Source organism: Pyrus communis, chromosome 11 (genome assembly GCF_963583255.1).
Source record: "Pyrus communis chromosome 11, drPyrComm1.1, whole genome shotgun sequence".
NCBI lineage: Eukaryota > Viridiplantae > Streptophyta > Magnoliopsida > Rosales > Rosaceae > Pyrus > Pyrus communis.
The window spans coordinates 13,624,861-13,696,949 of NC_084813.1; the positions used below are offsets into that span (position 1 = coordinate 13,624,861).

General features: G+C 38.1%; 1 protein-coding gene and 1 pseudogene across 1 annotated transcript; both read right to left on the reverse strand.

The window, feature by feature from the left end:
* Positions 1-21,662: 21,662 nt before the first annotated feature.
* Positions 21,663-26,724, reverse strand: LOC137707987 (uncharacterized; annotated as a pseudogene).
* Positions 26,725-46,813: 20,089 nt separating this feature from the next.
* On the reverse strand, positions 46,814-50,914 carry LOC137707482 (proteasome subunit alpha type-6). The gene is made up of 9 exons (XM_068446360.1): positions 50,696-50,914; positions 50,190-50,284; positions 50,017-50,098; positions 49,791-49,887; positions 48,753-48,811; positions 48,497-48,579; positions 48,012-48,107; positions 47,739-47,798; positions 46,814-47,079 (listed from the first exon to the last, which is right to left on the reverse strand). Exons 1-9 carry the CDS (start codon positions 50,769-50,771, stop codon positions 46,987-46,989), a joined length of 741 nt encoding a protein of 246 aa, XP_068302461.1. The 5' UTR covers positions 50,772-50,914; the 3' UTR covers positions 46,814-46,986.
* Between the last annotated feature and the right edge of the window lie 21,175 nt (positions 50,915-72,089).

Consider the following 72,089-nt stretch of genomic DNA (forward strand, 5'->3'; position numbering starts at 1 on the left):
GAATCAATGAAGAGTCTTATTTTTTAGAGTCTTCTTGACATTTATATATCTTATGGAAATAGAATGATAATTAATACAATTTAGTTGGAGTTTATGTCAATGTATGGTCTGAACTGAAGTATCATTTCCTATAGTTGGAGTTTATATCACATGCAACATTTGTATACGTTCCCTAGTCCATTCTCTTTCTCTTTCCTGCGAGCAGATTGGTGTCAAGCGTTTAGCTTCTCTGATATTAATTACCTTACAGATTGGTGAAGTCATGAGCTGATACTAGTTGTATACAACTTAAAATATTCTTCTCGTTATTTAGAAAAAAAGGATGGTAGTCTAACTCTTAATATTTACGGGTGATCAATAAAATTGCTTTGCTTGAAGCATAAAATCCTTCAAATTTTGTATCAAATTAATTATGTATATAGTAACAAGTAGTATTATAATATTCGAATGTCTACTAAAAATCCTATATAAAATTAGAGAGTAAATGTAAAATCGATTGTTTAGTTTTGTTAAAAGGAAAAACCTTCAACTAGAGTATGATATTTACTTTGTGAACTATAATTTATAATTGTGTGTGTTGAAATGAAAAAATTTAGGGTTCATTCTATTTCTGTTTTAGTATTTAGCTCTCTTTTTTTTTTTCTTTTTTTTTTTTTTTTTGAGCTGGCTAGAGAGTAATGATTTAAGATAAATGAGTAATGAAGAGTTAATGATGGAGGAAAGACGGTGGAAAAAAAAATTACATAAAAGAATGGAGAAGCACACAAATGAAAATTAAAAATCAAAACCTAAATAGTTTTAATTTATTTTCACTACCTCTCTTCATATACATTACTCGTTTCTGACATGCACGTTCTCCTCTATCTCTAGCTAGCACAAAAATAACTTGAATAAAAATGAAATCTATCAAACAAACTAGCTAACTAGCTCTTATATTTTATTCTACGTTGATGGCCTTTTGATCTAATTGTGGATGCAAATTTCCGCCTTCTCCTTCTTAAACAAAATTGCACCTACAAAACAAATCACACATTTGGTCAAGGCCAAAAAGCATCACGCACCCAAGGAGAGCTATTTATAAGGATATGGCCGGCCCTATTAGGAGAATAGGGACATGCCATTTGTGGTCAATTTTTTTGGGTGTAATTTGTAGTTAATTAGCCATTAATAGATTAATTAGGTAATAAATTCATTAATTGACTAATTAACATAATTTAAAAAGAAATGTTTTGGGGGTTATGGAATAATTACCTTGTGGAGAATGTAGGATGAGGGTGGATGAAATAGTTTTGAATTTGTTACCTATTTTGGGCACTTTTGACTAGGTTGAGGGATGATTGTCCGTTGCTCGTGCGTAGGAATAGTATGCCTCAAGGGTATTTTTGTCCTCTTCTATCCAAAAAATCCACGTGTCATCTTGTGATTATTTTCGGCTCCACACTAATGAGCATAAAATAATAAGGAAATACTAAGATCATGGTGATTCCTCTTTGTATCATTGATCAACTTCAAAGAAATGCAAAAAGGAAATGTATATGCAATGTTGAATCGTAGAGATTTGTTTAGGGTGGACTGCAATGATTGTTCATTTTTCAACCATAAGAATTACCGTGTGATTTAGACACATTTTTAATTGACAATCGTTCAAGCGCACATCGATTTATTAATCCGTCCACCCACGCACAAGCATTCACATGTGTAAACGGTGAATGAATAAAGAATTAGAAGGGTGGGACTTCTGAATATGATATGTGCACACAGTGATTTGATAACGCCTTTAATAATTGAAGTTTCACATACGACCACAAGTGCATCTTACGCAACCCTCTTTAGTCCCCACTCCATTAATTTTTGAGGCACGAGGAGATGCCAATTACCTGGTTGGCCATTAATCCTCATGATCAATTCCACAATTTGGTTGTTTTGGTAATCAATACCCAACCAATCGCAATCAAAATTTCATAAATATATATTTTTGCTTTCACTAAAAATGAATGGAACAAGCTTCGCCAAATCCTAAAATAAATTAAACAAGGCTGAAATTATTGCAGATATCGATCAAGAAAATGACATTTTTTTCTTATTCTTTTTTTCATATGATTATTACGAAAGAGACTAGCACTAGGACACGCAGCTTGCGAGAATAGATAGGCAACCCACCTAAGCAATTGTTCCTATCACAAAAACAAGGACCAAATTTGTTGCGCCTTTTGAATGCCTCATTTGAAGTACTGAATTGGAACCATGCATGCCCACAAGTTCACATGGGCAGAGATACTTCCAAATGATCATGATCACGCTTGTATATGCTTAACTTTCTTATTGACAAGGTTCTAAAAGACGTTAGGTGTTAGTTGGGCGGTGGGCTGGAGCCTAGCGGCTAGACGGATTTAAGTAAATTTCTATTATATTTCGTGTAAATAAGTGTCTGTTTATATTTAAAATATATGTAATTTCATCATAAACTACAAAATAGAATGACATAGATATTATGAAGTATTGGAACATAATGAAAACATGGGGAACAAGCACATAATGTGTATTCATTTAAGTATTCAACAAGTCTCTTACAATTTATTAAAAAATTAAAATACAAAATGAAAGTCATCTATTTTTTGTCTAAGTGAGTCGCAACTTAAGCGAGTCTAGGGGAGCTAGGCGGGTGCCTAGGCAGCGCTAGGCAGAGATTTTTAGAACAGTGCTTATTGGTAATAATAGAGAGACCAAATTTGTAAACCAAATTTGCAAACCAAATGATGTGTCAACAATAAGAAACAAACACGTTAATCGACACTTAAATTAATAATCCAATCATCTACAATGACATCATTTAGTTTGTAAATTTAGTTTAAAATTTTAGTATCTCTAGCCTTACCGTTTACTTATATGCATGCGTGTTTCACATGCAACCTAGCTATGGGTTTATGCAAAGTAGGGATGATATCTAGCTAGCTATAAGTTATAAGAGATTTGGAATGGAAATAGTGGCCGATTAAAGTGGTTGTTTGGTTCAAATTTTCTGAAGTATTTCAATCAATATTATAAACATATGCATGTGATTTTGTTGTCTTCTAACATTCAATCTTTACTTTGTTGGAGTAAGTTCGAAGTTCAAATTTGTTGGATGACAACGGTTGATGAAAAAAAAAATGTGAATTAAGTTAATTGAAGTGTTGTCATAAAACCAATTGACAAAATGAAAAGTAATCTGACTCTTTATAATAGCATCATGCAAGATCTCTTATCTTTTTGATATCGGACCACATAAAACATATCCTCACAAACTATATAACCTAGTATAATTTTATGTTTATTTGATCCTAATTTGTGAAAACATAAGGGTTTATTTATTTGATTTATTTCTTATAGAATGCTAAGGTTATTATCAGCAATGCTGAATAGGACATATGCTTGTCTTTGGGTTTTGTTGAATGGACACGCTTTGTTCAATTGGGTCAACAAAAGCCAACTGGCATCCCTACTATCCTGTGGATGACGTGGCGGTGACTACTTGATATGAAATCGTGACATGGCATCATAGTCACCGCTTACGCGTTGCACACTAATCATGTTGGTAAGTTATCCAAGTGGGTCATAATTATCATTTTAATTGCCATAATTTTTTTTTTATCGATTGCTCATGGTCGTCATTTTACCATTAATATATATATATATATATATATATATATATATATATTAAGGTTTCATCACAAAATTAATCCGTGATCAACAAATTTTTTGAAACTGAAGGCAATATGGAGAGTATGACAACTTTCTTATAATTAAGCTCATATAAGGTCCATCTTCCCATCAATGTAGAATTCATTCTCAACACGCCCCCTCACTTGTGGCGAATTTTCAAGTATAATATATGTACAACACGCCACTTAATACTATGGTCTAATGGTATTCCTCTTCACTTGTAAGTGAGAGGTTTCAGGTTCGATTCTTGCCAAAGGCGAATTTGAACCACACTATTGCTAGCCCATTGTGAGGCTAAGCACACCCCTCCCCCTTAGTGTAGATAATACTGTTTGTTCATAAATAAATAAAAACATGGACAACACCAACTGAGTGACATGGAGCACGTCGTTGTGCTTCACACGTGAAATTAACAACCTTGTGATAATAACCAATAAAATATATTTAATATGCAATATATACATTATGACCATTGTATTTTATAGTAAGTTCTTTTAGTAGTTTACCTTTAAGATCATCAAAATAATTTTTTTCTAAACTAATCGAAAAGGGTTACACACGGGTTTGCGTGTAAACCCTTCTCAACGGGTGACCCGATAACGACCCGATTAGTTATCATATCGACCCGAAATTTGTTTTTTTTGTGTCGTTTTCATGCAGGTAGTGTGAGAAATTGTCGGATCTATATGGCATGGATTTACAGAATGTGTTTTCTAATAAAGATTGCTTTTAAATTCAACCATCGATCTATTTTATAAAATTTGGTTGCTATGCATATTTGAAATGTTTGTGAAACTAGAGGGCTAGTTAAGGACCGTTAACTCATTATTATGTGGAGTTGTGACATCAAACTTGTATCATGTCTAGTTCCATTGAGTCATACCAAACTAGGTTCCCAGAATTCTGTTCGATTCTGTTGAGTAGCCTAAAACCGTGCTCTGTTAGGGTTCTATGAGTTGGTCAAGAACCCCGACTCCGATGGATTATGTCTAGTGGCCCAGAGCTCTTTTCCCTGTTAGTTTCATTAAGTGGTCCGGAATCTATTTCCCTATCGGTTCTGATGAGTGGTCCATAATGCTATCTTCGTTGAATTCTGTTGAGTGGTTCGGAGTTCCTTTTCCTATCGGTTCGGTTGAGTGGTCTGGAACCCTATCTTCAATTGGATTCTGTTGAGTTGGTCGGAATCCCATATCATGTATGGTTTCGTTGAGTTGGTCAGAATCCCATCTCCTGTCTGGTTCTGTTGAGTTGATCTAAAACTCTAGATTCTTATTAGTAGAAGTTGCTCAAGGTTACGCTTGTGTTTGTAACTTAGGTTTACAATGTTGTTACTTTGGAATTCTGGTAGAGAATTATAGCAAGCCTTATAGAGGATGGCTTTGTTACGATTCATGAAGTGATGTTTGATCTTATTTTTGGATTAATGTGGTTAAACGTTAAATTTTGTGGATTGTTGATCCACTGAAATGTCATTGATTGTGGTTTTGTTATTAAAAATCATTGTGAGGTATATAAAAGATTGAATGACGTATTGGTGCATCACTTACGTCAAAGTTGTCTAGAACCTATATTTTCAGGCTAGGAATGCGATGGGAAATGTAAGAGTTTAATTAAAGTGTGAACTATAAATGGCTTGATCCTATCTTAGGGTACGTAGGCAGTCTAACATAGAGGTTAGATGCAGCCATAAAATAAAAGGAAAAGTTTTTACGCTTGTGAATTGATGGGTTCTTTTGGTCATGCCTCAGAAGCGAGGCATGATAGTTGAACAGGTACCTTCAAATGTCATATGTCAATCATGGACGTAGCTCGGGGCTAGAGTGTGACAAACCTACTTTAATACCATAAAGAAAGTTGAGATTCCTGGTAATATGAAAAGTAGCCCTACTTACTTATAAGTCATTGGAATACACTTTCAGCATATATATATATATATATATATATATATATATATATATATATATATATTTCTTTTGATTGAAATATCTGTTGCAGTAATAATATTTGAGAGAGAGAGAGAGAGAGAGGCACGGCATGCAGATGGAGAAAAGGGGTTTAGCTTCTAGGTTGATTTGTTTTCCAAGGAATACAAATCATACAAGGAATTATTTGTATTCAAGAAATTGATCTTCTAGATTCTATAGGATTCCTACTTTTAATCTACACTTTCACATTTCTAAAATAATATAAGTCCAACAATATCATCATTTTACCATTTTAGTAATGTTATTGCATGATCTTGTTTATAATTTTTGAGGTTTATGATTGTCTTCCATATGTCAAAAGAGTGCCTCTTTAGTTTCAGTACCGTTTGAAAATCATTACTCTCGTGAAATTTCTTTTCTTCACGATCTTTTGCTTTTCTTTCGTTGTTTAAAGGAAAAGTGTGTATATATTAGCTAGGTTAATATGCATGTAGAAATAGGAACCAGAATAATAGCCATCAAATTGTTTTATGTTGAATTGACTTAGAATTTGTGGTCGATAACCCTTCAAAAACTCAACAGAGAGATATCGCCATCTATCCTTTGACAAACGAAATCCAAGGACACGAGTATTTCAATGTCTCTATGCTTTATTGTTTTCTTTTGCTCATCAGTATTTGATCCTTAAAAATAAATAAATAACGAACTGCATCTCAAGTGGATAAATGCGTTTATTCATGCAATTAAAGCTCTGTATTTGGCTTCCTCAAATAGTATTGGCTTATTGAAAGATGGGTAAGTACTTGGTTCTTTAGCCGTTTTTTAACCATGAATAAACGGTTCGAGTCAATTTAGGTAACTAAATGCAAGTAGTATTTTACCACAATGATGGTAATGTGTTGAACTTGAGCCCTTGTATGACGGCATGAGTTTAAATCCCGTTGGAGGCTAATCTAACAAAATCTCGGCATGAGTTTAAATCCCGTTGGAGGTTAATCTAACAAAATCTATCGTTTGATTAAAAGAAAAAAAAATTAAGATAACTAAATTAAATATTAGTACCCGCCCAAAAACAATGTCTTAGCTTGTAAAACACATAAAACTCCCACAATGTGGTTGCTGTTATAAATAGGTCAAAGTTAGAGGGATAACCTTTACTAGGGACAAGCATGAAGCAAGTGTAAAATATTACACTGTAACTATAGCACAAGAGGATGACAAATAAGGGAGATAGGAATAGATAATGATGTTATTGATCTTTCCTTTCTTACTCTGTATTTTGATAGTACACGGAGTGCTCTATTTATAGAGCAACTCCAGCACACAACTTTTGAAAAATACGACCTCCTTCATTTCCAAAGTCCACATTACTATGTGGGTATTGAAAAACCTACCAATGTTTTCAATATCACTGTGGGCATTCATTAACCCAGCAGTGATTTTCAACACTCCCTCTTGGATTCCCATATATCAACATCAGTTGCCTCGTTAAAACCTTACTCGAAAAAACCCAGTAGGAAAAAACCATAGCGAAGGAAAAATAGTACAACTTTACTTGGTTTGTTATGCTTATGTTGCCTCGTTAAAACCTTGATAGGAAAAACCCAGTGGGAAAAATCCTAATCGAAGGAAAAAGAGTACAACCTACATGTATCATGGATGCTTCCCCTGATATATATCCCCCTCTAATTCCGCATTTTCCAAATTTAGCTGTTTGGTAAGTCGACATAATCCGATACTCTGCACTATCTTCTAAAACGTTCATTTTGGTAGAGATTTGGTGAACATGTCTGCCAGATTTTCATTGGAATGGATTTGTCTGACTTCAATAACTTTAGCCTTCTGAAGCTCATGTGCATTGAAAAACTTTGGAGATATGTGTTTGGTCTTATCGCCCTTGATGAATCTTTCCTTCATTGGGGCAACACATGTTGCATTATCTTCATGAATAACAGTTAGAGTGTTTGTCTTTGAAGTTAGACCACATGAATTTCAAATATGATGGATCATTGATCTTAACCAAGAACATTCACGACTTGCTTCATGTAAAGCAAGTATTTCTAAGTGATTTGAAGATGTAGCAACTAAAGTGTGCTTTGTTGAGCACCAAGAGATTGTCGTATCTCCATTCTTGAACACATATCTAGTTTGTGAGTGGGCTTTATGCAAATCAGAGAGAAAACCAACATCTGCATATCTAACAAGGACCTGGTCATTTGTAGATTTCTTTGAGTATAAGAGACCTATGTCTGTTGTCCCACGAAGGTATCGCAATACATCTTTGACTCTCTTCCAATGACGAATTGTTGGAGCAGAACTATACCTTATTAACAGGTTGACTGAAAAAGCTATCTCTGGTCTAGTACATTGTGCTAAATACAATAAAGCACCTATTGCGCTCAGATATGGTACTTCTGCACCAAGGACCATTTCATTATCTTTTTTTGGACGGAATGGATCTTTCTTAATGTCCAGAGAACGAACGACATTGGTGTGCTGAGTGGATAAGCCTTGTCCATTCTAAATCGCTTCAGGATTTTTTCAATGTAAGATGATTAGTGGACAAAAATTCCACTAGCACAATGCTCGATCTGCAGGCCGAGACAAAATTTTATTTTTCCAAGGTCTTTCATTTCAAATTCGCTTTCAAATATTCAATAGTTTTATTCAGGGATTCCAACTAGGTTCATATCATCGACATATACTGCCACTATAGCAAATCCAGAGTTAGATTTCTTAATGAACACACAAGGGCAAATGACATTGTTGATATATCCTTCTTTAATCAAAGACTCACTGAGACGATTATACCACATTCGTCCAGATTGTTTCAGCCCATGCAATGATCGCCTTAATTTGATTGAGAGCATACCTCGTGGTTTGTTAGTTGTTTTAGGCAACTTAAGTCCTTCTGGGACTTTCATATATATGTCAACATCTAATTCTCCATATAGACACGCGGTGATGACATCCATAAGTCGTATTCAAGTTTTTCTTAAACCACTAAACTTATTAAGTAACGGAACGTAATTGCGTCCATTACAGGAGAGTATGCCTCCTCATAATCAATTCCAAGTCTTTGCGAAAAACCTTGTACAACGAGTCGTGCTTTATATCTTGCAATCTCGTTGTTCTCATTGCGTTTCCTTGTGAATACCCATTTGTAACCCACGGGGTTTACGCCAGGCAAGGTTTGGACTACTGGTCCAAAAACATTTTGCCTTTCCAAGAAATTTAATTATGCCTGGATTGCATCTTTCCACTTAGACCAATCTTGTCTCTGTTTGCATTCATCAACAGAGCGGGGCTCAAGATCATCACTTAATATGATTTTAGTGGCTACCGCGAATGTGAACTTGTTGTCAATGATTATTTCATTCTGATCCCGCAATTCATTAGTACAAGCATAATTTATGAAGATTTCTTTGCTTTCATGTACCTCTGTTTCTTTAGGTACATGTGTCTCATCAAGGACATTTTCTTTTTATGAAAGCACAGAATCATGAATTGTGGATATGTCATTCATTTTTTCTTCTTGAATGATTTCATTTGGATTCAGTTGTGCCCTCGACTTTCTCTTTCGAGAGGCTGCATATTTTGAACCTGGAGGTTTACCATGCTTCAGGCGTGCACCAGATGAATCATTCGCTGCCACTTTATTTTGTCCAACAGGGACATCAATTCTTACAGGTGCATTTGCAGCTGGTATATGTGATTTTATCACTTTCATAGCATGATTAAATGCATCTGGCATTTGATTGGCAATACTTTAAAGATGAACGATCTTTTTCACTTCATTTTCACATTGAGTGCTACGTGGATCAAAATGAGATAAGGTGGGAACAACCCATGTCAGCTCTTTTAGTTCTTTTGGAACGGTCTTTTCCCCCTAACAATGGGAAAACTATCTCATCAAAGTGACAATCAGCAAAAAGAGCTGTAAACATATCACATGTCAAGGGTTCCAAATATCTAATGACAGATGATGAATCAAAACCCACGTAAATTCCCAGTCTGCGCTGAGGTCCTATTTTAGTTCGTTATGGTGGTGTAATAGGTACATAAATAGCACAACCAAAAACTCATAAATGTGAAATGTTTGGCTAATGCCCAAACACGAGTTGTACTGATGAGTATTGGTGGTTGGCTATAGGTCTTAATCGAACCAATGATGCAACATGTAAGATGGCATGTCCCAGAAATTGGCAATTTTGTTTTCATGAGCAGAGTGCGAGCTATTAATTGAAGCCGATTGATCAATGCTTCTGCTAAACCATTTTGAGCATAGACATGAGGAATGGGGTGTTCAACATCAATGCCCAATGTCATGCAGTAATCATCAAAAGTTTGAGACGTAAATTCACCAACATTATCAAGTCAGATTGACTTAATGGGGTAATCTGGGAATTGTGCTCGCAACTTAATTATCTGAGCAAGAAGTCTCGTAAAAGCTATATTCCAAGTAGAAAAAAGACAAACATGTGACCATCGGGTAGATGCATCAACCAAAACCATAAAATATCGAAATGGTCCACAAGATGGTTGAATAGTCCCACAAATATCCCCTTGAATTCTTTGCATAAATGATAGGGGATTCAACATCAACCATTAGTTGTGATGGTCTAATTACCAACTTCCCTTGAGAACAAGCCTTGCAAGGGTTATCATTTAAGATAGCAATGTGTCTGCTCAATAATGGATGTCCATTAGAGTTGGTAATGATTCTACCCATCATGGTAGATCCTGGGTGACCCAGACGGTCATGTCAAAGCATGTAAACTTTTGAATCACTGAACTTCTGGTTCATGACAGTATGTGATTTAACTGTCTTTATGTATGTATAATACAATCCACTCGTCAAACCACGCAACGTCTCCAATATATGCTTCTGGGTATCATTAGAGGTAATGCATAGATACTCCACATTTTCGGCACTTTTTGTTTCAATGTGGTATCCATTTAAACATATGTCTTTAAAACTCAATAAATTTCGAGTAGATCAAGTAGCATACAATGCATTCTGTATGGACAATATTGTTCCATTTGGTAACATAATCTGGGCTCTCCCTGAGTCTTTAATCACATCTAATTGCTCTAATATTGGTTTTACACTTACTTTTGTAAGCATCAATCTTTAAAAGTACTTTCGATCTCGAAGTATTGTATGCGTGGTTGCGCTGTTTGCAAGACAATTCTCTCCGCTATTTCTCATGTTTTGAGAATGACCATAGTTTTTATCCATGCTCTCTGAGTAAGAGAATCACAGTTAAAAGCAAGTTATAATAGGAAAATTAAATGTCACTTTTATTGAATTTGAAATGCTAGTTTTGAACTACAAGTTTAGTACATCAAACATAAACGATTTAGTCGGACCGGTATACTTCATTCCCCTTTTCCACAATGAAGTCCAAGACATCTAGGTGGGTTGTGTTCAACTGCCTTGATAAGTCACACACTGGTTCAAGTATCCATTCGTTTAGCCTGGTCGAGAAAATTGGTCTCGACACCCTTCTCCTTGAGGGAGGCTTGATACAAATCCACCAGATGTTTTGGGGTACAACAAGTACGGACGCAGTGCCCATTGCCACCACACCTATGGCAGGCTCCTTCAGAGTTTCTGGGAGCATTGTTCATATGAGCTCTGCCTTTGTGGCGATTTACATTTTTAAAGCTTGGGCCTGAATAATGCCTTGGAACCTAGTTGTGAAACTAGATAGCATGATTCTTGCCTTTCCCGTTCCACTTTCCTCGCTTGTGGCCGTTCTCGCTTATGATTATTGCCACCAGAGGATGTAGCGTTCACTTCGAGGGAAGCAGCATTCACTTCTAGGAATGGTGCAGATCCAATAGGTCGGGAAGGATGATTTTTTAGTAGGAGCTCATTGTTTTGTTCAGCAACCAAGAGCAAAGAGATTAGCTAGTTATATTCAGTGAAAGTCTTTTCCAGCATATCTTCCTCAGTGATGGTTTCCCCATAGAGTTTCATCTGGGAACTAATTCTGAACATCGCAGAATTGTACTCAACCACTGACTTGAAATCCTGGATCCTTAGGTTAGTCCACTCATAATGAGCTCTTGGAAGAATCACCGTTTTCTGGTGATTGTATCTGTTTCTTAATGCCTTCTAGAGAGCTAACAGATCTTCAACCGTTAGGTACTCACTTTTTAATCCTTCATCAAGGTGGCGACAAATAAAGATCATGGCCTTCGCCCGATCTTGAGAAGATGCACTGTTCTCCTCCTTGATTGTTTCTGCAAGATTCCCTGCCTCTAGATGAATCTTGACATCCACTACCCATGTAAGGTAGCTTTTCCCAGTAATATCCAGGGCAACAAAATCAAGCTTTGCTAAGTTCGTCATTTTCTCTTCTGAAAGAAAACTGAGATGTGTAAGAGCTTGCAATAATATGTAATTTGGGGCATGTAGTGTTAGAACTTCTGGTTCTTACAAATTCTTCATTTTGATCTTCAGGCCAAAATGATAAGCACTCGAAACTTTTGGCTTGAGATTTACATGATGAATGAGGAGGGCGATTGTACCACACCATTCTCATAACATAGGATGGGCGATTATTCCGCAACAGGAAAATTGAAATACGCAGAGCAGGGTGGGCAATTATACCGCACTACCTAAAATTGCAATGAAATTAAACAGCAGGCGAATTTAAATACACAGGGTAAGGTGGGCGATTATACCGCTCCACCTAAAATTTGTAGTAAAATTAGATCTGCAGTCTAAGATAGGCGATGATACCGCACCATCTTGGATTGCAGTAAGATTAAATTTGCAGTTCAAGATGGGTGATTGTACCACACCATCTTGGATTGCAGTAAAATTAACATAAATAAACACTGAGTTAGTAATCAAGATCTACACCAAACAAGAAATCAAAGATATATATATATATATATATATATATATATATATATATATATATATGTATATATATAACTGTTAGGTTAAGAACTAAAAGCAGGTATGGTGCAAACAGTTCTTCACGAGGGTATATCCAGCAGTTGAGGCAGAGGAAGAAGATGAACAGTAAAATCCTTAGAGGAAACTTTTTTTTTTCGTTCGGTGAAAAGGAATGATTTCTTTCGGCGAAGAGAAATGAGAAATGGTTATATTTAGAGAATCGTGCTGATAATATGTTATAAATAGGTCAAAGTTAGAGAGATAACCTTTACTAGTGAAAGGAGCGAGCAGGTGTAAAATATTACACTGTAACTATAACACAAGAGGATGATAAATAAAGGAGGTAGGAATAGATAATGATGTTATTGATCTTTCCTTTCTTACTCTGTATTTTGATAGTACATGGAGTGCTCTATTTATAGAGCAACTCTAGCACACAACTTTTGAAAAATACGACCTCCTTCATTTCTAAAGTCCACATTACTATGTGGATATTGAAAAACCCACAACGTTTTCAATATCACTGTGGACATTCATTAACCCACCAGTGATTTTCAACAGTTGCATGCATCATACCACAAAACCATTGGCTTTCATGATTTCGGCTTATTTTATTAGGGGCTAGAAGACCCTTTCTTTCTTGCTTTTGCAAATTGCTTTTAACTGATCGATCTTGACAAAGAAATCAAAGGCTTGATCGTGTATAATCCACATCCCTTAATATAGAGTAATAATAAAAATCCAAAGATTACTTGTGCTAATTAAGTTCAGTTGACCCTCTGTTCGATGTTTAACTCTTATGCATTAATAAATGAAGAAAAATCTTTACGCAAGTCTTCAGAGACGATCGAATAATGTGAGCTTGGACAATGACTCATCAAATATTAAAATTAAAAATCAAACAAAATCTCGATTGAGAATACATATAAGTCTGCATTCATTTTGTGAAATGATCATCACACATACTCTTCTTTATTTTTAGTCATTGAATTGAAGAAATCAAACGAAAATAAATTGTAAGATTAAACATGAGTGTGTACTCAAAGGAAGAAGAATGATGTGTGTTTACCATATCCATTCATTTTATTTGTTCATCAATATCTACTGTTCATCTGATAACTTTTATGTTTAAATTTAAAATTGTTTACTACAAGTAGGCTTGACAAACAGGTCGTGTCTGTCGTGTTCGTGTCGTTTTCGTGTAACACCTATTATCTTAACGGAACGTGTCGTGTCTCACCCGTTAAGAAAAATATTTTTTTTTCCTTAAATTTGCACATACCACATATTGCCACATAAATATTACTTCAAAACATTAAAACACATTTGTCGTTTAAGTACTACATCTACACTCGAAGATAAGAGCCTAATAAACAAACATCCATACACTACTAGTGTATTACAAAATATTAAATGTGCAAGGATATACAAAATGAAAGATTTTTGTTTTCAAGGTTATGAAGCCTTTCTCAAAAGTTTAAACCTTGTCAATTGAACTCAAAGCTTGCATGTTATTCCTTTTACAAAATCCCCAATTTTCATTGATCATCATGACATAAGATTTTGTGGTATCCACTTGTGTAAAAATTTTAAATTGACGATCAAATTAGTTCATTGTATTCATACAGGATCAAGGAGTGTAGCTGTAAAAAAATCATCAAAATCGGAGTTAAAATAACCATTATATTGTGATTTTTCTTTTATAACCGTAGAAAAGTTTTGTCTCGTTACTTGATCTCTGAATGTTTATTTTTTGCGATTTTTGGCGTATGCGATCTTGAAGCATATACAAACAAATTTGATGGTTGTATTGTTGAAATTAGTTTCGTAGAATGCGTATCCCATCAAAGCAATAGATTCACTAACACTTGGAGTTTATTTATACTTTCATTAAGTATAACATAAGATTTTGGGGTATCCACTAGTGTAAATATTTTAAATTGAAGATCGAATTCATTCATTGTATTCATATAGGGTCAAGGAGTGTAGCTATAAAAAAAATCATCAAAATCGGAGTTAAAATAACCGTTAGATCGTGATTTTTCATTTATAACCGTCGAAAAGCTTTGTCCTGTTACTTGATCTATAAATGTTTGTTTTTTGCGATTTTAGATGTATGCGATCTTGAAGCATATATAAACAAGTTTGACGGTTGAATCGTTGAAATTAGTTTTATAGGATGCATATCCTATCAAAACGATAGAACTCCCACAATGTGATTGCATGCATCATACCACAAAATCATTGGCTTTCATGATTTCGGCTTATTTTGTTTCATTTCATGGGCTAGAAGACCCTTTCTTTCTTGCTTTTGCAAAGTGCTTTTAACTTAATCGATCTCGACAATGAAATCAAAAGCATGGTCGTGTATAATTTACATCCCTTAATATAAAAGTAAAAAATAAACTCAAAGATTACTTGTGCTAATTAAGTTCAGTTGACAATCTGTTCAGTGTTTTAACTCTTATGCATTAATAATTAAAGAAGAATCTTTCTGCAAGTCTTTAGAGACGATTTAATGATGTGAGCTTGGACAGTGACTCGTCAAATATTAAAATTAAAAATCAAACCAAGTTTCGATTGAGAATGCATGAGTCTGCATTCAGTTTGTGAGATAATAATCACACATTATTTGTCTCCTTATACGCACGCTTCTTTATTTTTAGCAATTAAATTAAAGAAATTAAACGAAAACAAATTATAAGATTAAATGTGATTGTGTACAAAAGAGAACAAGAATGATGTGTAGTTGTCATATCCATTCATTTTATTTGTTGATCAATATCTACGGCTCCTCTGACAACCTTTTTGTTTAAATTTCATTTGTTGTGATTAACATAGAGAGCATATAAAGAAAAGAGAGAAGAAGATCATCCATGTACATTTAAATTAGTTTACTGCTAGGAGTTAGAGTACAAGTTCAGAATCATGGTAGTGTTATAAGTTACTTGGACAACTTGTAATCTTGTTGCGGTATACATCACCAAGGTTGGCCTAGTGTATATTAATATATGAACCTGTAGATATCACCAAAAGCAAACAAAGCTAGTAAATTAATTAAGAAAAATACTAGAGAGACCGTGTTTTTTTATCATATTTTATAAGGCATGTAATGTGTAAAGTTGATGACTGGATCTCTTCTTTAATGTTTTAATAAAAAAATTTAACTCTCAACTGACATGTTTGTAGTTTACAAAATATGATTTTTCATGGTTTACAAAATATGATTCAATTAGATAGTATCTTTATAATCACCCATTAATTAATTAAATTTTTGATGCAAGTTGGCATGATTTTGTACCACAAAGAGTTGCATTTGATGTGGAACTCCAATTCCGCATATCTCGATAATTTTCCTTTACAAGTGGAATTCCTTTGCAGGATTCTTGTCTCTATGATTAATTTAAGCTTCGATTTTAATCAAACAAACAAAAATAACTATTGTTCGATTACTGCAAAAGTTAACTAATCTATAATCATTCGAGTTTCATGTGTTTAAATAAATAGCAACGGTAAATGTTTAAAGGGAACATTTAATAAAAGGGTGGTTTTATTCGCACTTCACATTTTGTTGACTTGTCCTAACATACTTAATACACTGCCATCTACCTTTTAAATTACAATTTATTTTAACACACCTCACGTTACTACCCTCACACCTACACTCTTTACGTACGTACATCTCACACTCACTTAAACCTCACATCAGACTCTTCGTTTGTTTAAAAATAATAATAACTTGTGTGTTCGTTTTCTTGACCACAAACAAAATTCGTAGTATAAAAACCTAAAACAAATACGAACTCAATTTTTAGGGTAAACTGCCAATTTAGTCCTTTAATTATCACCTGAGTGAAAATTAGGTCCCTAAACTATTTTTTCAGAAAAATATGCCAATTACATCTCTAATATTATATTCGAAGCTATTATATTCAATTTTCCGTCAATTTAAGTCACGTTACTTGTATGTGATACACATTGGAGGGTAGATAGGTAATTTAGGTAATTTTACATAAAGAAATAATGTATGGAGTTAACTTTAGAGAGTAATTCGATAATAAGAAAATAAAAAAAACTTTAAAGGGTAAATTAGATGTTAGATTTGCAATCTATATGAAATGTTAAGGGCTTATAGGCGAGAAAAGAACGGTATTACACTTTAAAGTGTGTCAAATGACTAAAGTTGACAAAAAATTGGATAAAATAGCTTTGAAGATTATAGTAGGGATGAAAATAGCAAATTTTAATTAATTTAGGGACTTATTTTGCCGAAAAAAATTAATTTAAGGATCTAATTTTCACTGAGGTGATAATTTAGGGACTAAATCGGTGCTTCACCCCAATTTTTATAACAAAGAGTGAACACATCTATTCTACATTTCTATTTGAACAGGTAATAAGTCATTCACTCATTTATGATGGATTGGAGTTTTTGCATATCTTAGATATTTTTTTTTGTAAGGATAGATGGTGGCAAACCACGATTATCCACTCATTTCGAGGGCCGGAACGACTCACAGAAGCATTTCAGCATCCACCTGGCCACAAGTCTAGCTTCCACACCAGCAATGCGGTTCGAACTCGAGATCTCCAGTTTTCAATTTAAAGGAAGCCCCGAAATCTACCATTTGCATATGAGTAGATGAAGCCGGGGTATTTGCTAACAACACATTAAACCAATCATGGAAGGAAACTCTAATTTTAAAGTAATTAGCTATTTAATTGTTTACCAATAACTTGAAGATACTTTTAAATGACTCATTGTCATCTTTATCTTTTGAATTTTTTTCATCGAAATTGCCTCACTGTCAAGTGTGAATATCAGTCATTTTTTTGGAACATTATGCTTGTTAGGCCATCTACAACCGAAGGGCCTAGAGTGCTAGAAGGCCGAAAATAGCCCAAAAATTGTCTCCAACCGAGGGCTAGGCCAAAGGGCTCGTGGGCCCCACAGAATCTAAAAGGGCTAAAAGGGCCAAAAGGCCAAAAGGCTGGCCGCATGCAGCCAGCCACCCAGCTAAGGGTTGGCCAGAAATTCCAGCAATCCTATCGGATATAACGGACAGGAATATATTTAATATAAATATATTCATGTCGATTATATCGGACATGAATGCTTAAACAAAAATTTGAATCCAACGGCTAGTTGACACCAGTTACCGTTGGATTCCTTTTTTTTTTTTTTGGTTTTTTGGGCCTTTTTTTTTTTCCTTAAAAATTCTATTTTTTTTTCCTATAAATACCTAAACCATTCATTCACCATTCCTCACAAAAATTTCACCATTCCTACACCATTTCAATTCTCATATTTTGTAGTTTTAAATTTAATTTGTAGTTTTTAAATTTAATTTGTCGTTTTTAAATTTAAGTTGTAGTTTTTAAATTTAAGTTGTTGTTTTTAAATTTAATTAATAAATTATGTTTGGCCCTCGGTTGGAGACGGTTTTTTGTGATAGGGCTAAAACAACCCTATGGTCTTTTGGCCCTCGGTTGGAGATGGAGGCAAATATGGCCCTATACTGTTCATTAAAATATTAATATCTTGGAGTGCCAGAGGGTTAGAACAGCCCTATGGCCCTTTGGCTCTCGGTTGGAGATGGAGGCAAATATGGCCCTATACTGTTCATTAAAATATTAATATCTTGGAGCGCCAGAGGGCTAAAACAAACCCTCTGGCTAGCCCTCGATTGGAGATGGCCTTACAGCTTTTGCAATAGGTTGGGAGTGAAACGTTTCAAATTGGTAAACCGCCTCGTTTTATTTTTTTATTTTTATTTATTTTTATTTGTCAAACAACATATTTTGTTAGATTAACCATCAATAAGATTTGAATCCATGCGGTTATGCAAAAGCTTAACACATTTCTACCACAATGGTAAATGACCACTTGCCTCGTGTTATGATTTGGGGTGCATTAAAAAATATTAAAAAAAAAAAAAAACATTTCATGTACTTAAAGGCCTAAATAGTCATTTAATATTGTAGGGTATATAAATCAATTTATAAAAAAGTTGTGAATTTATTCAGCAATACGTGAAGTGCTAATAGAAAATCTGCAAAATTTAGCAAAACAATTAATATTTACATTGTCATATTTGCCTGCTTATGATATCTCAAGGAAGATGTTTAAAGTTTCTGTAACAAAATTAATATGGCAAACTCCTACTGCATCCCTTATAGCTGGAGATCAATTTCCATGGCACGTATACCCCCGTATAGACCCGGCAGTTTCTGACACGACGCGATAACACGATACGAAAACGACACGAAAATAACGGGTTTCGGGTCAACATGATAACTTATCGGGTCATTATCGGGTGACCCGTTAAGAACCCGTTAATAATGGGTTCTTAACGGGTATACACGCGGGTAACACGTGGGTAACCTGTTTCAACCCGTTAAGAAAAAAATTATTTTGATAATTTTAAAGTTTAATTACTAAAAGATTTATTATAAAATACAATAGCCCTATTAATATATTATATGTACAATATATTTTATATTAAATTTATAGTTTTGTATTATTATTCTATATAAGTTAAAAAAAAAAAAGTTTTTATCATTATTTTTTTTTATTATGAGAGTTCCTTATTATCATTACTAGGATATCATATGGGAGCTCTCCTTCCTTGAAGGAGGAAATTCTGACCCATAGGTTGTCAAGCAAAGGCCAAAGGGTTAAGAGTCCTAACATGCTGCTTCATTTGATTTTATAAAACCATGCGCATTTGATTTTAGGGAGAGAGAGAGAGAGTCCAACTTATAAAATCAAATATGCTTCCCTAAAAGGCCTAAACCATGCTACTAGAAGGAAACCGTGGGCCAGGCCCACCTCAATACCCTTGAAAAGCTTAGGATAATAAATTTTACTTAATATGTTGTTGTCCAAAATTAAAATAAACTAAGAAGACATACATACAAGTATGAAAAATGTGAAAGAATATATAAACACTTGTGATTCATCATTATTCCTCTACCAGTATATAATGGTTACACTTACATTATCGTTTAGATTTTTAAAATCCTCCAAATCCTCATAAATAATGTTTTTTATTTGAGGGAAAAATTAATAAAGTTAATAATAATTATTGTAGAAGTGTAAAAAATGTAAAAAAAATATACAATCACTCATAATGACAAGCTTTACAACTTTCATGAAGGGGTCAGCTTCGAAATCCAACACTATAATCCATAAACTTTAAATTTATATTTAACCGTTGATTGTCATTTACGCCTTATTCTTGTTACTGAATTTCATTTTTTAAATTTTCTTTTTTGAAAACATGATCATTTGGCGGATGTAAGAAGATGAGCGGTTTAGATCTTTAATATCATGTTTCGATATTTACGGTTAATTGAAATATGAGTCGATGTCATATAGTTTGTAGAAACTTTATAAACATCAAGCAATATTTTCACTAACCATAAAACTCTGAACATAATATCAACGATCCAAACCGTTCATCTTCTGGCATCCTCTAATAGATCATGTTTTCAAAAAAAAAAATCTGAAAAAACAAAATTTGATGAGAAAAATGAAGCGTAAATGTAAACAACAATCAATGGTTAAATTTTGATCTACGATTTATATGATTATAGTGGCGAATTTCAAAGTTAAGCTCTTCACGAAAGTTGTAAAGCTTATTATTACGAGCGTTTATATATTTTTTCTATATTTTTTATACTTCTACATTAATTAAAAAACTATTAAAGACTTTACTTAAATAACAGCCGTAAGATAAATGAGAGTAAATCTGTACCGTTGGATTATATTTCACTTATATTATTAAAACTTTTTTGGACAAAAAACCCCTTATATTTTCCATTATTTCCATATGACTCCAACTCTGAGTCCCTGACTCACAGTCACTGATCTAGTGATTTGATCAAATCAAAACAAAAGGAAAGCTACTAGACTACTAGTAGTCTTCAAACAAAAAAAACAAAAAAAACAAAAGCCACTAACAAAGCCAGCCCACTGACTTTGAGCCCAGACTGCCCACTGCCCAAATGCAAATGCCCAGCCCTAAATAATAAATCTAATCCCTTTGTCTAGTGACCTAGTCTCTCGGCTCTCTCGGTCTCTCCCCTCCCTTCCCGTAAGCCTTAACCAGTTAACCCTATCTGTCTCTCCCAGTCCCAAGTCCTGACCAGCGGCGCCATTTATTCTCCCTCTCTCCCACCCTTTGTAATGTTCTAATGTTTTTTTTATTATGCTCTTATTTTGGATATGTAAATATATACTTCAAAGAAAATTGTGTTTTTATGTTTTGGTTGAATGTGACAATATGACATGTATTATCTATCATTATAGATTATTAGTCTATCACAATTTGACATGTTGGTAGAAGATCAAATTTGAGGAATGGTTAGGATTATTAGTAATAAGTCGGTTTAGGTTTAGGGTTATTAGTTTGGACGTGCAACCTTTTTTTCATGCAAAAAAGTATTATGTTTTTTTATTTAATTATTTATTAGTTTAAAATATATTTTTCTTAACGGGTAACGGATTGGGTCATATTACCCGTTAATATTATCGGGTCAATTTCGGGTCGGGTCATTTTAACCGTTTATTTTAACAGGTTTGACACGACACGACCCGTTAAGATATCGGGTATGACACGAAAATGACACGAACACGGACAACACGACACGAATGCCAGGTCTACCCCCGTAGCGTCCCATGCTAATCCCACAAATTCATGTGAAGAAAAACTTACGCATAGCCTTTCCTGCCACGGAAGCCTTTCTCCTACGACTGAAGAAACTAATGTCGATCAGGGCGCACAGAGCACAGTACAACCCACAAGTTCAACATAAAAATTACTAAAAGTAGCCTACCACCTAAATTTGAAGAGGAAAAGAAAACAAATAAATCAACAGTAGCACCTCATCTAATTTACAGATGACGAAGATTTTCGGAACTGCATACTGCTTTATCCATGGTTCTTTGATTTGAAAGTTGCAGCATCAAGCTATCACCGTTCTTCCTGCATTGCAGCAACGCAAATGGAGGAGGATTTCTGTCTCTATGCAGCTCAGATTCAAAATTTATAGGGGCAAAAATTCACGTCCGGTGCAGAGGGTTATAGACGAATTGTTACTCCAATGTTCGTTTCCTAAAATACCACTTCTCCGATGGAAGCCATTTCTTCCTCGAGTTCTTTAATTAACTTTTCAATCTGTCTTCTATATACCGGCATGAAGTGATCACTAATCATGGTTTGTGACAACCTCAGCTTACTGTACAGGGATCTTGGAGTGAGGAAAATACCAACCCTAGTCTCTTCTGGCTGCTCATTGCCCGAGTGGCTCGATTAGTGATCAGCACCACCATGGTAAACGGTAACAATATGCATAATTTTCCCTGCAGGAAAAAATCTATGCGCTTCCTTCATGTCAGGAGCAGAGCTCTCGGGCTGACCATCACTTGTCTCCGCAATTGCAGCTTCTTCTTCTTCCCTTATTTCATTTTCTGCATTCCTTATTTCATTTGCCACATCTGCATAGTCACCTTCTGTTCTATCATAAAGCTCATGCTCAAGTTGTTGCCACAATTCAACTTCACTCATGCGGTCTTCATGTCTATCATGGTCTGTGAGCCCCTCACGCTCATCACCGACTTCACCATCAGTGTCTTGACGCATTCTGTCAGAATAAGAACAATCAATCTCTGAAGTCCATTCCATTCCTACAGATGAAGATACAGGTAGGTCAATGGTTTCAATGGCAGCTGAGCTTGTGATTCTCTTGGGGGGTGTAAGAAGAGGGTCAGAAGTCTCTGTGCTGCCACCAGAGGATCCGGCATAACTTCCTTCATCATTTGAGTTTGAAAGAGCAACCGAGGCTCAGTGACGAGGAGCCATGCACGACCATGATGACAAGCCAAGGGAAGGACGAGTCCATGCTGCCTGAGCCATGCTCTGGGCTCTTCTCACAGCAACCTGTGAAATCAGAAAGATTCACAAGCCAATCAAATGATTAAGTAGAAGAGAAGCACAGATTCAAAGTCACAACCACCGAATTACAAGGTTGAAAGCTTCTATAACAAGAATGTCACCAGACATATGTCACGAGACATAACACATATCAAAAGTCGTATTTAGTTGATTACAAGAAGGTTGTGAAAGGAAAAAATATGGTGTGCGACAAAACTACATTAAAAGAAAATAGATTACCTGTGTACCATTGGAAACAGGGCGTAGAATTGCCCCTGCCCCGGCAACTTTTGCTTTAGCACTGGCAATGGAGGGAAGCCGTGAACCCAAAGCTGAGGCAGATCGATAGACAGTGCTAAGAATTCTTGTCTGCTCAATCTGATTTCTCAAGTCATTTATCCAAGCAGATGCCGTAACCTGTAAAAAGATAACAAAATTTTATAAAACAATATGTTAGAACTTAGAAAGAAATATACAGTGGATCAATAAAAGGAATATCATAAGCATTTGGAATGCTTCAATAAAACTACAGAAGGCATGCAAGTTTTTCAAGTACCAACAAGCCAGAGAACCAGCACTGAATGGATGCATAGAGAAAAATTTTCGGACCTAACAAGGTATCATGAAAAAAAAAATTGGGCATACTCGGCTAATATCATTAATTCTTGCCGAAAGCCCATTTATATCTAGGGAGGTTTAACAAAAAACTCCCGGTACTGTTCACTTTTAATGAAAAACCACATTTATACCTTTCCCTGGTACTATTCACTATACCTTTAAAAATGACTTTTCATTAAAAGGGAAGTTTTATTGGACTTTTCGTTAGTTTTCCTTTATATCTATTTACTGGAAGTAAATATCACAATAACTCAGAGAGAAATGAGAAAAGAGCATGCAGAGATGGTACTAGAGTAAAGAGCATTTCCGTAATTGGACTAAAATCACCGGTAAGAACACAAACCATTTAGAAGAACCAAAAATGTACAGTGAAAAAGCTTTGTCAGCAGCAACAAATAAAAGTCTTGAGTACTACAAACTTTGTCCAAGTCAATTTATAGGGAGTATATAGTAGTTTTGACCCTATTCAAGAAGTGCCGTCCCTCATCAAAATCAGCATATTTAGTCAACCAGATAAGCATCATTCACCCCACAACAAAGATAGCAATCTCCCAAGGACCTCTAATCCAACAAGGTAGTCAATCAAGCACTCAATCACAGAGTTAAAGAACATAACCTCAGCACGCAAATCATCCACTGACGCGGCAGAGAACGTGGGCACTAGGTCAGCTCCATTGATAACAGAAGTAATAAAACCAGCTCCTGATTCTGCCAATTCCCACGTCATGCAGGCAGCTGCATTGTTATAAATGGTTACTATTTAGTGCTATAGAAATACTCAACTAAACAAAAATTGGTTACATCATGCTAAACTAAACAAACATCCAAATTCAGAACAAAATAATACAACTAAGAAAATTTTGGTGTTCAGAATACAAAAAATAAAGGAACCCAATTTGATGCGCAGCCTGAAATTAATATTAGGCCATGACATCTAACGAACACAAACCTGGAGCAAACGTCACACAGGTGGTTGTTGAAAGTTCTTTCTGCTCCCGCAATATATATGTTAGAAGTGATGCAGTGCCTCCACCTAAAGAATGCCCTACAATCTTCAGAAACAATTATTTGTTATACATATTTTGATCTTGTGGACCATAATATTGTTCGAAGCTATCAAATGGGTTAAGAAGAAACATTTGAACAATATGTTTACATGAATCTACTCAAAATATTGTAAGTTTGATCAAGTTCCAAGAAGAAACTTCTGCTAGCCATATGGTCTGTGTAATTCATAACACAAGAAGACTGCTGAAATAACTAATCAGCTAATCAATAAATCCCCACCCATCACCTGCAGTAGCAAAGCTGCTTCAGGGACATAGTTTTACAGATGCAAAAAAAAAATATATATATATATATATATATATATATATATATCAACAAAAATGATACTGAAAGGTATCAGAGCCAAGATGTCTCGTGAAAAAGTTTACTTTCTAGGAACTAAAACATCAGAGTCGTTTAATTTAACAACATAACAATATCTACTGATTAACTAATTAAGTTGAGTAGTAAAATAGAGAACATCCACACTTACGCCATTACCTTAAGTTCATAGTCAGGATATTCTTCAAGTGCTTTTAGTACGCAAGGTTTTGCAAGCTTGGCAATCCATCGAGCAGCCGCAACCATTCCACAATGTGCATAACCCAAAACTAAATTACTGACTCCTCCCTCATGAACAACACTGTGATGGAATGGTACAACAGCTCCCGTTGCAGCCGTCAGAGTGTCCTTAATACTATGTGTTCCGCGAATCAGCAAGAGAAAACACTTCTTATTATGATCAACAAGAATTGTAAAAGCAGGTTTCAAGATCTGCAGAACACAGTAAATACAGAATTTGATATTAACAGATAGTGCTAAATTAATTTTTTATGCCATTGAGAGTAAAATAGTGCATAAAGACACTGACCAATGATCAGTACAACAGTAACAATATCTAAGTAACGTAACCTACTCCTGCTTTGGGTTCCTGGAGAAAAACATTTTCTTCTGAATAGCCTGTCTCCTCTAAAAACAATGGAAAAGGTTTCTTCGAAAAATGCCAACACAATGTCAATAAGTTGAAGAGGTATTTGAGTTCAGCAATTGTTTGAGATCCTTTTAGCTGTTGACTGTCTATTCCACCAAATACACCATGAACATGTAAGTTTCCCTGCACCATAAAGACGAGTTATTATCCAATATCACTCTTCCAAACAGACAATAGAAGAAAAATGACTACTTGGTATATACAAACAATAAATACAAGAAGGATAGCATGTCATGTAACAGTTTTTTCTTTTCTTGTGAATCTATTTATCTCCAGAATGACAAACACTTCTGAATAATTCCTTTCTTGGTTCTGTTAGTATCGTAAAGAAGTGCTAATCATAGGTAAACTTCCAAAAAAATTTGCGAAAGCTGCAGAGTATAGTGTCACATTTTTCACCAATTCTGTTTTTAACACTCAGTTAGAAGAATGCTTTCCATAATTCAATCACCCTTTTTTCCATCTCTAGATTGAGTATTATATTCAGATAAAAAAAATACTAGTGATTTGTGTAAAATCAACATCCGTCTATCATGAATCTTAAAACTAAAATCTCGCCATATTGTAAGCAACCATCTAAGCGACACAAACCCCGCATGCGCCAATTATAAAATCTACGTATGTAACCATTATTTTCAGCACATAACGCAAAACCCATGCAATAATAACGAAATCGATAGAAACACTGAAATTGGCACGGTAAAGAAACTATGTCCATGAAAACATTTTACCTGCCTCTTTAGGAGAAAGCTAATCCCAAATGCCTAATCCCCTATAGGCCACTTCCCCAAAGTCTCGGAGTAAGTGAACCTAAGAGTCTCCGACAAAGTCGAAATGGTCTCCAGCCATGTAGCCGGGGCTTGAATTAACCTATGCGAAACGCGTTCAATTCCCAAAGGAGCATGTTTGGGCACACCACCACGCCCATTTTCGTCATCATCGCCACCCGACAGGGGGGACTGTAACTTACGATTCAATGTATAATACAAAAGAGCAGCTGCACCGGCTGCGGTGGCCATAGTTGCAGTTGCCATTAGCTTACTATCCCTACAAAAATACAAATTTAACAAGAATATGATCAAAATTCAACTTCAACTAAACCCCTCAATCTAAAATCCCCAAATAAAATAAAAATTATCAAATTTTCCTGCTTAATCACCGCGAGAATTAAATAAAATTAAAACCAAACCAATCAAAAAGCAATCTTTTTTGGGGTTTTTTTCGGCAGAAAAAAGTGAATAAAATCGAAAACCCCATAAGGTCAGGAGAAAAATTCGAACAAAGCTTATTGAAATCAGAAATTGTTTGAACATTAAAACCCTAAAAATCCGAAATCCGAGAGACATTTGGGGAAATTTGATACAAAATATCCAAAGGCAAAGAGAAAGCGCACCTGAAGAGATCGATTGTGGCGTGAATTAAATGGAATTGATTGAGATTATCTTCGAGCGTAAGGCATTAAAAAATAGAAAGGATTTGATTCTTCGACGAGAACGAGAGAGCCTCTAAATTCTGCGTTTCTTCGTTTTTTCGGGCACGGAGAGCTTGAGAGCTTCCGCGCAGTTTTGAAGCAAAACGGCAGGCGGGGGCGTAGTTTTGTTTATGGACACGTGGCGGGCGTGGGAAGATGGTGAGTGGGGAAGGATGTGGCAATTAGAAACCGACCTTAACTGGGATATGGGCAGAGAAAATTCGCACACGCTGGCTTCTTCTTTTTTTCTCCATGCGATCCTCAAGACTCGCTAAAAAATTTCGAAGTTGTGGCCAATTTTCCAATGAGAGAGAGGCTGCGCCAAGAGAGAGCGTCGAGAAATTGTAAAATGTATAGAGATTGTGATTCTCGTGTTATAAAGATGGATGATTCACATGAGAATATAAGCATGGTTCACCTTTTTTTTTTAGTCAATCAAAATTAAAGATCTTGTCAGCTTACAAATATTGAAGATGTGCTACTTACGTTCACATTTTTTTGCCTTAACAAGGAACGATATATGTTACGACAGAAGAAAACACACAATCTCTTGTTTCCGTTTGTAATTTTCATTTGATAATAAGAGAGATTACTACTACTGCCCCAAGGGCGTAGGCACACTTACCGAACCTCAGATATATTGTATCTTATTTACTTTATTCTACTGCACATATACCATCTATTTCACAACACGTTATCAGTACGATAAGCTCTCGTGTCGGTAGAAAACACAACGCTATAAATCTGGTAAAGAACTACCTATCTATCAACTATGTCGGCTAGAACCTCACATACAAGAAAATCCTTTCATTTCATCTTCATATCTTCGTATGACTAATTTTCTTAAAGTAAATATACATTTGGTTATATAACTATTATTATTATAATTATTGGTAGAAAATCTGACAGCCATAAATGAGGACCATAAGTTCCTTAATCTGTGCATAAATTAAGTATGGCATGAATTCCAAAACTATGAACCTAAAGGTTCCAATGATGCCGATATCGAGAATAATTATCGCAAGTTTCATCGTACCTGAGTTTCTTCCTTTTGGAACAAGAAAATGATGGACGTAGTAAAACTCAATTTGATTATCATCGACATATTAATGGAACTAGAAGTTTTCATAGTTTGCTATATCTAACAAGCTAAACCAGAAGTTTCATGCATGTATAAAACTAGAATAGAGGGAACTTTTCTATATATATACAAGTGCATACACATGAGTTACAACTAAAAAAAAAAAAAAGAACGAACATAGGAAGCCTTCACAAAAGTTGCTCATGTGAAGCCTCTATACTTGTTAGTACCCCAAAAGAGGGAGGCATTGAAGATGGATCATGTGAAGCCTCAATACTTGGCAAATTTCCAGAAGAATGAGGCACCAGAGGTTGATCATTTGAAGCCACAGTACTTGGTAGAACTCCAGGTGGTGGAGGCAATGGATGCCTTTGGAATAAAGCCACGAACCTCTGATGATCACTTTGAATCCAACTTTCAGATTCCTGCAGCTGGTCGAGCTTCCTATTCATGCTCATCGAGTAATTATTTGCATGTATGTGCAACTCTTTATTCTCATGCTTGAGCCCTTTAATTTCTTGTCTAAGGCTTGCCACCTCAGCCATTAGTGATTCAACTTGGTAGGATCAAGCAAGTAGACGTTGACCCATATTGGATACAAAGCTCGCACATTGAACACTAAAAGCCAAAGAGTCTTGAACAACCAATTCATCAGACCTTTTCAAAAGTATTCTTTTATCCTTGGGAGTGAGAAGATTCCTGGCTACTACTGTGATAGTTATATTATTCCTCATCACAGAGTCTCCAATCGTAAGAAGACCATTAGAGGATAAGAAGGATGAGCGCAATATGTTGTCCTGAAGAGGCACGTCTGCATCTTCCACAACATTCAAATTGAAATGATGGTCAGATGGGCAAGCCATTTTCAAAAAAGATGAAAGAAAAGGAAATCATATAAAGTGAAATCTCTAAAATACAAGATAAGCAATTTCCACAAGCGGGCAACTTTTCGAACGTGCTTTTTTTGATATAATCGATGCCTCTATAGAATGAGAGGCAACACGACCACTTGTTCAAAAATCAAAGAGACATCATTCTCCGAATTTCAAAAGCCGAATTTTCCTGAATTAAGTTCGTTGGCACTTCTCAGACGCATTCTCAACTTTCTGGATATCAAAGACAACTTTGTCAAAATATCTCTGACAAAGTTTGGATGTGTGAATTTTACCATTTCAACTACACCACTATTGCCGACAAGCGTGAAGAAGATGGTCCCAACAACATCACCACCTGCTGTAGGGAAATCCCTATATATGTCGACTCCCATCCTCTATGGTAAGGCAGAGCTCCAAAAAATTCTTCCTTGTCAGGAATGCATCTTTAACCAAGTCTCTCAAAATGCCTAACTCATTTTCTCAGCAAGAAAATATTTTTCATCGCAAAGTTTTACATCAGCATCAAAGTCTTCTACTATTTTCTTAAAGAGCAAAAATATCTCATATCATCAAGGTCGAGAGCAAGAGTATCTCATATCATTTTTTTCCCCTATCTTTTCCTTTACCCTTGCTTGCCTACAAGACAAGGAAAAAAAACAACTAGTCGAAACCTGAAATCAAACTTCTAGTTTAGAACTGCTCGCCCATAACCTTTGCCTGATCTCTTGCCTTGCATTGCTCTCAAGTAGTCATCTTTAACTATTGTTGGAGCCGGGTTTCAAGTCACCAACATCGCAGAGCAGTTGGTACGATGTTGGCTCTTTACATTGAAGCTGCCAAGTATGGATGAGTTACCAAGAGGTGATGCTTTGAATGACCATTCAAAGGCACAAGTTGCACACCACTTCTATTATGCAGGAAGCTGAAACTGAAGGACCAACAATGAACCTATAGAAGTTTAAAGAGAGAAAATGAGTGGCTGACTAAGTGAACGGAATACCAAAGTTCGATGATGGGAATCCTATTCACAGCCCTAGCAAACTCTACCATTTATATCATTCACATGATGTACAGAAAGGTAATCCAAATTTTGAAAATTACTAATTAATTACAAGTTACAGAGATGCTGCACTGATTGAAGTCTCAATAAGACTATCCATATACTTGGCACTATTGAACTGTTGCATGCCCATAGCATGACAGTCACCACATGGATTCAAGTTCCAAAAGATAATCCATGGAGATGGAAATTTTAATCTATCCGATGCCTGAAGCATGATGGATGTATAGATTCCAATGATTCAACTCCCCAGAAGTAGAGATTAAATATTCAAGCTCTATAATGCTCTAGAAGAGGTTATGATCCAAATTCTCTAAATAATTCATCTAATAAGATATGATTGTCCTAGAAGAGACAATATAAGGCCCATGAAGAGGCAAGGATATCCAAAGTAATGAATGCTCATAAATATGCATGTGCATGCACATGAGAATTATGGGATCGTGAATTGATGATTACTAATGTTAATTTTGGTTTTACAGTAGCTACTAATTCATCAATGAGCTATGTTGAACCATGTTCTTTTGTTCGTCGATGAAAAGAAAAGTTATTGGCCAAACTGGAGAAGGGCAATTCTATTAAAATTTAGTAAGAATGTGGAGAAATGGACCTATACTACAAATCGCCAAATGATGTTGAATCCAGAAGGTTATATATAGGCATTTGTAATTGTTTGAGCCCAAAATAATATTATTGGGCTGAGCCTAGGTTTGTTTTCGGCCCAGTACTCTTCCAAAAGTATTATGGGCTGTCTTGCGGGTCGCCCAATCAGGTTGGTTGAGTCCTATTGTGAGAATGATTGATTTGGATAAGCAAAAAGGGCAAATCTTGATACAACAAGGGGTCTCAAAGCTGAAGGCGCTGAGAATTAGGGAATGAATCTTGTTCATTATAGAGCCTAGTTCAGGAACCTAATGGAACTAGGATTGGCCAAATCATAATTAGATTGGGATAAGGAGTTCTAGTCTAAGTATATCTCTGGTTCGACTAGGAGTAGGTTCACTACTATAAATAAAGGAGGAAATGCATTATTCAAGCCCTCTCCAATTCAACATACAAATTGCCCTGCTCAAACCTCTTAAACACCTTGAGATTTTTTATTTTCTTTTTCCGCCAACACATCTTCAGTTTGGATAAACAGCACTGTGAAGGCAGCCAACGACGTCTTCAGTTTGAATAAGCAACACTGGAGCCGTAGAATCAACCAACCGATGAGCACCTTCAGTTTGGATAAATAGCACTAATTCAAGGCCGACTGGTTATTTATCCAAGTCTCGATCGACAAGGATTTTTGAGTCCTTGTTGGTAGAGGTCATCTCATCAGCCTTCTCGACGAAGTGAGATGTTACAGGTTACTACATTCGGCATATTGAAAGCCGAATTTGATATTTGAACTTCGCAAAACTAGCAACCTCGTCTTCAAGCTCTAGAACCGGAAAGCCGAGACGTGTTCCTTCCTCGACCGCAGTTGCGAAATCAAGAAGTCAGCAGCGCACCCAACACCACATCAACATATTTTACTCCCTAACCGAGCTTGGCCGACGAGTTGGCATGCCCCACGCATAACTGAATGACATAGTTAGCTCATTAGTTACTCAGCCTGCACGCCACATAGGCTTGGTAGTTTTTAGGGTCAACACTTTGGCACACTCAGTGGGACACAGTGCTAAAGCTACGAAGTTCATGACCATTGAGACATGATCAGTAAAAAAGAAAACAGGAATGGGTAAATCAACGACTAATCTCCCATCTACAGTCCAAAACCCAGGTCATGATGGCTTGTCTCAGGCACAGAATCCTCCTGCTGCCACACCTGAAGCTACAAGTGCAACACGCTGAGAAAAGGAAGTCAATCTTGGCGGACAACCTCACGATGCAGAGATCACCACCAGAACGACAAAAGAAATTTTTGTCAAATGAATAGTAGAGGATTGTGATGAGGATGGCGGTGATGCATCTGACCCACTAACCAAATTGTTTCTTTCACGGTAACTTGAAAAGCAAATTTGGTAGTTTGAACAAATATGTAGCCGAGAAATAAATAACATACGTGAAGAAATGCATGGTATGTTATTTAAAGTCCAATACATGGACTCACCGATCGAATCAGGCAACATTTCTTCAAGAATAATCCATTACCAGCGCCACAGGCCGAGACAAGATCCGCTCATTTCAAAATGATTAATTTGGAAAAGAATAGTGGGTCAACCAGCAAATTGGATGGCTTCGATCAGAGGGCAGAAACGACACCTGTTGACATGATCAAAGTCCAGAGAATGATTGACTCGGCCTTGAAGAAGGGGCCAAACTTTCTGAAATTCATTCACCCATATCTTGCTTATGTAGAAAAATTCGAGTATCCCAAGGGATTCAAGATCCCAGACTTTAGTCTTTTCGCTGGTGAATCGTCCATATCGTCATTAAAACACGTGGCTCGATTCACAGCTCAATATGGGGATGTCAACAGTGATTTCCATAAGCTGCGATTATTCAATTTCTCGTTAATAGGCTCAGCGTTCGCGTGGTATATCAACCTCCCACCCAACTTTATCCAAAGTTGGGAAAAATTGGTCGAAAAGTTTCATGAACAATTCTATCGATGAGGGAGGGATGTGTCCGTGTCTTCTTTAGCCAGGATAGGTTAAGCCTCTAATAAGTCACCAATGGAATACCTTACGAGATTTAAGTCAGCTAGAAACTGGTGCCGAGTATCTCTCCCTGAAGTCGAGTTTGTTAGACTCGTTCTGAATGGCCTGGATGTAGAGTACAAAAAGAAATTCCTGCGGGAAAACTTCTAAGATATGTACGAACTGGCCCAACAAGTCGAGCAATATGATTATTTGCTCTAGGAAGAGAATATCTCAAAACCCCTATCCCAAGAAACGGTTTACAAGAACCCTACAGTCAATTATGCATCAACCGACGATGATGAGTCCCAATACGTCAACATAGATGCAACCAAGACAGTGATTGAAAAACCATATGTATGCAAAGCATTGGCTCACGATAGCTCCAAAGATGTCAAAACCAGATCGGCCCTAGTGGAAACTGCTGTTAAAACATCAAAAGTCTACACATTTGACATCACTAAGGTCGACACCATCTTTAACCAGTTACTGCTCACAAAAATTAGTAAACTTCGGCCAGGGCATAATATTCCTAAAGCCAAAGATTTAAAAGGAAAAACTTATTGCAAATATCACAATTCAAACAAGCATACAACAAATAACTGTGTCGTATTTCACGATGCCATTCAGTGCTGGATTGACAATGGCAAGCTCAAATTTCTTGAAAAACAAATGGTAGTTGACTCCGATCCTTTTCCTTTGGCCATGGTACGCATGGTAGATGCTTATCTACCCACAAATAAAGGAAAAGAGAAAGCTGATCATTCTAATGTAATTCGTTCCAAAGAAAAACTCTCGACCACAGCTAAAGATTGATTTATTTTCCAATGAGTCGCCCAAAGACTTTTCAAGACCCGCCATCGTCGAGTCCGTGTCAAATTTCAGCACAGAGGAAGCAGATGGGCCGATGGTTTTATGTAGTTGGTGCAAAGAGAACGTTATCTTAATCGAGCCGAAGGAGAAACTACTTTGAGCTACAATACCACAACAGTCATCTGTGGCCGCAATGACACCTCAAAAGGTGCTCGGCCTAGGCCAACGTCAGAAAGTTTTTGATAGGCTCGATCCCCAAACACTAAATGACAAGTCACCTCCAGTCAGACGGCAACTTGGTTTCAACGCACCAATTTATAACGAGGATTATTATGTGCATAACTCTAACAGTTCGAGTTCATCCGCAACCAAGAGAACTTTCAAGCCATCTGAGCCATGCGACCACTGATGGTATAGCTATAATTCCCCTACATGTGTATATACCAAATTGTCCAAATCGCAAAAATGTCGACGTCAACGAATAAACTATATGGCTCGCTGACAAGCAGCCCAGGTTACCACGACCACTAAATAGCAGCCGAAATAAACAATGGGTAGCGAGGATGACCGACAACCCTGGGCAATCATGGTCGAGTTAGTTCAAGGGAAAATGGTGATCGATCGAGAGTTTGAAACCACAATCGAAGAATCTGAAAAGCGCATCAAACTCCTCCTTCGACCTGGAGAAATGAAAGCCTATTTTGAGCACTTGAAGAAGGAAGTGGAAAGCAAACTTCCTCCATTACCCCCACAAAAGCCATTAATTAAAATCCGATGAAATCTTCAGCCACCATTTCTCGGCAAAGCTTTGGAATACATGCGGGAGTTTCACAAAAAACATTCTCCTAATGACTTGTATGGTCTACCGTAAGCTTGCCCAGAGGCTCTTGACCTGGCACTAACTTGCCCTGATGCTAAACAGATCATTCAGAAGACAATAGATCCGGGGATGAAGGCCAAGTTCTAGCATATACGTAAAGGCTCAAGTTCTCGGCTTCGAAGTTGAACCATTTACTGATATAGACACCGCCGATGTTCCTTTCTCACTAGAAGACCTTCAATATTTGCGATACCATTTTGAAGTCTTCTCAGTCGTGGCCCTCTTCGGCCTTACGCCCGATGAAAAAGAACATGTGGCGCATTTGGATGCTTATTTGGACACAAGGGATGCCCGTATCGCCTATCAAAAGAGAACTTGTAAGGCTTCACAAAGGCAGAGCCAAGTCCCAATGTCAACCGAGCTCAAAGATGATGACCATAATGAAACGGCTCCAGTGGATGTACCACATGAACAATTACTCGTTGAAGCAGAGGATGATCAAGCCGAAGATGATCAGGAGCAGGATACCTTGCCCGAAAATCTAAAAGACGAAGATCACAACCCGATGGGCCTTTCGGTCTTCGAAAATATAGATATTAGCATGGTCCACGTCTTACCTGCTGAGTTCCAACCAATCACGTCCTTGCCGAATTTCCTGGTTGGGGATGTGATTGTCAAGGAAGCAACACAAGTCAACTTCGTTGCCATCGAGGAGGCCGAACCAGTAAGTAGAGAAGATAAACTTAAGGCAGCTCTTACCAAAGTGTTTTCCCATTCTTCTTCCATTAATCTTCAACATTTAAAGCCATTGTATATTACGGCTCATATTGAAGAATACCCAATTTCCAAAAATTTTGTCGCTTATAAGGCAATAGTTAACATCATGCCCGTTTCCATCATGAAGGCATTACGACGATCTAACGATAAGCTTATCCCATCAAGGGTAACCATGAATAGCTTCGTTGGGGACAAGTCCCAGACCAAGGAAATGCTTCCCTTAGAGGTAATATCGTAGGTCGCAACCATATGACCGCATTTTTCATAGTTGATTCAAAAATCGAGTATAATGCCTTGCTTGGTGGTGATTGGATCCACCAAACAAGCTGTATCCTGTCATCACTGTATCAAGTCATTATCTTCTGGGATGGCAAATCGGTCGTGATCCATCTGGCCAACAATTAGCCATTCAAAGCTAATATGATTCAAGCTCGTTCTTACGATGATCACGTTGGCCATATCACCCTACAAAGGTCTAACGAGGAAGGATGGTCGATCCGAATCTCAGTTCAGAAGGTTATCGAGGTTGACGCCCAGAATGTTCACCAAGATTCGACGAGACTCGGATTGGCTGACCTAATTGCCAGTCCTGATGTCTGATATCAAACAGATGCCAGGCTGTGGTTTCATCCACCATGGAACGACTGCTGGCCCATTGGTATGCCATTTCCAAACAAGTAAATTTTGGCGTAAACTTAGTCGAGTTCCTCGCCGAAAGAGACAATGGTCCAATTCTATCATTAGAGAATGTCCAAGCTGCCTCGGTCGAGCTCGAAGACAGATGGCCCTAAGTCAAGGATCCATTAGAGAAAATAAATGTTGGTAAGGCCAATAACCCTCAACCTTTATTCATTAGTACTTTGTTACCCCAACCCATGGAAACAAAACTCTATAAATTACTCAAAGATGCCTGGCCCAGATCGAATGCTCATAAAGCACGAATTACACATCAAAGCTGGTTGTAAACCTTTTCGCCAACTTCCCTAACAATTCTCGACAGAAGTTCAGCTTGGCATAAAAGACAAAACTTGTTCGACTTTTAAAAGCCAAGTTTTTCGAGCAACCCCATACATCGAATGGCTAGCAAATATTGTACCAATTTTAAAGAAAATTCGTGTTCTACGTATTTGCATCGATTTTCGTAATCTGAATTTGGCAACCCCTAAAGACAAATATCCGATGCCGATTTTAGACTTGCTAATTGACGCCGCGGTAAACCACGAGATGTTATCCTTTATGAATGACTATGCTGGTTACAACCAGATCTTCATTGCCAAGGTCGATGTCCACAAAATAGCTTTTTGTTATCCGGGGGCACTCGGGACCTACGAATGCCGTTCGGCCTTAAAAATTCCGGTGCCACATATCAACGTGCTACGAATACAATTTTTCATGACTTGATTGGTACCATCGACAATGTTATAGTCAAGTTGAAATGTCGCCGAACATATCTCGAGGATCTTCGACAAGTTTTCCTTCATATGTGCCAACATAATCTCAAAATGAACCCAGCTAAGTGCGTCTTCAGTGTATCATCCAACAACTTTTTGGGTTTCCTTGTACATCATCGTGGCATTGAGGTAGACGAAAATAAGGCTTGCACAATCATCAACGATCCACCCCCGACAAACAAAAAGCAATTACAGTCTTTGCTCGGTAAAATCAATTTCCTTCGTCGTTTCATTGCTAATTCGGCAAGAAAAATGAAGGCTTTCTCCACGTTTTTGAAACTCAAGGGCTTTGACAAGTTCAAATGGTGTGAGGAGCATCAAGCGGCCTTCACACAAATCAAGGTTTCTCTCACAACCCCACATGTCCTTATACCGCATCAGCGCGGTAAACCTCTTAAGTTATACATCTCGACAGTCGAAGAATCCATCGGTTGCCTTCTTGCACAAGATAACGATATAGGGCATGAGCATGCCATCTTTTACCTAAGCAAGAATCTTAACTCACCAGAGATCAATTATTCAGCTGTCTAAAAACTTTGCCTAGCTTTGTTTTTTGCCGCATCAAAACTCAGGCATTATATGTTCTCTTCCGTCACTCAGGTCATTGCCCAGACCGATGTGATTCGGTATATGCTTACTCGGTAGTAAAAGGCCGAATTGGAAAATGAACGATGGCACTATTCGAATTTAGCTTGCAATATGTCCCTCAGAAAGCCATCAAAGGGCAGACACTAGCCGATTTCTTAGCTCAACACCCTTCCCCATACTATGTTGAGGGCAATGACGTTGATATTGACATGATAGACACACGCAACAATTACTGGACAATGTATTTTAATGGCTCTAATACCTTAACCTTAGCCGGGGTAGGGGTTGTTATCCAATCCCTTGATCATTACCGACAGTATTTCTCCCTTAAACTAAATTTTGATTCTATGAACAATCAAGCTGAATAGAAAGACCTCATCATCAGCCTTTATGTTCTTCACGACTTGAAAGCAGCCCGCGTCCTAGTACTTAGCGATTCAAAACTTGTGATTAACCAACTCAATGGGACTTTTAGTTGTATTAGTTGCACTCTGGTGCCCTATCACATGGTTGCCACTTATTGGGCTGAATTGTTCGAGGGCATCATGTTTAAGCACATATATCGAAACACTGACGCCGACGAATTGGCTTAAATAGCCTCTGGAGCACAACTCTTGGGATGCAAACTAGGCCGAGTTATACCAGTAGTACGATAAACACACCCAGCCTTAGTTAATCTACAAGCTCTTCAACACAACCATGTGATCCGTACACGAGTTATGTCTCTACCTTTGTTGTTGGAACACGAAGATCTGACGATTGGAGAAGATTAATCATGCATTGCCTTGATGATCCTAGTGGTAAGTACAACCACAAGACTAGGGTACATGCCACAAATTACGTGAAGTATCAGAATGAACTATACCGAAAAAGTGAAGACGATTTGTTGTTACTATGCCTCAGCCCAAAAGAAGCCACCCAGGTTATCATAGAGGTACACGAAGGAACATGTGAGGCTCATCAATCTGGACGCAAAACACATTGGTTGCTCTGACGACACGATTATTTTTGGCTGAGTATGTTAAAAGATTGTATTGAGTAAGCACGAGGGTGTGTACAATGTCAAATTCATGGACCTGTACAAAGGGTCCCAACCAAATTGCTTCATTAGGTCACCAAACCATGGTCGTTCAAAGGATGGGCCATGGATGTAATCGACAAGATCACGCCGTCTTCCAGATCAGCAAAGCATGTATGGATACTTGTAGTAATCAATTATTTCACCAAATGGGTTGAAGCAAGGTCGTATGCAAAGTTCTTGGTAAGCAGGCATACCACCTCAGAGATTGAACTAGTCTAATACATAAACTACCAATCAATGGGAAGTTTTTAAAGAAGTATTATCCAGTCAATTGGGAGATGCGGGAATAACTAATTTCATTAATTTTGCAAAAGGCATAGAAGTGAAGTTACAAAAAAGAATCCAACAGCTGATTACTAAAGCCAAAATCCTAAGGATCGAAGGAAGGAAGGCTTCAAGAGCGGCCTTTAATTCCAACCACCTTACTTTACTATGACTTCGGCCTGTCTTATTCTTTTATCAAGCTGATGTTGTTGTATCTGCTTTGCGCCAGCCGCGTAGTTTGTCAGTTGAGACTTATTCACTTCAAAATCCTTTTCAAGCTCTGAAGCATCGGACGACCTTTGCTGTTAAAGTTCGGCAATTTGACGTTGAAGTTAGACAATTTGATGATCAAGGTTGGCTAGTCGCGTTTTCTTTGCTTTTATGGCCTCAACCTCCAGTAGACTAGTTTCATGAGAAATCTTTGTGGCCTTTAGGTCATCCTTGGCCCAAAGAGCCCTTTCAAAAGTAGTGAAGTATTGCCAAGTTCGCTCCAGGATATTAGATAAATGAACAATATTTTTGGTGCTTACCAAGCCACCAGCTGCAAGATCGTTCAGACATTCTCCTATGGAGTCGAGGCCTTTGCATTGAAGGATTTGTGAAGCTGAAAGGGATAAAAGCTCCTGCAACTTGACAAAGACGTCAGATTCAGTCGTGGTGACAAAAGACCCGGCTACTCCGGAAGTACTAGAGAGTAGTGCATCAAGCTCGACTTCCCATAAAGGCTACATAAGAAGGAAATTGTTAGAAAAGTTCTAAGTTACAAAGCAGCAAAAAAAGGGATGCGTTAGACCTGCAGAGAGGAAACTTCAGCCATGTCTGCTGGTTCATTGCTCGAACCTAGAGAGCTTAATGGCCAAGCCTAGTGCTTAAAACAGCCTTTTAGTTCATACGGCTGATGAAGGTTATCTATGTCTAATGGCCATTGGGGCGGCCAGGAAATATAAATAACGCCCTTTGGCGCATAAAATTTTCGGTGAAATGAACGGCTGGGCACCTGGCATTTGATATTTTTCTTGGTTTAGAACTCTAAAAAAGGAAAATTCATGAAAATAATAAATGTCTTACAAAGGCCAAAGTGGCTTCTTGAGGAAGAATGCCGAGATCTTGGTCCTGTGGATGAACCGGCATCTCTGTCGTCGCTTCGGGCTTAGTGAAAAGTGCCGTTCCATGTCCCGCACTTTTTTCGGCTGCAAGGGTATCGTTTTGGCCAGACGCCTCATCCTCCTGAACAAAAGGTTTTTTTTATTTGGAAATTCAATTAAGAGATAAAGAAATTATTAGCAAGAATAATCGTACTTCTTCCAAAATGATCACCGATTTTCCTTTTGGATTTGGGAGACACTTTCTCTCAGCCAAGGTGGTCACCTACTCTAAGACAGCGACTGATAGGTCGGCTTGGGGAGCAACGGCCAACCCCAGAGCTGCAGATTCCTCGACTAACGAAGCAACAACCGGTTCGACCATAACTTAAGGGACATAATGAACTTCAGGTGCTTGATCCGTTGGAAGGTTTTACTGCACTCCCGTCGAGACGTGGAAGACAGGAGTGGGGGGAGAAACACTAGGAGTAGTTGCTTCTGTGGTTTGGTTAGAGATGACGTGAATCTCCCGTTTCCCTTTCTTTGCCAATTTCTTGACACGGTTTTTAGGATGGGGAGCATCCCCTATCGTGTCGGCTTCCAGGCAAGGTCGTTTACTCGATGGAGTCGGCACAGTATCTGCCGCTTTTTTCACATGAAGGGTAAGTTTTTTCTTAGTCGCGGCCATCGCAACCACTTTAGCCCCTTTTATAGTACAACCACCTAAAAAGACTGAGTTTAGGTTGGAATGAAATTCGAAATAAATAAATGAACGAGACGAGTAAGAAGGTATAGACCTTGGGACGTTTCTTTGGATTTTGGGACAAAAGACTTTTTGGGTTGATCGCCAAAAAGCTTCTTAAAGACTTTCTCGACTGAAACACTAAAAAAGTCCGTTGTGTAAGCACCTCACCAATCGACGAAAGTGCTGGCACATTGGGTTTCTAAAGTGTTCAGCCGAAAGCGAAACTTGGAACATCGCTCTTCGAACCCCCACTCGGCTATTTCATATTCTCTCTCCGAAAAACCAGAGAGGCTCTCTCGGTTAAGAAGCGAGCGAGAATCAAGTAACGGTATGGGGTACCCTTAGAGATAGCCCAGTTGATGAGCCAAGAAGTTGGGATGATAGACTTCCTAGCTTCCTCGTCGGGTTTCGCAACCGTAAAGTAGGTTGCGATTGATGATAAAGGATCCCTATGACATTCAGAGATCAGCTTATTCAACCTTTTCCATGCGGATTGTGGGAGGATAATAGATGATGGACATGTCCGACGACGACAAACTTAGAATTTTTCGTCTGACAAGCCCTCTAGGCTGAAGAAATATTTGAAGATTCCTTCGGCCGAATGAGCAGGAAAAGGGTGTGAGGCCAGTTACAAGCCCATTGCCTCAGAAGGGTTGAAGTTTGGGACTTCTAGCCTTAGCGTCGAGAAATAAACCTGCAGCCAGAGCTAGAAGACCCAGAGCGGGCCGTTTTGGTGGGGGCCGATTTTCCCCGCAGAAGCGTTTGCTAAACACCAATTGAGATTAGTGAGGATGGCTGGGCTGAAGGCTAAGACATGACCACTAGCCAAGGCTTCGGCAACTGGCATGTTCTCGGCCAGGCACTTATTCAATTTGGCACAGAAAATATATTTGTTGTACCAATAAAATAAGAAGGCCACGTGTTCCCTCATCTTGAGAGCTTCCCCTTCCGAGCCGGCGAAGTGGGTGACCAGGGTGTTGTAGTTAAAGAAGTTTTTGTGCAGCTTATGCGCGTCTTCTTTCGACGAGCTTTGGTCTCCTTACAACAAGGCTTCGATGAAGCAATCTTCAAAAATGGTTTTCAAGTCCAAGTTGAATTTATACCCGGAGAGAGCAATATCGACTGGGAGGCCGGTTGGAGAAGTGCTAAGTATGGTTGTGATATCCAACACCATCGAACCAAGGGGCCCGAGGGGAAAAATCATTGTGTTGGTGGCTGACCACCAAAAGCTTAAAGCAGCCATCACAAGTTCTCAGTCCAAATTCATCTCGATGGTCAAGAGTTTGATGGCATCAAAAATGCCAAGAGACCTCCATTCGTCGCCAAAGTGTGGCTTCATCCGAGTAACCCAAGCAGCCCAGGCCAAAGTGGTTGAAGGCCAGACACCTTAGGGTTTGGCCAATTCCCATTTCGACCAATCGTACCCTTGGAACAAGGGTTTCGGGTAGTGTGCTTTCAGCATTTCGATGATGGTTTCTGGGACGTAATCCTTGAAAAGTGGGCCTAGAGTTTAATGGAGAACATTTGGTTCATCCTCGAATCGAATGGTCTTGATGGTATTTCCATCAGTGATGCTTAGGCACTTGTTGCATTCCTCGGAGAACTTAGTAATAAATGTATTGGTAGCTATTGAAGATGAAGGTTTTTTGGGAATTAAGAGTATGGTTTCTTTTATGAGTTTAAAAGCAACTGGCAAGAGATTCAAGAATTTTGAAAGCGTAAAATTTGAATGGAGGATAGATGAGCATTTATAGGCATTTTGGGAGGAAGATCAATAATTTAGTTTTAAAAAGGGGGATAAAATCAACTAGAGGATTTGATGATCATGATGGATATTCAAAGAATCCAGGTGAAAAGACTGAAAAACTCGTGGATCAAGGATGCACATTTGCGTGTAACGGCGAATTTAAGGGGGGAAAGGACGTTTTAGTGTTCACATGTCTCGAAAAGACCGAAAAAATCATGGGTTAAGGCTGCATGATGGCGCGTGACGGCGAGTTTAAAACTAAAAGGACGTTTCGGTGTCAAATGTCATCATTGAAGGACAAACATACCAAGAAGACGATACATGGTAGGGAGTTTGATAAGGGTAAAATCTGCAATCGTGCCTTATAAATGCATCAAATGGTTGTGATATTCGAGGTTTCTCGGTACCTTTTAGTAAGATGCTAAGGGACGATTTCACTTCTTCAAGGTCAGAGCTTGGCCAAGAATTGCAGACCGACGACCTCAAAAGTGAAAAGGTAATGTTTGAGCCCAAAATAATTTTATTAGGCCGAGCCTAGGTTTGTTTTCAACCCAATACTCTTCCAAAAGTATTATGGGTCATCCTGCTGCCATAAGGCTGCCCAATCAAGTTGGCTGAGTCCTATTGTGAGAATGATTGATTTGGATAAACAAAGAGGGCGAATCCTGATACAACAAGGGGTCTCAAAGCTGAAGGCGCTGAGAATTAGGGAATAAACCTGGTTCATTATAGAGCCTAGTTCAGGAACCTATTGGAACTAGGATTGGCCGAATCATAATCAGATTGGGATAAAGAGTTCTAATCTGAGTACATCTCTGGTTCAGCCAGAAGTAGGTTCACTACTATAAATAAAGGTGGAAGTGCATCATTCAAGCCCCATCCAATTCAACATACAAATTGCCTTACGCAAACCTCTCAAACATCTTGAGATTTTTTATTTTATTTTTCCGCCAACACATCCTCAGTTTGGATAAACAGCATTGTGAAGGCAACCGGCGACATCTTCAGTTTGGATAAACAGCACTGGAGTCGTAGAATTAGCCTATCGAGCAGCATCTTCAGTTTGGATAAACATGCTTCGAGACCGACTAGTTATTTATCTAAGTCTCAATCAACAAGGATTTTTTAGTCCTTGTTGGTAGAGGTCATCTTATCAGCTTTCTTGGCGAAGTGAAGTGTTATAGGTTACTACATTCGGCATATTGAAAGCCGAATTTGATATTTGAACTTCGCAGAACTAGCAGCCTTATCTTCAAGCTTTAGAACCCGAAGGCCGAGGCGTGTTCCTTCCTCGGTCGCAGTAGAAAGATCAAGAAGTCAGCAGCGAGCCCAACTCCACATCAACATATTTTACTCCCTGGACGAGCTCGACCAATGAGTTGGCACGCCCCGCACATAACTGAAGGACATGGTTAGCTCATTAGTTACTCGGCATGCGCGCCACGTAGGCTTGGTAGTTTTTAAGGTCAACAATAATACAATGAACTACACTCACATGGTATGACACAAGGTTCCTGGTTGAAACCTGAAATTTTAATACACTCCTATAAACTTGATTTCCTATTATGAAACTTGTTCATTTCAATGGAGAATTATACGTATTATACGAAGGCTTATGAAATGCCCGAAGCATATTTCCATAAGTAAATCTCTCAAGTATACATGGAAGCAAGTTGGTCTATATAAATTCCAAAGAAGAATGTGTCATGAAGTGTAGAAAATCATTGAAGAATTCAAATTGCTTGAAGAAAGCCCTGGAAGGGTAAAGCATAAATTATTTACTTAATATTAATGGATGGTATAAATTGCCTTGGTGAATACTATCATTATGATATTGTTGCAACCTATTAAATCTCTTGCAAGAGTTGATATTAGATTGGGACTCCTAAAGAGTGTAGAAAGATTATAAAGTATTGAAAGGAATATTGTCTTGAACTGCAGATCGAACAATATGTCAACGTGAATCTTATCCATCAAAATGTTTATGGCATTAAAGAATCATATGGATTGAAGATCATGAGTTGAACACTCAACTGATTAATCGATATTTAGACACTAAGAAAGATCATTCCTCATAAGGGAAAAGATGAATTGATATTTGGTCCAGAAGTACCACATCTTAGTGAAGTATATGCCTTATTATATTTACCACAATACATTGAATCAAATGAAACATTTCCTGTATGGGTATTACAATGAAATAATGTTTATCTATTGATAACTCCTGGAAATTATAGACATGTGCTTGTTCTATTCCAATGAACTCACTAATAGCCACGGTCTTACTAGGCAAGCAAAATATAAGTATCTTTCTCGTTTGCACAAAGATGGCTCACAGACAGAATTAAGTAATGGAAACTACAGAAACACATTCAAACCTAATATGGCACACAACCTCACCAACTATATGCCAAAAGTTTTCACTTCAGAATCTCAAGAACTACACTAACACACATTGGCGTGATAACAAGTTAGTTGATCTAAGCTTATTCTAATCAAGGGGAGATATCATCAGGGGGAGCATCTAAGAGTATGCTACATGAGCAAAGTGTTTTTGTCTCCTTTAGACCATCCATTCATCTCCTGTTGGTTATCATTAGAGAAATTTTAAAGACAGTCAATAAATGACTTGTAGTCATCCAAGGGGGAATGTTATAAAGATGGATGACCACATGAGGAAATAAACATCGCCCATTGTTTCTTTTCAGCCTACCAAAGTTGAAGATCTTGTTAGCCTACAAATGTTGAAGGTGTGCTGCCTACTTTCACATTTCTTGGCCTTAGCAGGGAACAATATGTTTTTCTATATAAAGGCCTATTAGCTCACAAATGTTACGACAAAAGAAAACATACAATCTCTTGTTTTCATTTGTAGTTCCCATTTGATAATAAGAGAGATTACTACTGCTACACCAAGGACTTATGCACACTTGCTGAACCTCGTAAATATTATGGCTTATTTACTTTATTCCACTGCATATACCATCAATTTCACAACATCTCCTTATATTTGTGGCCTTATTTATGATGAACCAAGAGGGAACAGTAACTTGTCATCCAAGTAAATACAAAGTCTAAAAGGAAATAATCACTAGAATATTGAGTAGTCTTAAACTCAATCTAACTAGGATTTACACAATCAAACATATGCTAATAATGTTCACAACACTCCCTTGAGTATGTCAATACTTAGTAAATATCACATCAGATGTAGCAAAGCTTGATGAAGTTGTCTTGTCAGCACTGATTAAGGAACACACTAGTCTCAAACAAAAGAACTTGCATGTGGAAATAAGTCTTGCAAAACTCGGTTATGGTAAAATCCAATATGGTACAAAAGTCCATAGTCCAAGGTAAATGGTGAGTTGAATGCAAAGTCAGTTTAAACGTCTACTGGACATACACAAGGGTATGACCATCCCAGAATAGGTTCCTTGTTAAAACCTAGTCATGCAACAAAAACCCAAAGGAAAAAATGCTTCTAATCATAAGGAAAATAGTATTTAGGTCAAGTGAGTATACTTCGGGATAATCCCTTTGAGTTTGACATAATTCCAAAGAGGACTAACAATGTTATAACTCGGAAAGTTTATGCATATCAATTCCCCGAACAAGCTTCTGAAAAGTAGACTTCAATAGTGACTTATGAAGAGATCAGTCAGGTTGTCTTAGGAGCGGATTTGTTTGACTTCAATTTTCTGATGTTATTGTTGTTGATGAGACAAAAGAATTTCAACGCAATATGCTTGGTGTTGAAGACAATTTTTACGACTTTATGCGTAAGATATTATTCTTTACATAAAAACCAGAATTCATCAAGTATAAAAACATAATAAAATACAACAATAAAGTTTTTTGGTTACGAATTAGGGGTGGGTTCAAAAAATCGAAAACCGAAAAAAAAGGGACCGAACAACTAACCGAAATCGAAAAATCGAAAATCAAACAAAAACCGAACCGAACATAACCGAATCTCTTTACACTTTATGAATGTATGCTATGATGTTTCTTTTGTGAAACTTTGTTGCCAAGTATGAAACGAAGTCTAGGGCCTAATTATATTGAGTATGCAAATGATGTGCTTGAGTCTGTTTTGGAACTTAGAAGAGCTTCTTTATTTCTTTGCTTTCGAGGTTGTTAATAGAATAATATTGGTTTATCTGATCTTGATATGTACAAAAAAAGGGAATCGAATAAAACCAAACCGGATAAAAAAAAAAAAAACAAAAAAAAAAAGCCGAAAAAAATCAAACTGAACCGAAATTTTGATTCTATTTCAATTTTGGCAAAAAAACAAACCGAATGAAACCAAACCCACCCCTAGTGTTAATGAATACTCTTTCAACTTAAGTAGCCGAATATTTGTCTTTAGGAACAAAAAGGAATATATCCAATTGAATCCAATTTTACGGGAAAATAATTTAATGTTAGCACTATAAAAGTGTTTTGACAACAAAATGGAATACCCAAATCAGCTATTAATCAGTTCTAGTGTAGCTTAAGAAGAAAGGGAGCATTTTTGCTCACTACCATTAACTCTAGTGGATGCACATCTCCTCTCAATAGTTTGCCGTGTGTCCCACTGACCAACTAGAGCCAACTTTAATATTAGGTTTTTTTTTTTAAATTTAAGAAAATAAGTTAAAACATCCTACCCAACCCTAAAACCCTAAGATTTGAGAAATACATTCCTCCCCTTCCTCTCCCTTCGACTCAACAGCCACCACCCACCCCATCACCCAACCCCGGCCTTCGACCCAACAGCCACCACCACCCCATCACCCAACCCCGGCAACGAAGACTAACATCCACCCACTTGCTAGCCCCGCCGCCGCAACCACCCTCATCGACCTTTGCCCATCATTGTTGCCATCACCTTCCTCCACTAAGATTCACCGTCGTCTTCCTCTGACAAGATTCGCATCGTCTTGGGTGGGTGTTTGTTGGAGAGGGGGGGGAGGGGGTGGGGGCGCCGGCGGGTCCTTTAAACGTTGTTGGGTGGGTGTTCATCCCCCAATGTTGCAATACTTCCATACTGAAAGTTACAACATTACTATATGGGTAATTGTATTGTTGTAATTTTCTTCTTTTCCATTTCCAAGTCATTGGATAGTTTAGAAAGATCTTGGACAGAGGTTAAGTTCAACTCAACTAGTAATTCTGGAAAAAGACAACAAATCATGAAGACAGTGAATTTTGACAATCTTACAACAGTAATTCAACTAACGAAATGTTACACGAGTAAATATCCTGTCCAAATCGCTTATAGTTTTAAGTGAACATTATATTTTAAATGGGATGCGAAAATGTCCAGCAAACTTTCGAATTTGAGCATCTCCGGGCAATTTTGGCATATTAGCCTAGGACTTAGTCTCGCTCACTTATAGCAGTCAAGTGCTCATCAATCTCTTCGGTAGACAACACTCTGAAGACAGGGTTCTCCTTTACCACCACTCCAACCTGAATATTGTCAATGGAAAATTAACATACATTTTATTCGATAAACTTACTGCTGCTGCAATGCATTGTCACACCATCAACATATGGCTAAAATGCATGTCATGTACGGCCAAGAAATTGACGGAAATTAGATATATGTAAACATGAAACATAGGATATGGAAAGTAACTTTGCAAAGCAGCGATCAAGAGAAATCTCATACAAAACCCCAGTATTACCCTATCAATGTAATTAACAGATTGTGAGATAGACAGAACAGACTCCTGAGTAGATAGTACACTTAAAAAGGTATATGATGGCGAACTGGAAGCAGGTCGCTACAGACGATGCAAAACAAGATTATTTTCAGACCCTGTTAGGCTCCTACGGAAAATGGAAGAGTGAAGGGAAACAATTGACTTGGCTCTTCAGAGGCCCTTGGAGTAACACTTGTGATCCCAATGCAACAAACTAAATTGCCTCCGTAAATGTTATTTGATCTACTGTTAGCTCTCAACAGAGTGCCATGTCGAGACAAGTTCAAACCTATGTGAAAATTATACCGTCACACCATACAAGCAATGAAAAGTTTATTACCCATATGCCAACAAGAATGCATTTAAGGTTCTCATCAGAAAGCAGTAAAAAATTTCAAACACTAAAATGGGGGTTTCAAATACCTCAATTTCAGTGGCCTTGAAATCCTCTTGCAGAACTGATTGCAGGGCAGAAATACAAGTCTACAAATGAACAAATATGGGAAGTTAGAGAAGGAACCCAAAATAGTATTCTTATTATTTATTATTATCATTATTCTCATTCCTACTTTTGTTATAGTTAACATAATCATAGTTCAATAGTTAAGAACCATCAAAATCTCCGGAAATAGATTTTATCTAATAGGTAAAATATCTTATGCACCCTGTTCAATATACTATGACAACAACGTCTACCTGCACAGTCTCGTCGTAAGAGAATGAAGGCTCATTCTTCATTTTCTTCTCCAAGAAATTGATGGCCTCTTGCTCTTTCAATCCAGCACTTGTAGCCTAAGATGCGTAATTAGAGATCAGTTGAGAACTAGAACCACAGATCGATGCTCTAAAACAAAGATATAACTATGGCAGAGTAGAGCTAATAGTGATGTCTCAAGATGATTATATTTTTCTCTTTGATCTTTGTCGAAACGATCTACATATTGTAGGGATGCAAGTTAATCTTAAGTGCTTTCTATAAATGTAAAATCATGTACTAAAGAGGGAGGAGAGAACCCTGCAAGAAGGGTATCTGTTTAATGAGTAAACCAAAATAGGGTTGATGCAAAATTGAAACTTGTGAGAAGTGTGGGTGGTTCTCACAGCAAATTCCATTATGTTGCATACATACTTTTGAGTTCTTTACATTAAGTAACATGAAAAGAAATATTCTTGGCACTTACCTTGTGACCAAAGTAATGGCCAGCTGGGTCACACTTGTAGAGTTGAGGTCCGAGCTCTTCATCAATGCCCAAAACCATAGCCACTTTGAAAGCAAACATAATTTGTAGATAATGATATCAGTGAAAATGCAAAAGACAAACCAGGTAATATAGGGGGGAGGGAGGAAGAGAAACAATCAGTATGCATCATTGCACGATGTAGTTCTTTGCTAGTAGAAAAGATTATCCACTGCTGTAGAATGGTTTAGAAACAAACCTACTCCAAGTGGCCTCATGTAAGCATGTTGAGTATAGATTTGTGATTTGTCTGCAATCCTGTCATACAAAATCATATCAATAAAAGATAAGGAGATGACTTTGCAATTATATACAGTAGTCTGTACTGTTCTGACTGTAATACTAGAAACTTGGAATTGGTATGGATGGAAAATAAGAGGCAGTATTTAAAGTATAGTCAATTATCCAGTGGCTCTCTAGGAAATAGAGGTTACTGAATCCCAATACCCTTTCATTGAATGCAAATTTGAAGTGGGGTAATTTCATATGCTGAATGCTTGCTCTGGAACAACCATTACAGAAACTAATGGCTGAAGTTTGCCGATCCTTTCCCCATCCAGGGAAAAAAAAGCTTCGCTTGGGGCATTTCATCTAAACATCCTTTCCTTGAAATAACAAATGAGAAGATACATAACCATAAGAGGGATCATCTAGACAATGCAACCAAAACCTCTAACCTAGAGAAATGATCCCCTAATCTTTTGGCTGGAAGATCCAAATCCCTTGAATTCTAAGGTTAAGCAGAAAAGTCTATGCACACTCGGCATTACAATATGTACTTTATCCAAAGGACAAAATTAAATTATTTCTTTTACATAAACCTAGTCAGGGAAGGAGAGAGGGGGGAAGAAAGAGGGAGAGGGAGAGAGAGAGAGAGGCTGTACATAATTTCAGGGGGGGGGGAAGAGGGCATGAGAGAGTTACCCAGTAATGAAGTGAACCAATAACCCCGACAATAAACCCCATAACTAAAGGACCATGGCATCCCATTATGATGTCCATCATTCTATATATCCAATTAAGAGGAAGGGGTGAACAAATCTTACTTGAACTGTTAAATTCAACAAGACTGGCCCAAACAAAAACAGCCAAAACAAGTGAAAAACATACAATGGATACAATTAAACAACTCTAACTTAAAATATAACTCAAGATAGGAATACTGAAAAACCGCATGCTAAAAGTTCAGTTGTAATATAGCATAACATAGTATTGTATAAACACTTAAAGTGATTACCATTTAGCCAACACATCCACAGGCATCTCGTATCCATATTTGAAACGAAACTCAGCTGCTTCATTCCTTGCTTGCGAAACTAGGGTCCTCGCATCAGCTACAAAATTACATGTCAAAAGGATGAACCAATGTGAGCTTTTGAACTACAAAAGAACTAAACATTGCCGAAAGCACAAATGTTCGAGTTAAAGCTTCCAACAAAAGTCAACGAAGAAGAAAAAGAAACCTGTCATTCCAGTAGCCAGCAACCCTAGGAACTTAGTGATGGGGAAAAGATGTGTGACACTTGTCTGATCCAAAAGCTTGTCCTGCATTAATATCATGATGTATTTACAACCCGCACTAATTCACAGCATGGTATGATAATAAAGACTCAGTTATACCACCAACAATACTCACCGGGACTTTCTTCTGGGTCACAACACATACTGAATCCTTTCCCCGGACACCAATGGAGGTGATCCCAGCAGCTTTAACAGCCTTAAAAGCATACTCTATCCAATCATAAGAAGAAGAAAAACCAACTCAGAAAACAACATCCCTTACAGGGATCAAGTTCAGCATCCAATAAACCGAAATTTAAGTCGACTGTCTTGTCGTGCCGAGAAGAAACCGAAAACCCATACAAATTAAGCTACTTAATTTGACTGATGTATAATTGAGCTAGCAAATTGACACACCAACCAGAACCCAATACAAACAAACTACACATTCGCTACTATAATCTTGAATTTCTCCCCAGATTTCAGCATTAAAACAAAATGATAAAGCAATTAATGGGTTTTGATCTCGGTGACCCATAAAACCCTAAAAAACCAAAAACCCACAAATCTGCCCTCTCTGAGGGACCATCCGAGATTCAAATCGGTAAAATCACACAGAATGTATTGGAGATTATCACATACCGACTTGGAAGAGACGACCTTCCGGTGAGAAAATCGTGATGTGACGATCGTATCCGCCTCCGCTTCCTCGACTCATGATTTGATTGCTTCGATTTCTGAGCTTCTTTTTCTTCTCTGGTTTTTAGGGTTCCTTCGACTTGGCGTATCAGACTGTAATGGCCACCCCTGGTGGGAGGGATTTTAATTAGAAGAGGAAACACAGGAAAGCTTTTTTCCCAAGTTAGCTGAATACGTTCAAGGTTGAAACAATGTCACATGTATTGCATTTTGTTCGGGGGAGCCCAAAATATGGAGATGGGCCAAACGTTTGGACCAGCAAGCTTAAGAGAATATTTGAAACAAAAGCCCAAATGACCATCGAAATTTGTTTTACCCAAAGACACTTTAGTGCTAGAGTAAACTACAGATTTGGCTCTGAACTTAGGCAGGTGTTGTCAAACTAAGAATTGATAGGATTTTAGTAGACTTAAAATGAGAGGGTAGTCAATTAAGATTTTAAATACTTTAAAATTATGGTCTAGTCAAATTAGGATAGAGAGGACTCAAAGAATACATTCAAATCCAGAGTAGTCGATTAGATAAGATGTAGTCAAGTTATGATTTGAGAGAATTTTAATAAAGTTAAAGTATTGGGGTAGTCAAATTAAGATTTCACTGGATTTAAAAAGAACATATGCAAATCTATGTGTAGTTAAATTAGGATTTTAAGAATATGTAAAAAAGAACATGCAAATTTAGGTGTAATGAGAATGACGTAGATTTACTAGGATCTCAATGGAGAGATTTTAATGGATGTTCGTGTGGGTGGTATTTATACTAAAGGCCTTGAACAATCCAATCTTCACACCTAAGATATCATTTGAAGACCAAAGAATTTTTTTATGCAGAAGAGGATATTTCTTCGACTCGGCCCCCGCCTAAGCCTACAAGCTGGATGAGATGATTCAGAGGAACGAGGAGTTTGGTCTCCTGGCTCGATTCTTGTCGCTGTCAAGGACAATATCTGCACAGCTTTCTCATGTTCTGGAGTTCTATACGTCATTGTATAGCGCCACTGCCATCAAGAAGATTAAAGAGTTGGGTGGGATTGTGGTGGGAAAGACTAATTTGGATGAGTTTGGCTTTGGTAGCACCACTGAAGGCTCTGCATTTCTGGTTTTTGGTTCTTTTATCAGTTTGCTTTTATGGATTATATGCATTTTTCTGACGGCCCACCCACTTCCACTCTAACGTCTCTGTATAAAACTAATCCATGTCACTTGATTCAGATAAAAATTGTAGAATCTCCAACAAAATGGTTTGCTGTTCACCGTCAAACCAAGACCACCAAATTACCCCCATCATCTTCCTTACATCATCACAAGCTTCACATAGACCTCAGATTCTTCGAGAATGAAGCTAAACCGTGAGTTCCTCGAGCTTCATGTTGGGAAGATTTCATACTCATCGGTCTCCTGGTGAATGTGACACCATGATTTTCTAAGATCTGAGTAAGATGGATTGGAATACGAATATCTTGAAAGTTTAGTTATGGACTCAACAGCTTTCCGAACGGAGCTACGTTGACGAAGCAATGATGCCACCATCTTTCACATACCAAAAATAACCAAACCCTTCCAAACACACATGTGAATTCAACTTAACTTATGATATTCTTACAAACCCACTTGATTAGAAGTTTCAGCTGTAATACTACACCGCAAAAGTTTCCCTGTTGTTTATTAATAAGGGATAACCTGAAACTTCTAAAATATATACACAACAGCCACTAAGGGAGAAAAGTTTACAGCTCAAAAGAAATAAACTTAAAGGTGCAGTGAGACAAAGGTTCAATAAACATCCCAGCAAAATGCAGTCATGCCAATCCCAAGTAAGCTTCAGTTTATACCTTCTTGATTACGGATTTTAGCCAAATCAGTACTAGAGTCTGCCCCTGAAATTTATAAAATCAAATGGAAACAAAACAAATAGGTGAGCTTTTTAAGCTTAGTAAGTAGGGAGTAAACATGCTGATAGGATTTTTACCACACAGGCAAAAGGGTTAAAAAGACCTATAATACTTGCAAGAATGATAATGTTATTGTAGTATAAGACCTCGTTTGGCACACCGTATAAAACACCGGATAGTATTAATAATACAGAGTACAGTGTTTGGTGTCCGTTTGTATTAAATAGCCACCGGATTAAACAATCCGGCCCATCTATTTTATACGATAAACGCCTGCTTGCTTATCCTCTCCAAAACCACGGTACAATTTAGTCGGGCGCTCCTTCTTCTCCAAACGCAGACTCTCTCTACTCCAAGTTAGTATTCTCACGCCTTCTTCTTTATCTTTGGATCCCAATTCATCTTCTCAGGTTCCTCTCCCTCTGTTCTTCTTCTTCATTTCCCCTCCCTCTGTTATTCTTCTTCGTTTCCCCTCCCCGGTTCAACTCTTTCATATCTCTCTTCTCCCTCCACACTTGCGTGAACAAAGCAAATCCCAAGTCCGTCGGAAAATTGTTAGCCATGGAGAACGATGAAATTCCTGAAGACGCCAACGAACGTGAGCCCTTTTTTCTTAATTCTCCGGAGCTTTTCACTAATTTGGTGTTCGTCGTTATTCTTATGGTTTAATTTTTGTGAGATACTACTGGTTTTAGATTGCCCGGGTTTCCTTTCTCTCTCTTGCTCCTAAAGCTCTGTGCTTTTTGTTCTTCCTTTATTTGCAACTTTCAACTGTTTTTTAAGTTAATTTCAGCCTGTGCTTTTTGTGCTACTGCCCCTCTCCGGCCAAGACCTCTTCCCGCTCCTCCACCTTCTCCCAAGATTTCCACTTCTCCACCGACATTGCACATAGTCAGCTGTTAGAATTTGGCCCTTTTAGCAGCTCAGTTTAATGGCTTTTCTTTGTTATTTGACATTCCATTTTCTTATCCGGTTCAGTACCAAACACAGTATAAATAATATGGTCATTAATTCGATACTGCACCAAACGCCTTATTAATTTAATCAGTATTATTTGGTGACTATTTATCATATCCGACAGAAATAGTCAGTACAGTCCAAGCTGCCAAACGAGGCCTAAATGGTTCTAGCAAGGTCATTCTTCACAAGGATTATTAAATAATTCGTATCAAATCAAATTTCAGTTAATTATTGTAAAGCAAAGATTTGGTATGATTGATTTTATGACCAAATTAAATAAAAACGAATGTAATAAATGAGAATAGAAAAATCTGCAATATTAAAGATGAGGAAACATAAACAGTTTTTAGAAATCAAATTGAGAAAACACTAGGGTTCCGCCGTCACCTTAAACATCCTATATAGTTCTTTCAATTACTTATGACTTAGACATGCATATTTTAAAGGTTAAGTTTTCCTAATATATGCCTATTGGACTCCCAATATAGAGCATATATCAAATATGCAATCCGTCTGTGGTATTCAGATCAAATCTAAACATGCATGACTCATTAAGTTTGGTGAAACCTTTTGAAAAACCATACAACTCTTAAGACGTGGTATTCATCCTAAGTGAACTTGCACATATTAATCACAAGAAGCCTTCGTTAATTTCAGGGACCGACCTCCGACCAAAATTGTATCAAATTAATTTTCTAAATATTCTAATAGTTGCGAATCATTAAGACACTTGGATAGTTTAAACCGGTGATTAATAATTCAAAAACCTGCTTGCATATTATCATAAGCAAATTAAAAAGAAACTACATATTCCTATTAAGGCTTGTGGTCTCACTCTAGCAAAAAGGGAATGAGTTACGCATATTCATAATTAAAACCAAAAGATTTAAAACATGTAAAAGTCTGAAAATCTTTACGCTTGGCAAATTTCCTCTTTGAATATCGCACGGCAAAGGAGCAAATAAAGTTAGGGCCAGCAAGCTTATTTATCCTACTAAATTAAATCCTCCTAATAATAAAAGGTCTTCCAACAAGACTAGGAAACCAAATAAATTAAAATAAAAAAATAATCCTAAATTAAATAGTAAAATTCGTCTAAAATCTGCACAGCCACGTTTTGGACCTATATCTGCTCCAAAACTAGCCAAAAATAGCTAGATTTAAGACTTGGAATATTTTGAATACTTCTCCATAAGGCCACAAACCCATCAAAGATCATCTTGGGCTCCAAAAATCACAATTAAACCCAAAAATGTCACTTTGCAACATCGTGCATTGCTTCTTTATTCCATCGCCAAAAAATAACCGTTTGGTAGACAAATCTTAAATTTTGACATGAACACACCAAGAGACACAAACATCCTCCAATTTGAATCACTTCAAAAATCTCCCGTTTGATCACGTTTTGCTCCAGAGAAAGTCGAATGTCCTATATTGAAAATATAAAGCAAATTGTCAAAATTCTACCAAAATAATTACCAAAACATACTAAGAATAGGGTAAAATATTTAATATGAAATTGACTCATCACATGCATTGAAAACAATAGATAACTTTAGGGAGGGTGTATTCAATTGAGAATTTGAGAAATTTTAATGAATTTATAAATCCATGAATTTTTATGGAGTTTAATTGATTTGTAGAGATTCTATGTAAAATTTTGATTCAATTCTCTCGAAATCTCATGGGGAAATGTGAGATTTGTGGATGCTTAAAATACACTACAAAATCTCTTCAATTCCCTCTAATTCCTCAACTTTTTGAAATTCTTTAAAATCAAATTATAATTGAATACACCTAGAATGTTGTAAACTTCTTTAAAATCCTAATTGAATACTGTCACATCCCGACCCGAGCGAGACTACTTCCCGGGCCCGATTCTACCGTAGCACAATATTATCCGCTTTGGGACCCCAGCACACCCTCACGGTTTTGTTTCTGGGAACTCACACGAGAACTTCCCAATGGGTCACCCATCATGGGATTACTCTCGCGCGCTACTCAGCTTAACTTCGGAGTTCCGATGGAACCCGAAGCCAGTGAGCTCCCAAAAGGCCTCGTGTTAGGTAGGAAGGGAATATACATATAAGGATCACTCCCCTGGGCGATGTGGGATGTCACAAATACACCCAAATTTTTAAGGATTTTAATAAATTATCTTAAAATCCTGATTGAATACACATTGAATTTCAGAGAATCACTTAAAATCCTGATTGAATACCATTAGATTCATTAAAAGAATTAAAATCCCTCAAAATCTTAATTGAATACACCCCCTTAATTTACAGTTAAACTTCTCTTTCGCAAAAATTCAAAAAAAGAATTAAAGACTTTAAAACATAAATCAGCAAAACCAAAATAAAATTTCCAACATAGCAATACTCATTCAAAGCTAACACAACATAATTTGGTCCCTTAGCCACAATATATTACTCAAAATGAGATAATCTCAATCACAAATTCACTTACCGGAACGAAGCACGTATTCCCTACTCACAACTAGTAGGGGTGAGCCTTTCTGAAAAGAAAATCAAATCCTTATTAGAACCTGGATTCGAATTGAAACATTGCTTCAGAATTTTTAAATATTAAAATAATAAAGAAAAGTTTTGAAAAAAAAAAAAAAAACCACCCTCAGTTCGTTCCTTCCCTCCCCCCCTTTTTTCCTCTCTCTCTCCCTATCTTCATCTTCTTCCCTGCTTAATCTTCAACAAAGTAAAAAATAAAAATTTTGAAAACCCATCAACCCCCTAATCCCCCCCCAGGGGAAGAAGGAGGGAAAAAGAAAAAAAAAACCTAGTTCCTTCTCCCCCCCCCCCCCCCAAAACAAACCCAACTCCCAGTAAGAAAAAGAGGAAGAACAAATAAATAAATAATAAATAAAAGAAGAAAAAAAACCCAACCCAACCTAATTCCTTCCCCCCCCCCCCCCCCCCAAAATCCCAAAACAAACCCAACCCCTGCAACCCAAAAAAAGAAGAAGGAGGAAGAAAAAGAAGAAAAAAGAGGAAAAAAAAAAAAACCCAAACCAAAACCATCCATTCTCCACATCTTCTTCCACACACCCATCTTCCCATCATGAACCCGGTGATGGCAGCGTAGACGGGATATGGGTTTTTTTTTTCTTTTATTTTTTTATGGGTTGCAGGTAGTGGGTGCGAGGGTGGGTGCGAATTGTTTAGGGAAGACGGGAGGGGGAAAGAAAGAGGTGGGTTGCACGAAAGGGGGGGTTAGATGGTATTTTTTTTTTTTTTCTTTTTTCTAGGTTGCAGGTGGGGGGAAGAAGATGAAGATGGAAGATGGGGATAGGGGATGGGGGGTGGGGGGAGGAGGAAGGACGAACTGAGGGTTGTTTTTTTTACTTTTCTTTATTATTTTAATATTTAAAAAATATTAAATATTTTTAATAGTATTTTTATTAATTTTTAAATAGAAAGTGGGCCCCGAATCAAGCCACATCAACATTTAACTGAAAAATTCACGGCCAAGTAACGAAAGGTATAACATTGGACCAAATTCTAAAGATGAGGTATGACATTGTCAATTTTAAAAAATGAGGTATGATAGTGTCGTAAGACTAATAGTTAAGGTAGTTTTTTGTAATTTACCAAACTTTAAATTATACTTCCCTATCTATCTCTCTCCTTCAAGATACCAGTGAAATCATTTAATCACTACCTCTCTGTCAAGAGATAAAAGATGTTTTAGAAGCTAATTCATTGATTGAATCTCCCAGAAACCAAAGATTTCCTACAAATTAGCATATAACTAATTTAATCTCCCATCACCCCATTAGAATTTTTATCTTTGTTCTTTCAACACCCAATGCCTTAACTTCAATTTCCTTTTCAAGATTTACAGCTGTGGAACCCAAAATAATCCAATAAATTATGGAGATGACACGTGGACTTTTGGGTAAGAAGGACAAAATTAGTCTCGAGTCACACCGGGATTCTCACGTACATGCAACAGACAATCACAGCTCAATCAAGGAAGAGTCAAAGGTGATCAACATGATATTTATTCAAATCCCTCTCATCACTCCTCATCAATCCCTTATTGATTATATTCAAAAGGTAACTCCCAAAATTTCCTATTTAATTTAGGAACAATTACTATGTTAATTGTATGATATTATTACACATAATATCTTGTAATTATTCACCCAATTACACCATATATGGCCGGCCACTCTCCACCAATATGGCCACCCACCCTCCTATAAATACCCATATTATCCCACTAAAATGTTAAGCCATTTGCTACCCATAAATTCCTATGCATTCTGTTCATATTTCTAACTTTGACATCAAAGATTATTCGGCCAAAGCCCCCCCATTCGTCGTGGGCGCATGAGGCTTTTGGCCTTAATCTTAGGTGTTATTATTTTGCAGGTGCATTTCGTCAAAGGAGAAGATGGCGGAAAATTGCATCCACAAATTTGTGCTTTCATTGAGAGTTTGATTTACACGCTCGAAGAAGACTCTTGCATTCAAAGTTTCTCATTTCTCGTTTGTTCGTAAATTTTTCATACATTCTTATTAGAATTTTTTAATTCTTTGAATAGATGTAGGAGAAAAATACAATGGCGGGAAATTCGAAAACCACAACGAACATAACTTCTTATGTTCAAAGATCCAGATCAAATGGTGGAGATCGGGATGTAGCCCTACCACGACGATCCACTAAGCTTAAGGCAATGGCATGATGAGGAACCTTGCCATCACGGAGCACCACCACCATGGCAGTGGAAAGTGGGGCAGCTCTAAGGTAGCAAGCTCACAATGAGCAGGGAGCAACGAGGCAACTACAAGCCCATGCCCAGGCGCCAGAGGCAACCCAAGTCGATGTCCCAGCAGTGCAGGCCAAAGCTTTGCATGCATCCACTCAGCACACAGCCCAAGTCGTTCAAGCCCAAGCAGCTACGGCAGGAGGAGCAGCCCAGCATTATCAGGCCCAAGGTCAACTTGAGCCTAGTATACTTCCAAGCCGAGCCTAGGCCCAGCGCCTACGCGCACCACAGGCAGGACAACCCATACACATGGCTGAGCCAACTCTCATGGCCCACCTAGCAGCCCAAGACAGTCCAAGACCAGCTCAACCGTCCCGGCTTCAGATTTCTGGATCGATGATTGAACTAGGGGTATTTTCACCCCATTTTTCTGTAGTTTTGACATATCCCAACTCAAAATCTTGCATCTGGAGTCCATTACACTTCCACTACTTAAGAAGTCTCATACCATCCAAGCTCTTCTATCCCACATGCCTAACAACACTTGTCTCGACAAGTCGTAGAATTGACAAGCACCCTCGCGCAACGAAAGACCTTCGTAAATTAGCTCTTGCAGCGTACCAAGATGCAGTGTGCCCCAAACGAGGTGTCCTGAAATAGGACAAGGGTAGAAGACGAACATCTCCATCAACATCCTGACAAGTAACCCATCGACCAGCCACGAATCTACCGTTCTGGTAGTGTACACTCTCGACTTTGCCCCCGAGATAGTGTATACTCTCGCCTTAGCATGCACATGAGTGTGCACTCTCAGTTAGGCCCCTAGACGAGCATACATTCATGGTTAGGCCATACATTGATAATCAAAATGGACAACCTTCTAAGCGAAGTGTTCATTCTCGACTAGGCCCGCAAAGAGCATCATCCACCTCACATCATAGTAGGCAACACAACGAACAAAGAGAAGCAGTCACTTAATTCGACTCAAATTCAACCGGTAGCCTACGAGGAATCCACTCGCCTACTAGGAACGTACCACATGCACCGCAACCATGGCATAAACTAGCCAAGCACATGGGAGAGCAACCTAGACCAGCGGGTTACGACCAGGGGCAGTTAAAAGCTCCACTACCCAAGCAAAGGTAAATTCAGGAAGAAGTAGAGAGGCTCATGACCGAATAATTGCGCGATTTCCAGCGCAACAAAGTCATTGACGAGGTGTTATGATGGGACATTACTAGTATAAGCAGGTCAGATTTCACGGATGAAATTGAGCAGGTAGAGCCTTCACGCAAGTTCAGCATGCCACATTTCACATCCTTCAAAGGAGTTGGAGAGCCGGAGATGCACCTAAAGCACTACTGCAGCGTAATGATCCTTTATCGGAACAACGACGCCTTTATGTGCAAGATATTTGCTACTACTTTACAAGATGAGGTGCAAGATTGGTTCCACACCCTGCCGCCACAATCTATCTAAAGTTTCGATGAGCTTTCTTTGGTTTTCACCAAGGAATATTCATCATATCGCTCGATCAAGAAGAAGTCCGACCACTTGTTCAACATTAAGAAGAACCCAAAGGAGTCCCTTCGCGACTATGTGAAGAGGTTCAAAGCAGAGAAGACAAAGATAGTTCGATGCAACGACCCGATAACTAGTGCAGCCTTCTAAAAAGAACTCCCAGCAGACTACCCGTTATTCAAAGAATTGTTCATGGGCGAAGATCTAACTCTGGCAAAGAAGCATGCACTTTGGGACAAGGCTTGGTGAGCCGACAAGGCACCTAGGCAGCCTCGACAAGAGTCAGCAATAACTCAAAAGAAAGAGGATGAAAAGTGATACAATAACAAAAGCAAGCCAAAGGCCAAGCACAGGGACCGATCCTCGACTAAAGGAGGCTCAATGCCCAAGAACCATACTAAGTTCTCAATCCCAAACCATTAAATCCTCTACAACATCAAGAGTGAACCATGGTTCAAGTTGTTGCGCAACTAAAGGGAGATATCTCCAAATTGGATGACCCCAAAATACTACTCATTCCACTGAGGTCTTGGTCACACGAGCGACAATTGCTATACCTAGAAGGATTACCTAGAGAAGCTAGTGAAGGCGGGTAAATGCCAAGGTTCTAAAAAATGCTACGCCCTAGTCAGGCGGCGAGTTGGGGCCTACTTAGGCGGAGTAGGCGGATGTCTACTTTTTTAAGTAAATTTACTATGTAATATATAAATAAGTACATGTTTACCAATAAAACACACTTGTATAGAGTATTTGGAAAAGATAAAATAAAAAATAAATATATAAGTAAGTATTTATATGAATATTCTATAATTTTAGAAATTTTCTTAAGGCCATAAGGTTTAAATCATTATTGGGCTTCTTTTAAGAAAAAAAAAAAAGAAAAAAAAAAGAAGAAAGTTGAATCTAATTTAAAGTTAATAAAAAACCCTAATTCTAAACAATAACCGTCACCCACCCCACTTTTATCTCAAACGGCTAAACCTTTCAATCAGTAATTGGGCCAGATAAGTAGCTCTAATTTAATATGTTTTTTTTAAAATACTTTTTCTTTTATCTGGCATGGGAGACTGGGATTCAACCACCTACTCCCTTATCCATATATATTTAATAGCTTATTTAATAATTTGAAAGTTGAATCTGATTTAAAATTAATAATAATAATAATAATAACCTAATACTAAACAATAGTCGTTATCCACCCCATTTTTATCTCAAACAGCTAAATCTTTCAATTAGTAATTAGGCCAGATAAATAGCTCTAATATAATATGTTTTTTTAAATACTTTTGCTTTTATCCAGTATGGGAGACTGGGATTCAACCACCTACTCCTTTGTCCCTATCTAGTTAATAGCTTATTTAATGATTTTTTTTTCTTTCTCTCATATCTTCCTCTCTGCAATTTACTCCCATCTTCCTTCTCTCTCATTCTTTATCTCTGCAGAACCCACATTCTTCTCATTCTTCATCTTCTTAGCAAAGTGGGGTTATAGATAGGGAATATCAGATGTGAATTGTACGTTTAAGTTGCATGAACGACTAACATGAACGATAAGTTTGAGGCTTTTGGAAATTGCAGATGCGAGTTGCAAGTTTGAGTTACAGACGGGGAATCAATGATGCAAATGCCTGCATTGGTGAGATTGAAGAACCCGCCCAGACTACCTCTTAAAGCGCCTAGGCAGCCGCTTAATCTTCTCTTTTTTTGTAACCGTTCTGGCCAGAATCGCAGCGGGGTTCTGTTGCCCAGCATTTAGGCGACCTTAGGGAAATTTTTAAAACTGGTAAATGCAACATATATCTATACAAACCAACTGCACAGCCTATGAGGAACGCAAATGCAAACGAAGAACCGCATTTCGAATCAACGACATCTTCGCAAAATCCGAGCACTTGGCTGCCATAAACAAATCTAAGAAGAGAAAGATCCAGCAGGCCATATCGGTCTCACACGTCTAAGCAATCAACATCAACCCTGCACCCATTGTCAACTTCATCGAGCAGAATGCCAAAGAGGTAAACTCACCACACAACAATGCTCTAGTCGTATCTGTCCAACTGGCCCAGGCTGTAGTCGACAAAATGATGGTGGACAACATAACACAATCAATATACTCCAACTTTCAGTCATTCAGCATATGGGCTTGGAAAACACGATCATACGCCGAGCAAAGGTACTCACCAGATTCAAAAGTCACACCTTGATTGCCATCGGCAAAATAACACTCGATGTGAGAACACCCTCAGTGGTCTCAAAGCAGACGTTCACAATAGTTGGTGGTATGTCTCCTTATAATGGGATTTTAGGTCGGCACTAGCTAGTGAGATTGAGTGCAATAACCTCTGTTGAGTATCAGAAAATCTAATTTCGCATCCTAGGATGAGGAGTCAAAAAGATCAAGTCAAACCAGGCCACATCTCGATGATGCACTATGCAAGTACTAAAGGAGTAAAAGAAGTCTTTTACCCCAGTAGAGGCTACTGAAATGCAGAAAGACGACTCTACCTCAACCGAAGACGGGTTAAGAAGATGTCAAATGCATTTTTTTTTACCCTAACCAGCGGTCAGACCACATCAACAACTTGACAGAGGCATTTAACATCTTAAATAAGTACAAGACGAAACCCAACCCCATCGACTGCACATCTAAGGCAGATCCTAGCGATCCCGGATATGATGTCCCCTACTACTCAGACAAGGATTCAAGGTCTGACTAGACAAGCAGCCGCACTCAACCATTTACCCTTGCGATCAACGTAAGCCTTTTCTTGACTCAATGGAAAAAAAAACATCAAGACGAATATGACGCGAGTGCGAGAAAGCATTCAAGGACTTGAAGAAATACCTAACATCCCCTCCTTACTATCCAAAATGAAAGCAGCGGAGGACTTATTTACATGTTTGCCGGTATCTGAAGAAGTAATAAGCTCTACCCTCATACGAGAAGAGCTGGGGGCTCGATTACTTGTATTTCACAATTCAAAAACTCTATTTGATGAGGAAACCAGCTACCAAAAATTCAAAAGCTAACATTAGCAATAGTTGTTGCAACTCGAGAGCTCAAGCTATACCTTCAGATGCACGCAGTCATCCTCATAACACATTATTCCGCCCAATTCAGATGCACGACGATAAAGGCGCAGACACTGGTGGGCACAAAGTTTACTAACGAATGCACCAACTCGGTCTGAATGGGGTGCTGGGGTAGACGAACACTAGAAGGATGCACTCGAAAGCAAGTTTTGTTCGCATCGCCTTAAAAGATTCTACATATGAGCAACCTGTACCGACAGTTGAGCAGCATCTCCTGCTGTGTGTCACAAGGCCCTAATCAACCTTTGCTTCGTAACTCAGCTCTAGAGTGGCCTAATACCGCTAGTTGAGCATCGCCTTCTACTTTGCGTAACATTGTCCCAGCTTTGCAACTCCCTACCGGGCCTATCTTGCATTATGGCTCCCAACCATAAGAATCATATTTGGTGGCTCCTCACCACGTCGACTTAAGCTCTGCAGCTCCTTACCGCACCGATTATGTCTACAACTCTTTAGACTTCAAAGCATAGAATAACGGATTAAAATACGAGGCTTTACCTATATGCCTCCATGTGATGACAGACATGGCAGTGAAACAGCTCACAATTCATCCCGATTCCCAACTAATCACCAGCCAGACTATTGAGGTATACATGCCAAAGCATCCAAAGATGGCGCAATACCTAGATAAGGTACAAAAGCAGCTTGAGGTGTTTCAGACTTACACCCTCACTCAAGTTTCCCGGGTAGACAATGCCCATGCAGATGCGCTAGTGGCCTAGGCTTCGCCCTTGACCATCAACTCAAAGGTTCTATTCTGGTGGAGTATCTGGAAAAACTAAGCATAGAGGCGGAGCTGGCAACCGAGATGTTATAGGTTAATACAACTTTGAACTCGCAAGATTCCATTATAGACTACTTGGTCAATGGCATACTCCTCACAAAAAGATTAGAGTCTAGAAAACTCCAAACAAAGGCAATACACTACTACATGTGGAATGAAATTCTCGTCCAAAGATCCTACACTAGACCACATCTCCTTTGACTAGCGCTTCCTAATGACCTAAAGGTTCTGAGTTCAATCCATGAAGGCATTTGTTGAAATCACTCTGGAGGTTGATCCTTAGCACAAAAGACTCTCAACATAGGCTATTATGGGCCTACTTTGCATCAAGATGCTAAGGAATTAGAACAAAGTGTGATAGCTACCAATGACAAGTCGGTACTAGCACTGCCTACTAGCGAAACACACCTGCAAACGAGTTCTTGGCTACTCATGTAGTGGGTAATCGACCTAGTAGGGTCTATGCCACCCACTACTAGAGGTAGACGAATGATGATCATGGCAACTGACTACTTCACCAAGTGGGTGGAAGTAGAGCTTATGACAACCACAACTCAGACGGACATAGAGCACTTCATATGGAGGAACATCATCTGCCGATTTAGCATCCATTAATCCATCGTCATAGACAACAGCCCATAATTTGTAGGCAAAGATTTAGCGAAATTCTTCCAAAAATATGGCATCAAGCAACACATGTCCACGCCGAGGTATCCCTAAGGTAATAGAGTAGGCTGAAGCATTTAACAAGATGATTCTCGACTACCTCAAGAAATCCCTTTCAGATAAGAAGGGAAAGTGGCCAGACGAACTTCTTGGTGTTTCATAGACTTATCGCACCACCAAACGATGAGCAACCGGTGAAACTCCTTTCTCTTTGGCATTCGATTCAGAAGCAATCATCCATCCCACTTTCATCGTGCCAAGTATCAACACTCTACTACTAAGCGTTAAGTAAAACAAAAAAGGGATGGCCATAAACTTAGATTTGGCAAAGGAAAAACACAAGAAGGTCATCACTCATATCGTAGCCTACCAACAGCATCTCTTCTTCAGCTACAAAAAAAAAGGCAAAGATCCAGCAGTTCCAGCCTGGAGATCTAGTCCTGAGAATAGTCTTCATCACTGCCCGCAGAGAATGCTCTAAAAAGATGGATCCTATCTGGAAAGGTTCGTGCAAGATTAACAGAGTAGGCGGCAAGGGTAGCTACACCATCACCACCATGAATGACAAGGAGATCAAAAAATAGTGGAACGTTTACAACTGAAGAAGTACCATGCATGACCTCCCGCTACATTAAAGCTTGAAGACTCAAGCAGCTCAATGGGCACCCTCTCACAAACCGAGCACTATGCAGTTGTTATGCAGTTTCTAATTCCCCGACCCTCATATGGGTCTGATTTTCAATGTGAGAAGGTAGACTATACACTCCGAATATCTAGACGTGGATAAGTTGAGCTGCTCTGCTCTGGTGTAACTAGGAGCATGATAACCTGTGCGGCCCATTATTCTAAAAATCCCCGCCTAACGCCGCCTAGGCACCGCTTGCTAGGCGCTGGGTCACCACCCCAATTAGTCCTTAAGCGTTTAAAAAATTAAGAAAATGCACCTAGACTCGCTACGCCTAGCCCACCTAAATCCACCTAGGCACCCGCCTAGGTTGCGACTCTCACTTAGATAGAAAATTGATAATTTTCATTTTGCATTTTAATTTTTCAACAGAATGTAAGAAACCTGTTGGATACTTGGTTGAACACTCATTATATGCTTATTCCCTATGTTTTCAATATGTTCTAATACTTTATAATTTATATCTCATTTTATGTTGCAATTTATGTATCTCAATACAATTATGTGTGTTTTTTAAGTATAAATCAGCACTTATTTATACAATATATAATAAATTTACTTAAATCCGCCTAGTCGCCTAGGCTCCATCTAGCCACCTAGGCGGTAGGCCCCAGCCGACTGCCCGACTAACGCCTAGCGCATTTTAGAACCTTTCTTAGAAGTAGTCATAATGGTCTTTTTCAAGGCTTAGATAATTGAAGGATTTTTTGTGTTTGGTCTAATCTGTAGGGAACCAGGCCTTAGAGACGGATGAGGCAAATTACGCAATATGCCCTATGGATGGCTGCCTTATAACCCTAAAGCTGGCACTGAGTGCACTAAGGTAGCCTACGATTTCTAGAAGATTGTCTATGGCTTGCCCTTCAAGCTATAAGATGCGCTAAACTTATACAACCGCACATTTTTGTGAAAGGTTAAACAGTTAGAATGCATATACGAAGCTATATCCACTGCTGACATGCTACGTAGTCGATAAGTTTCATCTCTGCCAAGCGCGGAATGATCATTTAGATCTACACTAATTCCTAAAGTGTTATGATACTCGCTACGCAACCCACGAAATTGGTTACATAAAGAGCAAGGTGTTCTCTCGGACCTTTGCCCCTGAAATTCCATACAACCGTGTACTTTTGATATGAAAGGCTAGCAAATTTCATGCCCCAGAAATCTTTAGTATGTTGTGATGCAGGCCACACAACTTAGAAGATTGAAGAAAGCCAAAGTTAGTAGCCAAGTGGTCACGTGGACTCGTCTGCTTTTGTAAGGTATCCGGCTGTCGACCCTATAGCTTACAACTTTGCAAAATGTTCTACACCAAAATCTATGGCTATATAGGCTACGTAGGCATGTATGTTTATAAAAAAGTAGCACGTTTGCCGATGGTTTAGAGTCAGAGGTTGGGTGTAAACAAAAGAAGTGAAGATGAAGAAAAGCGAACAAGCAAGTTTATTAAATTTTCTAGCAAATTGATAAACAAATAGCAAAAACCAATGAAGTTCAAACAAAGCAAAAACAATAAGGAAAAGAAAGAAAATCCTAAAGGCTATCTAGAAGACTACTCTAGCTTAGATATCCCACGTCTACTTAATCGCCACACCTTCAACAGCAGCATCATTCGGCGCTTCACCCCCGGCTGCCCTAGCTTAGGCACCAACTTCTACGACCACTTCACCAATGGAAGGTTTAAAAGTAAAGGCAAGCAAGTATTCTAAAGAAATAAAGAAGGTCTCGAAGTCTTTCCCAACAAACTCAAAGTCAGTCGGCCTACCAAAGATATGATCTACATAACCTAGCTTGTAGAAATCGGCTTGACTCTAAACAAGCAAAGCCTCGAGTCAAACCTTCTCACCCTTTAGCTATTCATTCTCCCCGAGCAAACTAACACGGACGTGTTGCAACTTATTCACTTCCTTCTTCAAACTTTCGTTGATCTTCAACATAATAATCAATTCTTCATCATTTGCATATGCCCAAGATCTTGAATCAAAGGTATGTAATGACCAATCTCTTTCTTTGCACTTTCATACTTAACTTGGATCGCATCAAGCCTAATCTTTAAGTCAACGATATCCTGGCAAGTGGTTTCAAGCTGCAGAGAAGTGGAGGCAGAGATATTGGACCTCTTCAAAGTGACGAGCTCAGACTCCAACTTTTTTAGCTTCTCAGCAGAAGAATAAGCATCATCTGCCATAGTCGTTGCTATCTCCTTGGCAGCCTTGATATCCTCTTAGTTAAATAGCATAGACTCTGCTGCTAGAATCGCAGCTTTCTGCATCATAACAACCAGAGCAGTCTTCCTATATTAGGTCATATGCTTTGCAAAGGAACTTAGGCAAACAACCTCTCTAACGCCATTAACAAGCTTGGCACATGCGTCCATGTCTTTAAGCAGATCGGGCTTCAAAAGCGCACAAATCTCAACAGACTTTCTAGAAACAAGTTTAGTGGATTTCTCACAACTACCCAAGCGAGCAGTCTTCTCTTTCTCAGTAAACGAACCAGTCTTAACAACAAAAGGAATAGTCCTAAGCACCACTTTAGCAAAAAAGTCCACCTTATCACTCTTTATAGTAACAAACCTTTCCAAAGGTGAACCATACTTAGCTCCCAACAAACATCTCAGTATAGACTTAGGCACGACAAGCATCACATGCTTAGATCTAGCAGCCACATCTTTCTTCCTCTTAGAAGAAATCAAGTCAATCATAAGCCTATTGGCAGCAGATGAACCCTCATGAACAGCAGAGAAAGTCTTTGGTTTTTCTCAACCGACATCTTTTGAGCAAATGGGGAAAATCTCTTCTTTCCACCCTCATTCGCAACAGGCTCTACAACAGTGATCAAATGAGCCAATGCCTCCACCTTGATCCGCTTTATCTTCTCTCTCAAGGTAGCCCACCTTTCTCCTGGCGAAAAGGACTAAGCAACCAACACCATTCACGGTACTCATTAAGGATACCTGAAGCAACGTGCATTTTCTTCATATCTGGAGAAGTCCTAGGAGTAGAGCAAAATTCCGAGTCTACATAGATAGAAGAGGACAATAAGTAAATTAGAGAGTAACTCAGCAAAAGCATAAAACAACTTAAAGACCAAGCAATCTACTTACCAATGATGAAAATCGTCAGAACACGTAGCTCAAAGGAATGCATCAGGCCCCACGACCAAATGACCAACCAGCCAACCCAGCGTATCCCGCTAGTGACCCAAGCCGAGCCCTAGCTTGCCTTCGCGGTCCATGCCACTGCAGCTGCCGTCGCACCAAGTCAATAGTAGCAGCCCCATAACTGCAACAATGCCATGGCTTCTCAGCCACTTTTTGCCACATCCTTGACCCTCATTGAGCCAAATTTCAAGCCTTGAGGCTCTAAAAAATTAAGAAGACAAGGAAAATTAATTTTTTCTTACATTGGTGCGGCATGAAAACGAAGAAAGCAACGAAAGACAATACTTTGCACATGCAAGTGAAGAAGATTGCTAGGGGAAGGGAAACAAATATTGTCTAGCTTTCACTCTCTTGTAGGGTTGAATAAATTGCTCTTTGAAGTTGATTTAATCATCTACTTAAGGTAGACTTAAAGAGACTTTGGAAGTAATTTATTTTCCCTTGAATAATCTAATTTCCAATCAAAGTGGGAATCTACATCAAAATAGGAAACAATTTTATGTTTCCTAAAGCAAGGGAAGATCTCTACACCTACTTCCTTTTCCTGCGAGCAGCCCAACAGGTGTGGGGACATTTGTGGAGCCAAAAGTAATCCAAAAATTTATGGAGGTGACACGTGAACTTTTGGGTTAGAAGGACAAAATTACCCTCGATGCACACCAAGATTCCACACGCATGCAACGAACAATCACAATATTCAAATCCCTCTCATCACTTCTGATCAATCCCTTATTGATTATATTCAAAAGGTAACTCCCAAAACTTCCTATTTAATTTAGAAATAATTACCATGTTAGTTGCAAGATATTATTTCATATAATATCTTGCAATTATTCACCCAATTACACCATATATGACCGACCACTCTCCACTAATAGGGTCGGCCACCCTCCTATAAATACCCCTATTATCTTACTAAAATGATAAGTCATTTGCTACTCATAAATTTCTAAACACATTCTTGATAGGGGCATATTTATGCACCTTAGTTTAGCTTGTTCTTGTGCATTTATAGTGTTTTTCCTTAGTAAAGTAGTCTTTTAAGCTAGTTTTATGTATTTTTAGGATTTAAGGGCAAAGTATGCAAAAGGATGCATTTTGGAGCCTTTTGGAGCAAATTAGAGCTTGGAATGGATATCATATGCTTGAAGCCAAGAGGATGGACGAAATTGAAGACTTGAAGATGATGATTCCTACTTGAGCAAGGTTTCCTACTTGAAGTAGGAAAGTTAAATCCCAATGGCCTCAAGTTGCAGCAACAAAGAAGTTTTCCAAGTCCAAGAAGGAGAAGAATTCCAAGATGAAGAAGAATTAGCTTTCCTAATCCTAATGCACAAGGTTTTCAGCCAAAAAGAGGAGTCGTAAACACTTTAGGACACCTTATCCTAATCCTATAGGGATGCCATGCACTTTACCTTATCTTGGAGGGTTTCTAGAAGCCTTAGATGCCCTATCCTATCTTTGCCGTGGGTTTTATCCAAATCCCCTTAGTTTTTAGGCTTTCTAGAAGCCCTAACATTATCCCTACAAAGGTGCCGCACCCTTATCTCTTTTTCCCTACAAATTTGGCCCTTAAAACATGATTCTAGGAACCTTATCTTATCTCCTACAAAGGTGGCGCCCCAAATCCTTCTAGAAGTGCCAATTTCTGCCACAAAACACTTTGTTTCTAGAACCCTAAAAATATGGCGCCTCTATTCCTTTTCCTTTGGGGTTTCCTACCTTCTAGATGGCCTATTCCTGATGGGTTTTGATTTCCTTATCATCTTCAAATACTTAGTCCTTTTTCCTTGCTGATTTAGAGGGATTTTGCACTATAAATAGACCCCCTTGCCGTGCCATTTAATGACCACCCCTTCACACCACCTCTCATACACATTCATTCATTCCAGAAATTCGTCCAACCCTCTCCACACCCTTGCCGCAGCCACTAAACACCTTTCTCCTTAGTTTTAAGCTTTGCCGCACCATCCCCTTCCCCTAAACACTACTACATCCCTCCATAACCATGCATCCATACACCTAAGGCCCTAAACCTGTCCCTAGACCTTTGCCGCACCAAGGAGGAGGAGAAGGAAGCTCGGAAGTTCATGCAATTCAAGTTCGCATCGCTGGAATTTCTAGGTGTTTCTTTTCCTTTGATTTCAATGTTTAATTTCAATTCCCTTTGTTTTGTGCGTATGAGGAACTAAACCCCCCCTTGGCTAGGGGGGATTCGAAATACATGTTTATGCTTGCGATATGATTTGATTACTTCTAATTGCGTTTCATAAGTTGTGAATTCAATTTACTTATCTATGTGCATTACATTGATTTGTGTGTGTTGGTTGAGAGTGCACGCTTAATTATCATGCATAAATTGGATGCTAGGATATAAGGAAATTTCACCTAATCGTTATGGAATTATATTCACAAGTAGTAAAGGTTGATGATCTCAATCGCGTTAAGTAAATTCTTGGCATAAGTTTCATGCAATCATAGTAACAAGTGCTTCGTCAATGCTTATGGTTTTCATAGAACTTAATGATTCTTGCTTGTATCTCTATTATGCAATCATGTAGGGGACTGGTGGGGAATGTTTTGGGTTGTCGTATGCAATCATCCAATTCAATAACGTTAGGAAAATCTGAAGGTTAATTTAAGCGAACCTAATTAACTTGGGGCGTTGAGAATTCATGGGTTATTGAAAAGCAATTGGAAATCGTTTATTATGCAAGTATAACATGTGTGGAGATGAACCCCTTACCTAGCTTCCCATCCATTCAACTCCATCAAATTCGTTTTTACAATCTGTTCTAATTTAAAAAGTTTGTTTTGTTTTTAAATTCGTCCAAAACCAATCCCCCTTTACTTTGTTGAGTCATAGTAGTTAGAAATCACTTTAGTTTGTGTTTTTAAGTGTCTTAGGTCAAAGTAAAACCAATTTTCGTCCAAAGTTGTGTCTAGTGTTCAAAACTGCCCAGATTGTGTTTTTAAGGCAGTTTTGAGTGTTTTGGTGCTGTTTTGAGTCTTTTGGTTTGTTTTGGTGTTTTAAAGTTTAGTTTTGCATTCTTTGAGTCTAGTATAGTGTTTTAAACTTGTTTTTACGTATTTGAGTCAGTTTCCAAGTGATTAACAATCCCTCCTAATCCCCGGTCCAGAACGATCCCTACTTACATTCTTCACTACAATTGATAAAAAGAGGGTTTAATTTGTGTGCGTATAATTCTCACATCAATTCTTTTTAAAATTCTAACTTTAGCATCGAGAATTCTTCGGCCAAAGTCTCTCATTCATCGTGGACACGTGAGACTTTTGACTTTAATCTTAGGTGTTATTATCTTATGAGTGTATTTTCATGAAAGAAGAAAATGACGAAAAAGTGAGAGCAGCTCACTCCCCTTCTTTCTCTTACTTTCTTTTCTATCTCACTGTTCCTTTCCCTATCACTCTCTCTTTTTCCTTCTCACTGTTACTTTTGAGTTTTCGCTAAACCATGTTTTTCTTTATTCTTTCATCTGTCCTTCTTTATTATTAGTATTTTTTTTTTTTTTCAAAAAGACACCCATTTTACCTTTACAACACCTATCCCGTTCCCAAACAAAATGTGAACAGCTGTTCCCTTCCTCACTGTACTATTAACAGCTGTCTCTTGAATGAAGCCTTAAGTCAGCAGCTGTACTTCTACTACTTAAAACTAAGGAACTAATAATTGTTGATTTCTAATCACCACTAAATGCTAGCGACCCTACAAACATATAAAACATACCAAACAACAGAGAAAAACGTTTACCAGTTTCTATAAGATAAAAATAACTAGTGACGTTAAGATGATTTATTACATTATCATCCTGTTCTAG

Coding starts and splice junctions, on each gene's coding strand:
- LOC137707482 (XM_068446360.1), bottom strand. CDS start 50,771: ATGAGTCGAGGAAGCGGAGGCGGATACGATCGTCACATCACGATTTTC. Junction 48,812..49,790: donor GTGGATGTGTTGGCTAAATG/GTAATCACTTTA, acceptor TTTGTATGACAG/GATTGCAGACAAATCACAAA. Junction 48,108..48,496: donor GCCATTACTTTGGTCACAAG/GTAAGTGCCAAG, acceptor TACGCATCTTAG/GCTACAAGTGCTGGATTGAA.